We start from the raw sequence: 71,452 nt of genomic DNA, 5'->3' as shown, positions 1-71,452 counted from the left end.
AAACTGTATCAAGTGGTCTCTGATAATGATGAGGCAGATCAATTCAGGGAAGAGCTACAAAAAGATATAAGTTTGAAGCAGATAAAGGAACAAGCTCTGACCCAACAGATTCCTTTCACTGACAAACTGAGGAATCAAGTTGTGTGTGAGAATGGGATTTTATATAGACTGTGGATGCCTGCTGAGAGAAAGGATGAATGTGAACCAGTGAAGCAATTAATAGTACCTAGCAAATACAGAACCAGATTGCTAGAGGTAGCCCACGATGTCCCATGTGCAGGACATCTGGGAATAAAAAAGACCAAGAGGAGCTTGGCTGCACACTATTATTGGCCAAACATTTCCAAAGATGTAAAACAACATTGTCTATCTTGTGGAATATGCCAAAAGGTGGGAAAAAGTGGAGTAAAGACTAAGGCACCCTTAAAGCCCCTTCCTATAATTGGACAACCCTTTTATAGAGTGGGAATAGATTTGGTGGGCCCTTTTTCCAAACCCACAAGGCATGGCAAGAAATATCTATTGGTGGTGGTGGATTTTGCCACCAGGTACCCAGACGCAGAAGCACTAAGATCCGTGGAAGCCCCTGTAGTGGCAGAGGCTTTATTAAAAATCTTTATGAGGCTGGGTTTCCCTCATGAAGTGCTGACAGATCAAGGCAGTGTATTCATGGGAGAAGTGATGCAATGTATGTGGAAATGTTGTGGTCTAAAACATCTAAAGACCACTACTTACCATCCCGCCACTAATGGGTTAACAGAGAGATTCAATGGCGTTTTGAAGGGCATGATCAGAAGCTATGTTCAAGATCACCCACAAGACTGGGATGAACGGTTGGGATGCTTCTTATTTGCATACAGAGAAGTCCCTCAGGAGTCAACAGGCTTCTCACCCTTTGAACTCATGTTCACTAGAAAAGTGAGGGGACCTTTGGAACTATTAAAAAATTCATGGGAAGGAACCCTGGGAGAGTACAAAACATCTGTAGTAGATTTTGTATTGGAATTCCACAATAAATTAACATCAATGATGGAGGTGGTGGAAAAGAATTTGAGTCAAGCACAGGAGAAGCAACGTTACTGGTATGACAGAACAGCCAGGGAACGTGTGTATGATGTGGGAGATATGGTTATGGCGTTCATACCCAGGAAACATGACAAATTACAGGCTAACTGGGAAGGACCATATACCATCAGAGAAAGGCTTGACACAGTGACGTATGTAATTACCACAGACCAATTAAACAAAAGCAAAGTGGTTCATGTAAATATGTTGAAGCCTTACCATACCAGGGATGCACAGGTGTTGCAAGTTACCTTATTCCCTGAGGGAAGTGGGCCTGAACTTCCAGATTTGGTACAGGAAAGCAAAGACAAAGGAGGGGTAGATCAAGTGGAATGGTCAGAGGAGGTGAAGGAGGAAGTAAAAGAGGAGATTCTGAGAGTTTTGAAAACCTATAGGAATTTCTTTAGCAACAAACCTGGCCGAACCAGTATAGTTATACATTCCATTGATACTGGAGATCATGCCCCAATCAGATCTGTTCCGTACCGTGTGAATGGGAAAGTTTTGAATGAGGTCAAAAAGGAGGTGGAAGATATGCTGGAATTAGGAGTGATCAGGGAATCCATCAGTCCCTGGGCCTCAAGTATTGTCCTGGTTCCGAAAAAAGATGGAACGACAAGGTTTTGCATTCATTATCGGCTAATCAATAAAATTACTGTCCCAGATGCGTATCCTATGCCTAGGGTAGACGCTATGTTAGAGTTATTGGGGGCAGCAACCAATATCTCTACACTAGATCTCTGTAAAGGATTTTGGCAAATGGAACTAGACGAGCAATCCAGAGCCAAAACTGCCTTCAGTACACCAGATGGGTTATATGAGTTTGTGACCTTACCCATGGGACTAAGGAACTCACCCAGTTCATTTCAGAGGCTAATCAATACTGTGTTGCGAGGCATGTCAGATTTTGCAGTGGCCTATATCGATGACGTGGCCATTTTTAGCAAGTCGGTGCCTGAGCATGTCCAACACCTGACAACAGTATTGGAGGCCTTAAGAAAAGCAGGCCTCACAATAAAAGCTAAGAAATGCCAGTTTGGACTAAAGGAAGTAATCTATTTAGGACATAAGGTGGGGAGTGGGAAAATCACCCCCTTATGGAGCAAGGTGGAGGCAATACAAGCGTGGCCGATCCCCTTAACCAAAAAACAAGTAAGGGCATTTCTGGGTGTGGCTGGATTTTATAGGAAGTTTGTGAGAAATTTTGGGGAAATAGCAACCCCCTTGCATGAATTAACAAAGAAGAAGTGTTCTGAGCGTGTGGTATGGACGGATGAATGTCAGAAGGCTTTTGATCTACTGAAGCAAGCCTTGTGCCAAGGACCCATATTAATAGCACCAGACTATGAGAAACCATTCATCGTGGCTACAGATGCGTCGGACCTGGCGCTGGGAGTCGTCTTGCTACAGGAGACAGAAGGCACCAGACATCCAATGGCGTATCTGAGTCGCAAGCTGACGCCGAGGGAGCAAAACTATTCGTCGGTCCAGAAGGAGTGCCTAGCGGTCGTGTGGGGACTGAACAAGTTGCGCCCATACGTGTGGGGACGAAGATTCACAGTGACTACGGATCATCGGGCCTTGTTATGGTTGCAGACTATGAAAAACCATAACACTATGCTGCAGAGGTGGTCCTGGGCCCTACAGGACTATCAAGTGGACTTCCAGTTCATCAAAGGCAAGGACAATGTACTGGCCGATGGACTTTCCAGGCAAGTGGCTGGGGCTGCAGTGACGTGACCAGACAGAGGAACAAAGAAAGACATTTTCCCCATAGAGACTTTTATTTGTTAACGCGACGTATAAATCCTGGAACAGGAATAATACTCTGCTGTTGTTTAAGGGGGGGGAAATGTGATGTTCCTATATTAATGTATATATGGTACGTGTTGGTTGTTTAGAAGATACATGGTAAGTGGAGTGAAAGAGGGGGAGTGAATGGGCAGTAGAATGCGAGATGATTGGCTGAGTGTTTAAAATGGCTGAATGTATAAAAGGAAGAGTGAGAGTGGAATCTGGGGGGGGAGAAGAGAAAGAGTGGGTTGCTTGGTGGGGTTTGAGAGAGTTGTTTGCCAGGAGGGAGGTGGAGAAGGAGGGGGGTGGAGTTCGGATTAGTATTGAGTAAAACCATATGCTTATGTGCCTTAAGAAGAAATCTTGTTAATCTTGTTAGCTTTGTTATCTGTAATAAATACTTAATTTGGTTTACCAAAGGCCTGATCCTTGGCTGGGGTTTCACAGACCAGAAGGGAGGGTAAGGTAATGACCAAGGCTGAAGGGGAACTGTAACAAATGGTGGCAGCGGTGAAGAGAATAACAATACCAGTATTCAGAGTCTCTGGGAATACTAGTATTGGGACGTTACTGGTGGTTGCCTAGCAGGGGGATCTGTTGAGATCTGTGCTAGAGCGGGGAGAGAAACCATAAGAGAGAGCGGTCCGGACTGGTGGAGTCCCTGGTGGTGTCTAGTGACAGGCAGTAACCACGAGCAGGTAGGAACCTGACAGGGAGAGCCAGGGAAGGACGCCTCACAGCATACATGTAGGAAAATGTAATCTGATGGTAAATGAGCTAAAAGTCTGTGCAAGGGCATGGAATATGGAGAAAATGTTCTTAGAGCATCAAGTGGTATTTGTCTGTTCTGTCTCCGTAAGATTTCTCACTGAGGATGCTTCCAACCCTTGTACCCAGCAGAAATGGACAAATCTGCCCTAGCATCAAAGGTCTGTCAATTAATGATGGGAAATTGAGGGAAATCTTCACTTGAACACAGTTAATGGCATCAAGATCATCAGTGATGGATGGATGGAAGTGAACATTCATCGACTCAGGAGCTCAAATGGTGCTATTTCTACAAACAGCATGTGTTTTCAGCCAATTCCTAGAAGCCAGACTTGGAACTTCAAGAAGGAAAAAAAAAGGGTCTTACGTATAGGAGAGAGTTAAGCTTATTTCAGAATCCAACAGTGTCCTTCCAGTCTGAAATCTTTAACATGAGCCAAGAAAATAAGTTAACTGATGCGGTGAACTGATTTATGAAAAAAGTGCAGGCTTCAAATGTAAATTTTTACAGCAGATTTAAATTTCACTGGCCTGAAATTATGATTAAAAAAAAAACACCCTAGAAATTATATTTCTTGGATTAAATTGCAACTAAATGCAATTTGGGGGTGCATTTATGTAACAATTGCTTATATATAATTGTTTATATAATTTATTCTGGTTTTGTTGGTCATGGTGGGGGTCAAGAGCTATGCAAGGTACTACAGCCCTGCTCACTGACCACTAGTAATCCTTGTGGTGCACCCTCTCTACTCTGTTCCTTCAGCGTGTAATGTTGCCCAACTTTGCATTTGACCACACAAGCAGTGCTTTTTGATTTTCTTCACCTAAGACGGGTATGAGAATTTCCCTTCGGATACTTTTTTTAATATTGTGGTTGGGGTGTATGTGTGTGTGTGTATTGCAGAAACAGTGAGGGAGCTGCCATTATTGATCTTCCCCATGGGGGCTCCTCCCTGCCTTCAACTGCCATCACAGGGGCTTCTAAACAACCATCTTACCCTGAGGGGGTCAGATGAGAAAGAGAAACATCTTGGGAACTGCCATCATTGAGCTTTAAGGATTTAGGAATTGGTGCCTGAGTTTGCTTTTTTCTTCTTCCTCTCTGCCCCTTTCCCCTTGTGTGCCATGTGTCTTTTTAGAATGTAAGTGGGCATCTTGCTTGGGTGGATGGAGAATAGAGAAGGATGTATGAATGTGTGTAGAAACGAGCCTACTGTGCAAAGGTAAAATTCACATTTCTTGCTCTGCTCATTTTTGGCCTCGGGCTCTGCCCACCATGGCATCTGGCCCCTGGAATGCTGCCCAGAAGGGACTGTGGCCCTCGGGCCGATGGAGGTTCCTCACACCTGAACTAAACCCACGAAATAAGCATAGGAAAGGATCTGTACGATTCTCTTTGCAAATCAGCAGCTAATCAGAAATGATTGCATGTTGTAGATGTGTCACACTCAGAGGTGAGGCGTGTAGTAGTGGAGACTGGTGGCTCCAATGTCAGTGGGGCAGTGGAATCTGCTCCGGGTTTTAGTCCAAACTGAAAGCACCATGGATAGCTTCTTGATAGTTCAGACTAAAGCCTAGATCAGATTCACTGCCCCACCTACATCGGAGCCACCAGCCTCCATTGCGTGTTGTATGGGGTATGTGGACTGGGTTTAACATAATCACCAACGGCTGAGGTTCCAGGAAGAGCTCAGATGACGGCAAATGACTGAGCAAATCTACCTGTTCACAGAAAGGAGGAACAACTCAGTTTTTCAGCTAGGAAAACTTTGCTGAAACTAACGCTGAGTCATGGTGAACAACACATTCCTTGTCTGTATATGTTGCTCTGTGACATAGGTATAGGGGATGGCCAAGATACCTCTGTAAATCGGGGCAGAAAGCAACGAAGGCAGATTGCTTTCTGGCTTGGTGCACAGAATAATGTAAAATTTCAATATGATCACATTATCACAAGTATATCTTGCATGCCTTTTAAAATAGCTCAGGAACTTCAACTGCACAAAATACGGCAGCCAGGCGTTTGTCTGGTGCCGGATGACTGGAGCATTTGTTCTGAATTTGTTCCAGCTTCACTGGTTACCTGTTTATTTCTGGGCTCAATTTGAAACATTGGCCACAGCTCATAGATGATGGAACTCATAGTGCAACAACATCTGGGGAGCCAAAGCTAAAGATTTCTGCCCCACACTGCGCCGGTTGCTCTCCCTCCCCTGCTGACCTCTCCGGACCCCACTAGAGTGGCCACTTCACTCTTCTTCCTCACTGAGGAAGGGCCATAGCTCAGGGGCAGAGCCCCTGTCTTGCAGGCAGAAGGTCCCAGGTTCAATCCCTGGCATCTCCAGATAGGGCAGGAAGAGATTCCCTGTTTAAAACCCTGGAGAGCCGCTGCCAGTCAGTGTAGACATTACTAAGCTGAATGGACCAATGTTCTGACTCAGTTGGAGTAAAACACCAATGCTTGTAACTAGTAACCTGAACCAGTGGGGGGCAACAGACAGGAAGGCAACCTAGTCATCCCTCAATGAGTCCTTTTTTTTTAGTAACTACTTGTTGATATGTAGATTGTTTTCCTCAGCTTTACTTCCTTCTGCCCCCTCCTCATGACTCCATGGAAATGGACTGCCTTCCTCGATCCCGACTTATGGCGACCCTATGACATGGTAAGCGGTATTCAGAGGGGGTTTCCCATTGCCTCCCTCTGAGGCTAGTCCTCCCCAGCTGGCCAGGGCCTGCTCAGCTTGCCACAGCTGCACAAGCCAGCCACTTCCTTGTCCGCAACTGCCAGCTGGGGGGCAACTGGGATCCTTGGGACACTGCAGCTTGCCCACGGCTGCACAGGTGGCACTGAGCAACTCACTGTGGGAGTGATCCTTAGCTGGCCCTTGACACCCAAGAGACACGAGCGGGGATTTGAACTCACAGACTCTGGACTCCCAGCCATGCTCTCCTCCCCACTGTGCTATACCAGCTGCTACCCATGACTCCATAATGGTCACATATATGTCTGTATTCAGAACGGCTTTATTTCCTAGGAGTAGTAAACCAAGAGGATGAAGAATTCAACCTTTACTTTGATTCATTTTGGCTGCTCCAATCAGATCAGCCAATGTAGATCAGCCTTTGCACGAGGGATGAGGAACTGGAGGCCAGATATATCTGTCAGAGGCTTCCAACCTGCCCCACCCCAGCAGAGTCCCTGATTCCACAGACACTCAAATAAACTATTATTTCTGTGTATAATTTATTGACAATATTTAGTTATTTCTAACAATATTTCTAAACTGCCAACTCATTAAAATATATCACAGCAGTGTTATCATAAAATCATTCAAAGATCACCAACATTACAAAATCATAAAAATACAGGAGAAGTAACCAACATTGAACCAAATTTAAAAACATTTGGCAAAGCAAAAATGTTTTCGGCAGGTAACAACAACAACATCAAAACAGAATCACAGGTGCCCTTCTGATTTCCAGGGTTACAAATTAGTGGTGCCACTACTCAAAAAGCCTTGGTTTAGAAACCAAATGAATATGAGACAACCTGGGATGGTCAGAAGGGCTTCTGTAGAAGATTGCAGTGATCTGGCCAGTTCATAAGGGACAAAGCAGTCCTTGAGGTAACCTGGTCCGTGGCGATTCACACTAATAGTAATATTTGACTTATCTCATCCTGCCTAACTCATAAGGACCTCAGCCGCTTCCTCCCATTCTGAGAGGTAGGCAGCCTAACAGTGGAGACTGGGGGCTCCGAGGTCAGTGGGGCAATGAATCCACTCTGGGTTTTAGTCTGAACTGTCAAGGAGCTGTCCAAGGTGCTGAACGATCAGACTAAAACCCAGAGTGGATTCACTGCCCCACTGACATTGGAGCCCCCAGACTCCTTTGCAGCCCAGCAAGCCCAGTAAGAACAAAATGTTGTTTGTTCATTTATATTAAAACAAATGTACTTAATTTGCATGCACATTAGCGGTCTCTTTGCCTGCCTCTGACTATGTGTAGTTAGGGATGGTGGAGAAATTTGATTCAGTTCGCATTTAAAGCCAAATTTATCAAATTGGCACTTTCTGAAACAGTATGAGAACTGAACATTCTTCAGAATTGACACTTAATCTGAACTTTTTGATGCAGTTCTCCAACCAGCCAACGTTTATAAAAAATACATATATTAGGGGAAATAAATCAAATGAAGAATAGCAAAGCTAGTGGACCTGATGGGATTCCTGCTGAAGTCTTTAAAGAAGGTGGGCCTGAATTTACACAACAACTTCATAAGCTCATTGAAAAAATCTGGATGAGGGAGGAGATCCCGGAAGACTTTAGGGATGCCATAATTATCACTCTTTTTAAGAAGGGTGATAGAACAAATTGTGAGAACTATTGAGGCATCTCTCCTTGCTCCTACAGGTAAAATCCTTGCAAGGATCCTTGCAAATCGCCTCCTACCTATCTCAGAAGATATGCTCCCCGAATCCCAATATGGTTTCTGCCCTTCCAGGGGGACAGTGGACATGATCTTCACTGCACGACAGCTTCAAGAAAAATGCCGGAAGCAGAATCGACTTTTATATATGGCATTTATTGATCTGACCTTTGATACTGTGTATTGAACCGCTCTCTGGACCATCCTTCTGAAAACTGGATGCCCTTATAAATTTGTGAATATTTTGTGACTCCATGACAACATGACAGCAACAATTTTGGACAACAATGGCTTTCAGAGCAATCCATTCAGAGTCGGATCAGGTGTAAAACAGGGATGCATCATTGCTCCTACCTTATTTGCTATCTTCAGTGCTATGATTCTACACCTTATTCTACACTGGTGTGGAAATCATATATTGGACAGATGGAAAGCTTTTTAATCTCAGTAGGCTGAAAGCAAAAAGTAAGGTAATTACAACCTCTGTCGTGGAACTTCAATATACTGATGATAATGTAGTCTCCACACATTCAGAGAAAGATATTCCAACTATCCTAAACGTCTTTGCAGAAGCATATGGAAAGCTTGGGCTCTCACTTAATATAAAAAAAACAAACTGCTTCATCAACAGGTGCGAACTAGTCCCTCTGTAGCACCATCAATCCAGCTTAGTGGTGCAATGCTGGAGAACATTGATCACTTTTCCTATCTTGGTGGCCATCTCTCTGTAAAAGCTGGCATCAATGCTGAAATTCAACATCGTCTGAGCTCTGCGAGTGCGGCATTCTCCTGAATGAAGTGTAGAGTATATGAGGATCGGGATATTCGCAGAGAGACCAAAATGCGTATTTACAAAGCCATTGTACTACCGACCTTACTGTACACCTGTGAAACATGGACCATTTATAAATGCCACTCCCAACTTCTTTAAAGATTCCACCAACGCTGCCTCCGGAAAATTCTGCAAATTACTTGGGAAGACAGACGGACTAATGTTAGCATTTTGGAAGAAGCAAAGACTACCAGTGTTGTAACAATGATACTTCAACATCAACTTCACTGGACTAGCTATGTTGTTCAAATGCCTGACCACCATTTTCCAAAGCAGTTACTTTACTCCCAACTTAAGAATGGAAAACGGAATATCAGTGGACAGCAAAAGAGAGTTAAAGATGTTCTTAAAATGAATCTAAAAAAATGTAACATGAGCATCGAGAACTGGGAAATCTTGGCCCATGAAAATGGAGGTCGGCTATTATCAAAGGTGCTGTGGACTTCAAAGAAGCACGAGTACAGGGCGAAAGGGACAAACGAGCTAAGCAGAAGGCACATCAAGCAAATCCTCATTGCGACCATCTTCCATCTGGAAACTATGTCCTCACTGTGGGAGGCTGTGTGGATCTAGGATTGGCCTCCACAGTCACTTACGGACCCACCGTTAAAGACTTTATCTTGGAAGACAATCTTACTCGGCCACGAGTGATCACCAATGATGTACAAAATGAATATATTAGTGAAAATAACATGTAAAATGCATTATGTTAGGAGACATCACTTGTACGTTAGTCAAAACTGCATACAAAAATGTGTTTATTAGGAGAAATTCTCATGAAAATGCTGAGCGATTTTCCTGAGATTTTTTTTTAATTGCTGCAGAAACATGAAAAACCAAATTTAAGACTGGAAAAATGAGAAACAGAGAACTGAAACTGACAGATTCTTCCATCCTGATGTGTAACACAGAGGAGCCCTTTCGGGGGGGGGGGGAGAAGTTGGCAATGCGACTGTAGATGGATTTGTGTAGAACAGAAGGGCACAAGAAGAGGATTAAGGCAGAGGAGTTTTAAAGAGTGAGGCAAGGAGTGCTTTTAAAATGAGGACTAGAAGCTTGAAACTGACACAGAAAGGGACATAAAGCCAGTGCCTAGATGCAAGACTGTGTCAGAGACCACCTTGATTGTGAGTGTTGCAACACCCTCCCTCTGCTTGCTGGCCTCTTTCCACCTGGCACTGACTGATTGCAGCTATACAAGCTGCTACTACTGGAAGATGCCAGAGGCCATCTTGACTGTGGGCTGTTTGTTTAGGGGCTTTTGTTTAGCCAAAATTTAATTCTGGAGGTTAGTTATTTTTGCTGTTTTTGACATTATGTTTTTGTATTTTATTGTTGGACCTTGTTATGAATTATACTGGTACTGTTTCAATTATTGTATGTTTCTTAGTAAGATTTTTCGTTAATTTATTGTCTATTTGCAAAAGAGGAATTGAAAGCACATAATCGGAAGTAATGATATTATTTCTTTCTGTATAGATTTAATTGACAATTATGATTTTGCATTTCCATGAACCTTAAGGACGAAGGGTATGGATAAAATTGTTGACTTATTTATTCGAAAGTTTTGGTTTATGAAAAATGAAATGAACTGCCTTCAAGTCGATTCCGACTTATGGCGACTCTATGATTAGTGTTTTCATGGTAAGCAGCATCCAGAGGGGGTTTAGCATTGCCTTCCTCTGAGGCTGAGAGGCAGTGACTGGCCCAAGGTCACCCAGTGAGCTTCATGGCTATGTGGAGATTCTAACCCTGGGCTCCCAGGTCATTGTCCAGCACCTTAACCACTGCACCACACTGGCTGTCTTTGGTTTATATATATACAGACATTTAAACCTAACAAAATAATTTTTTTAAAAAAATCTTCACTTTTTGAATTTCGTTTTGTAACTGAGTGAATTATGCTACTTTTTCAGGTTGTGAGCCACCTTGAGCATAGATTACTATGGGAAAGTGGCATACAAATAAACCAGGTGGATGGGGAGGCAAGGGGCTGCAGGCATAGCAAGGAAGAGAATGGTAAGCTTAGCAAAGCTACCCGATTGTGCTTCCTTGAGAAAAATCCTCATGTCCTAGCAGAGCACCCTATTGCCTTGCTCGCCTCTCTGCCAGGGTGTGCAAAGTGGAATTGGAGATGATCTCCTGTGCATTCTCCCCTTTATGCCAACCCGGTTCCCTGCTGGCTACTGTGGCTTTGCTTGTGTATGAGTATCTGTCCCAGCACAGCATTGGTAGGAAAGGAGTGCTGCTGTGCAATTCATTCCAGGGCGGCTAATTCCCCCGTCATGGGTTTATCATAGGATCTCCGGTCTGCCTGGGGCCCATGGGACGTATTGCCTCTGTCGCAAAGAGGAGAGTGGGACTGGATTGCTAGGAAGGAAGGTCCACTCCTTTGCGTGCCTTAGTCTTCAGCTCCCTAAGGCATCGCCAGCTCTGCAGCCAATGGCAAGCCAACCCCCATCCCCACCCCACCCCGAGGAAAGAGAGTTCTCTTTGTCTTGCAGAGCTTTAGAAGCAGTGAAGGAAAGTTGTTGTCGGGTGTCCTGTGGAACAGCTCTCCAGCCCAGATTCCTCACCATGCTGCAGATTTTCTGCTCGAGTCTGTAATCCAGGATGCAGCTGGCTGAAAACTTCAGGTATGTACGAAGGAGGATTCTCTGGCTCTCCCTACTTCTTTCTCTCTGGGCTTTTTCAGATGGCAGTTTATTGTGAACTCTGGGGCTCATGTGCATCCCCCAGGGTCCACACAATGTTGTGCTCGTCAAAATGCCATCCCACATCCTCCCCCTCCCTCCAAATTTAATCCTGACTCACTGTTTCCACAGTTGTTATTTTTAACTCGTCAATTTTTCCACAGATTAAATAAGGAAATAATGTGGGGCAGCATTTTGATGAGGGCAACATTGTGTGAATCGTGCAAAAAGCTTCTGTGCATCATCAAGTCCACAATACACAGCTGTCTATCTCTCCTTCGCTCTCTGGCCCCCCCGTTGCAAATAAAGCTCTAACCTTCATTCATAAACTCGGAATCCATTGAGTCCACTGAAGAGCATGCTCTGCTGGATCAGACAAATGTCCACTGAGTACAGCAGACTTTGCCAACGTGTTACGATGCAGTTGTAATCCAAAATATCTGGAGGGCACCAGGTTGGCAAAAGATGAGATTCTTCTTCCAGGTGTTGCTGTTGTTGTGGGCAATGTGGTAACTAAAGTCTCTACAGCTCCATCAGCCCCAGGCAGCATGGCCCTGCGGTAGTCCAAAAGAGCTGAAGGACACTTGCTTGGGGAAGTCTGCAATAGAGACTGTTTGTAATGTCACTAGCTTTACCTTTACATGACCTCATTTTTAATTATAGAATTTCTTTGAGGCTTGTGTGCTTCACCACTGTATAGTTCACTTAATAAGGGTGTCCAGCCTCACCTTCCACAGCAATCTACTATCAAGCTTCAAAGTTTTTAGGGCAGCGTTTTCCAACCTGGCACCCTTGTTTTTGGACTATAACTCCCATCATACCTTTACATTGGCCATGCTGGCTGGGGCTGATGGGAGTTGGGAGTCCAACAGCATCTGGATGGCACAGTGGGAAGGTTGGTTGATGGGCTGGGAGTTGAGGAAACTACCAGCTTGGTTAAATCTTAGTCAAGATCAGTATTTATTTATTTATTTAATTTGTATCCCGCCCGTCCTCCCTGCAGGAGCCCAGGGCGGCAAACAAAGCACTAAAACACTTTAAAACATCACAGCAAAACAATGCTTCAAAAACACATTGAAACAGCTCTACTGTTGAAAAGCTCATTATCCACAATTTTTGACTGAATCTTATTTGCAAATAAGGATACTTTATGCGCCATCCTCTTGCAAGTTAATGCTTAGTAAATTTCTCCATTCCGGTGAAATTGACTATACATTAACCAAAGGGGTTGATTAATTTTTCAGCTTATTTTCAAACGCTTACCTCCACCGTTCACAAAGTGTAATTAAAAAAAAAAGCCTTTGGTGGCTGTGTGCGCATCTGCAAACTTGGAGTGCATAGTTCCTTTTCCTTTTCTTTTTAAAGTGTGCAAAGAGCAATAGATCTGAAGTTAATTCCATCTTCATTGGAACAGGGATTGAAAATTAAACTGCTAATATAATAATCCCATTATACACATTGAAGGTGTGGACACACTTCTACCAGCACAAGATGGTATCCTTGGGTTGTATGCAACTAAGAGTAGATCCATTAAATTTAATGAACCTAAACTAGTTGTGTATTAACTTCATTGGGCCTACTTTGAGTAGGATTAGCATTGAATACCACCCCTTGTACCCAACATAACATAAATTAATCTAGAAAAACTACCACCCACTAGATCCGTATTCAAAATTCTCTCACACCAATAACATCGGTACCAGGTTAAAATTTTCCTCTTTTCCCAGGCATTTTAACATTTTAGTATGTGTTGAAAACTGTCTTGATTCTTCTGGGAATTTTTATATTTTAAAGTTTTAAAAAGTTTTAAATTTGTTTATATGTGACCTATTGTATTTTGATGTTGACTGTTGTGCACCGCCCAGAGAGCTTCGGCTATGGGGCGGTATAGAAATTTAATAAATAAATAAATAAAATAAAATAAACATTTAAAGAACCCTGTAGGGTCTACATAACCCAGGATTCTGTTTCTAACAGTAGCAAGTTGGATGCATCTGGGAAGCTCACAAGCATGGCATGAAGGTGACAGTCTTCTCTGGTTGATAGCCCCAGCATCTGATATTGAGGTATACTGCATCAGATCAGGGAGGCTCCATTTATAGATTGTGGCTAATAGCCATGATCTTCTCTGAATTTGTCTCAATTTTGTAATAAAAATATTTATATACTGCTATTCATTAAAAATATCAAAGCAGTGTACAACCATTGTATATTTTATTTATTTATTTATTGCATTTATATACTGCCTCATAGCAGAAGCTCTCTGGGTGGTTTAGCATCAGATATAATCCACTAATTATCTATTCATGTGGGTAAGAACCCCTTAATGTGAATAAATTCACCTTTTAGCACATATTGAAAGTGTGTATAAGTGGATTCTTCTCCTGCACCATTTTAAAACTTTTTAACCACTACTGTTAAACTATTGTATATGAGTATAAAATATGTTTCCCTTGCAAATGTGTAACTACAAGCAACCCTCATACTTTGGGGGTGTGAGATTTGGGGGGGGGGGAAGAGTGTAAGTTCCAAGTGGGTTTTGATCCCCGGTCTCTAACAGCTGGCCACACAGACAGGCAGACAGACAGAAGGACATTGTATCAGCATATTTCATATGCTAGCTAGGACCCTGTTTAGATTCCAGGAAAAACTTTTTTTAAAAAAACATAACAGAAAACCAAACCTTTCCAGGCATTTCAGTTCCAGATGAGCTAAGCCTGAAAGGAAAGGAGGGCAGGATGGGATAGAGATTTGTATACTCCAAAAACTGGCTGATTATATTTTTGGGGGGGGAGAGGGAAATCAAATGACTTCACTTTTATCAGGTTCCAGATTTGCACGCAAAAGACCAAAGCCATTAACCTATCGTTAGAAAAGGCAGCTGATCAGCTCAAATCAAAAACATGAAAGTCAGCTTCCCACCAACCCACATCAGACCCCTGGGCCCCCAATCTGCCTTGCCTAGAATAACATACTAGAATAATACATTTCTAAAAACCACACACAGGCGATTGTCAAATGCAGTCTCTGTTGTGATTGTCTGTAGCCACAACTGTTATTGTTTTTAAAACAGTCTCTCTTGTTTTTCCTCGGCAAAGCAAAGCAAATTCCTCTCTCCTCTAAGAGGAATAGTTAATCTTATTTATATTGTACTTTGGATTTGTGTTGCATTCTTATTTTCACTTGCTGTTAATTGCTTGCCTTAATAACATTAATTTTACAAAGAACCACATTTATTAGATCCCAATTTTCTTCGGTAGAACTCAAGGCAGCCTACACAGACTTCCCTTGCCGACTTCCGCATATCTTTGCTTAAGCAAGATATCTGCAGTGTATGCCTTCACATGATGCGTCATGTGCCACCATGCACCCTGCAGTATAACATGACTTCACATCCAGCACCCTGAAACATGTGAAGTTATAATACAATGCATACCTCCAAGCACATGCAAATAGCCTTTTGTCTCTCCTCTGAGTGACTATGATATTCTCTATTAATTTAGGATTCAGGAAAGGGGGTTCTTGGAACAGACAGGCAGGAGTGAGCTGCAGCACCTTTTAGTTCAAAAATTAACGCCTCTTCCTCAGTTGTTCTCTGGTCCAGTTTGTTCCCAGGGGAATATTCCTTTCAGGCCCTGCATCTTCTCCTGGTAAACCCTGACAAAGTACTCAGACTATGCAACGGTGAAATGAATCTTCCAGTCTCCACAGACACCTAGAAAAGTAGGGCAAATGCAACAATTCAGCTTCACAAGTTTTTATTAAGCTCCTCAGGAGCTGAGCTTCTTACATTGGAGCTTAGCACTTTGCAAGTCAGTTCCTCTGCAAGCCAAAGAAAATAAGAGTTGCTCCTAGATCAAAGGGTGCCTTTAATTGCCAATGAAATTGTGTAGAACATGGGGAGAATACTTTACACCACCTCGGGAAGGTGGGAATCTGTCCTATGCTGTCACCTGCTTCAGCTTGTCATAGCTGATGAACAAGAGGTTGCTTTTGCTTTTCAGTTTCATCCAGCCTGTGACATGGTCAAACCAGGATCCAAAAGGTACTGTACAAAGGGATACAGACAGAGGCATCACCAATGTCCTGTGGAATTACTTTGCACATAAACCTCTTTCGCAATGAAAGTGTTGTAGCTCAGAGGCAGAGCATCTGCTTCTCGTGCAGAAGGTCCCAAGTCCTGTGTTCCCAGAATCTCACATCCTCCCACCCCACCTCCGGCAGGCCTTTGGACTGAAGAGGATGCTGTATGTTATTGTTTTACTTGTATGCTCCTAAACTGGGTTGCAGTATTTTAAGTGTATATCTAATTGATTTTAACATCTTAATAGTTTAATCCTGTTTTAATGCTGATTTTATATGTTTATATGTTTTATATGTTTATAGGTTCTTAATGATATGTACTTATTTTTATCTGGAAGCCGCCTTGAGTTCCAGTTTGGAAAAAGGGCGGGGTATAAAGATAATAATAATAATAATAATAATGATACCCCAACACACATATAATTCACTTGAAATCAATGTTTACACTTGAAATGCTGCTTTTACAATACATTTCTGTTATGTTTCAAAAGAACAGGATGCTCAAAGAGCACATCAGACAAATCTGATAACATTAAAACAAAGTAAGCTGATTCAGATAATCACAATCAATGCATAGAAAAACGCTGTGTGTACGATTTTCTTTTATGTGGGGCATCAGGACAATCACGTTGGAGGCTCCAGCAGTAGTCTGCCATCATGTGTCTGTCCCATCTGCCTTGATACCTTTCCTCCATCACCTTTATATCCTGATGGAACCTCTCCCCTTGTTCCTCACTAAAATCATCAAGATTATCTAGAAATCTGTCTAAGTGGCTATGGAGATAGTGTACCTTTATGCTCATATTAGTACCCAAATGTTTAAAGTTAGCAAGCATGTTTTGCACCAATCCTTCATAATTGTCTGCTTTGTGGTTACCCAAGAAGTTCTTGACAACTGAAACATAACTGCACCAGGCAGAAGCTTCAACATCACTCATAAATTTAGTGAAATTCAAATCATTGATGAGTTTACGAATTTTAGGACCATCAAAGATTCCTGCTTTTAGTTTTTCCATAGTCAGTCCAAGGAACTATCTACAAATGTATTTGAAGCAATCACCATCTTTGTCCAAGGCCTTAACAAATTGTTTCATCAGTCCAAGCTTGATATGGAGTGGTGGGAGAATGATTTTTTCTCTGTCAACCAATGGCTTGTTAATGATGTTCGCTGCACCTACAGTCATGTGTTTCCTTGAAGGCCATGTCACTTTTTTCCAGTGATCTCACTTTGCCCTACTATCCCATAAGCAGATGAAACAAGGGTACTTCATGTATCCACTGTGCTGCCCAAGCAAGAAGTTCACCATCTTTAGATCAACACAAATAGACCACTGGTGCTCATGATAGCAGAGCTTCTGCAAGACCATTTTGATATTTTCATATTCTTCTTTAAGTTTTGTTGAGTGAGCAATTGGAAGAGATGCATAGCGGTTACCATTGTGCAATAAAACACATTTCAAGCTTCCGGTGGAGCTGTCTATAAAAAGCCGCCAATCTTCTGGTCGATATTTCGGTAGTCCCATTTGGAGAAGAAGTCCAGGAATTTTACTGCAGTATACAAGTTCTTCATCTTGGCTGAAGTATGGAAGAAGTCCCTCTGTTGTTCGATAAGCTGTTATGTTAGCTTCCGGCTGTAGACAGTTCTTTTCCATTAGCCTGGATGCTAAAAGTTCAGATGCTTGCTTTGACAGACTGAGATCTCGTATCAGATCATTGAGTTCTTTTTGGGAGAACTGCTCAGGTGTTGAAAAGCTTTCTTCATATCCACTTCCAGGGCTACCACCTGTGCTACACTCCACATCCAGCATTTCTTCAACATCTGACAATGGAAGGTCAGGCAGTGAGGTAAACACTGGTATGGGAACGTCTTCGCTGTGTGGCACAGGTCGCCTTGCTGAGTCCACTTATGTTTCTTGTAGCGATTGAAGCCTTTCACATTCACAACACAAAAATAACAATCATCGTGATGGTTTTGCAGCTCTCTCCACACCATAGGCACACCAAAGTTTAAACTTTTCCTTTCTCCATTTTTCCACTGTCGTAGGCACTCTACACAGGTTTTGCAAACCTTATGGGGAGCCCAAAACTTATCTTGATCTCCAAGCTTCACTCCAAAATAAGCAAGATATGCTTGTTTTACAAAGTCAGTGATGTTTTTTCTTTGTTTTTGCAGAGTGTATTCACCACAAATGTAGTAGAATGCATTAGGATTGTTTAAGCAGCCTCTTCGTGACGAACTCATATTCCTCTTCAAAAAAAAAAAAAAAGTATCAATATGATATTATATGCAATGGATAAACTTGCAAAACAATGTTCAAGAGTAAAAAGACAGACCAAACCCTGCTGCATATGTCGTATTGGGGTACAATCGTCATTTGAGGGGTATCCATTATCTCAAAAACTAGAGCCAATTCGGCAAAACTAATGTCATTTTTTGATTTAGCACCCCCAAAATACCCTAAAGTCATTCAAACATCCTTGGCAACTAAAAAAAATTTTTTTTTTGTTGGGCTGTGTAATGAGAAGACATGATCCTCTTGCGCTGTTAGCAGTTGCATTAAAGGCAGAGTTGTACCGCTTAGCTTCCATCGGCTTCACACATGTGCTTGCAATGTTTACATGGAGTGGAGGACGGAAATCCAGAGTTTTGTCAACAATTGATTTTCCCACAGGAAAGGAGATCTTTGGAGAACAGTTTCCGTGGCCTTTGAAACAGAGCTGCCTAGATCTATTTTTTTATCTTGGTTTTTTTCAAACTTTCATTTAAAGACATACACGCCACTAGCTAACTTCTGCACTTTCAGAGGGTTTCAGTAAGAGAGACCATTGATGTGACCCTTAAATCTGTTTTCATGTTATGCTGTAAGGGTGGAAAGAGGCTTCCAAATCAGGATGCAGTCAGGACGCAAACTGATGCCAGAGCTAAGTTAAGGTTTGAGGGGGTTTCCATAATAATACACCTTCTCGCCTTCCACTACAGCTGGTATAGCACAGTGGGGAGAAGAGCCTGGCTGGGAGTCCAGAGTCTGTGACTTCAAATCCCAGCTTGTGTCTCCTGGGTGTCGAGGGCCAGCTAAAGATCACCCCCACAGTGAGGGCTCAGAGGTTATGTGCCCTGCCACCTGTGCAGCCGTGGGCAAGCTACATACTCCCAAGGAGCCCGGTTGCCCCCCAGCTGGCCGTTGCGGACAAGGAAGGGGCTGGCTTGTGCAGCTGTGGCACCTGGTTGGCCACCGTGAGAACAGGATGCGGGACTAGATGGGCCACTGGCCTGATCCAGCAGGCTCTTCTTATGTTCTTATGTTCTTAAGCTGAGCAGGACCTAGCCAGCTGGGGAGGACTGGCCTCAGGGGGAGGCAATGGGAACCCCCCTCCAAATACAGCTTACCATGAAATCCCTATTCATGGAGTAGCCATAAGGTGGGATTGACTTGAAGGCAGCCCATTTCCCATTTTCCTTCCACTACAGCAGCCTTTGCCAACCTGGTGCCCTCCAGATATTTTGGACTATACTTGGAGTTGTCATCCCAAACATCTGGAGGGTTCCAGGTTGTCGAAGGCTGCACAGTACCATGCGGTATAAATCAGAACAGAGCCTGCTGCCTTGGACCCAGTCAGACGACTCATCTATCCCTCCCAGTATTTATGACTGCAACTGGCATCAAAGAGCCTTTCCCTCCCCATCTCTGCCAAGTTCAACCACTGGTACATCTAGCTCAGTTTTGCCTACACTGGCAGGCAGCACCTCTCCAGAGATACCATAGGCTGGCCAATTGCAAAAGAGGACTGAGCTCCTGCACATTTTATAGTTATGCAGAAGAGAGAATTTCAGCAGGTATACCTTGCATGACAATGTCCTCTTTTTTACAGCTGTTAAAGAGGATTCCTGTCTTCTTTTGCATCTGGCTACCCTACGATTCAGACAGGAGCCTTTCCAGTCCTACCTTGAGACTGAACCTGGGTCCTTTTGCATGCAGAACATGTGCTCTACCACTGAGCTGTGGGTTACACATGCAATGCCTTGCTCAGCTAGCCTAGGCTGCCCCTGCTCCATGATTGCTAACACCAGATACATAGAAAGCTGGTCTCCAGCCAGATGGGCGATAAATAAATCGCATAAATAAAATAAAAATAAATAAATAAATAATGCGAGTCAGGCCATTGGTCTATCTAACCCAGTATTGTCTATACTGACTGGCAGAGGCTCTGCAGGGTTTCAGTCTCTCCCGGAGCTTCCTGAAGAAGCCGGGGACTGAATGTGGGGCCTTCTGCACGCAAAACAGATGTTCTACCACTGAACTACGATCCTTGCCCACTAGGGTATAAGCCTAGTCATCCAAGCTTGGTCATTCAAGGACCATTACAGCACAATCGTATGCAAGAGTAGATTCCACAGAACTGAGTGAGATTTACTCTCAAGAAAGGGCACTTCCAGATGACCTGATTTGTTTGCAGGGAGGTTAGATGACATTGCATCAAGCAAGCATTATCCCACATTTTCCTTATCACAAAAAGACCTGTCTTTTGGGGGAAATGGATTTTTTGCGCAAGAGTGCCAAATCCCCTTCAACTGAGCAATCTGAATTTGCTGCATTGTGATTGAACCCCACCTGAAAGCGGCAACAGTCTAGAAGCACCATGAGTGTGCAAAAGATTGCAACTTTAGAGGCAAAGGAGGTCACATCCACACCATGCATTTAAAGCACTCTTTTACCACTTTGTCATGGAGAATCTTGGGGACTGGAGTTTCTGAAAGGTGCCGGAAATTGTAGCTCTATGAAGTCATCACCTTTAACAAACCACCATTCCCACAACTGTGAAAGTGGTACAGGAGCAGAATAGCAACAGCAGTGTAGTGGTAAAATCAGAAGTGCAGGGTCCCTTCCTGATAGTCACAGCCACACACACCCTTTTTTGCTCCTGGGTTGAGAATGAAATCGTCGTTAATGCCTTCTCCCACAACAACAGACATCTCTAGCAGCCAATCAGCATGAAAGGGGGAGTGTTAGCTATTGAAAAGAGTCTTCTCAGTGGCTGATGCACCTCCTTTCACTCTGATCGGCTCCAATCAGCAGGAAAGGACAAGGAAGCATGTTAGAAGACTCTTTTCAGTGGCTAACATGCTCCCTTCTCATGTTGATAGGTTTGTAGGATGCTGGAGACATAGGGGCCCTGCTGGGACCCTGCTCCCAAAAAAGTAGGGGGACTAAGACACACACACCCCCGAGACCTTGGACGACTACACTCCTGAATACTACACCTGCTGGGGGCTTCTACAGTATGTGGGGAGGGAGGGTGTATATGTTGGAGGCTGGTGACCATTGTAACTGGTAGGGCAGAAGGGAGGGAGCCCAAACCACCCAGAGAGATTCGGCTATGGGGCGGTATACAAATGTGATAAATAAATAAATAAATAAACACCCTCCTCCCAGCTGACTTCTACAAGGGCAAAACTGAGACTAAGCAAGAGCAAGGCAACAGGCAGAGCCCCCCCCCGACCGCTTGCTGGCAGGAAAGCAGGCAGGTGGGCTTCAAGCAGAGAGAGGTTGGTGGGGCACTGCGCCATGGGCCCCCATGGGCCAGCCTGCACTGGGAGGATATATGTGCTCAGCAGAGCCCAGCTCATTCCCAAAGCTAACCTTCAGTACCCCCTGTCTGCAAGACAGGCAGCAGGGAGCAGCTCTTTAATTCGGAGACTCTCTTTTCCCTAGCTGGGCTCTTCGTGTGCAAATATAGACATTGAGCTCATCAGCAAAATGTTTCATTTTGACATCTCTTCTTATGAATGGGATTGCTGCCGCCGACATAGCCAGTCTTGCCTGCCCATGTCAGTGACATTCTGTCCACCGCCCCCATGACAAGGGGTGAGAGATGTGAGTCATCCTGTGTCATGGCCCCGTCAGAGGACTCCTCAGATGAGGACGACTCGGGAGTAACAGCAGCAGACCCAGGAGCAGCAGGAGACACGGAGGAGCCTCCTGAGAATCCAGCTCCTTCTGCCCCTCAGCTGCAGAGCACCCCAGGGACAGCAGAGGCCCTGCAGCCAGACACAGACAGTGAACAGGATACTCCCCCCTCACCTGCAGAACGGAGACAGCAGAAGGTCAGGCAGAAGAGAGGCAGGCCTGTCTCCTTAAGGCCCAAACGCTGAGGGCTCACACCTGCTGTCCATCCTGCTCTTTATAAGGCACACCTTGGGTGCAGCTTGTTGCTGACTGCAACGTCAGGCGTGGCTTTGTGTAGACCTAGTTTCCCTGCAGCATCTCTTTGACTGACCTCCTTGGCAATTGATCCCGGACCTCCACTGACCTCGCTTCTGGACTTCTGACTCGGCAAGTATGCTTCGGATAGGCCTGGCAGATTTACAACCTGACTGCTGGCTAAGGACTTTCCTTCCCTGCCAAAGACCCAGGAATTTCCAGCCCCCCCTGACACTGCTGATGCAGTGTAGAGCTGACAGTTTGCAGTCAGCCCAAACAAAGTAGGCAACAAAGGAGTGGGGGAAGTGCTGACCATGGAGCAACTCCAGCAGGAAAACTTGCTCCTGCGCTCACAAGTAGACCAGCTGCTGTTGGCCGTCCAAGGCTTGCAAACCCAGCTAGCAGCAGCCCCACCCCCTCTCCCTACAGGGAGAGCCAAGTGCCCTGTGACTCTCCCAGAGAAATTTACTGGGGCTTCCGACCAGCTCTCAGCCTTCTTGGCCCAGGCCCAGCTCTTCATGGAGTTACGCCCAGAGGCCTTCCCAGATGATAAGACCCGGGTGGGATTCTTGATTAACCTCTGCACCGGGGCGGCAGCTAGATGGGCCACGCCCCTGCTCCTCGAGCGGAGCCCTGTGCTCAACGACCTAGCCGCCTTCACCAGAGAACTGAAGGCTATGTTCGAGGACCCAGTCCAATCTGCCACAGCCAACCGCCGGATACGCAGGCTGCGGCAAGGCCGACGCCCCTTGGGGGAATATGTAACAGACTTTCGTCTATTGCAACAAACCCTGGGCTGGAACGAAGCCGCTCTCATGGACCAGTTTCAGGAGGGGCTGTCGGATGAGCTCCTGGATGAGCTAGCTAGGGTGGAGCGCCCTGGAACCCTGCAAGCCCTCATACGCCTGTGTCTCCAGATTGACGGGAGGCTGGAAAGCAGGCGTGCTGCCAACCGACCTGGCCAGTCTACAGAGCATCAGCCCCAGTGGCTGGGCCCTTGGAGCCTGTCGGCAAGGACCCTACACCCCTGGCAGAACCGATGCAGCTGGGAGGGGCTCGGCCACATCTCTCTGCGGCCGAAAAGCTGTGATGCCGGCAACAGGGCCTCTGCCTGTATTGCGGGGCCCCGGGACATTTTGCAGCCCAGTGTTCCGCGAAATGACCCACAGCCCCTGCCTCGGGAAACGCCCATGCCCCGGCCTTCACAGGCCCCTGAGCCGGGGCACCCTCATGGTTCAAGGGGCCTGCCACCTCAGTTCCTCACCGCCCAAGCATCTGACCGTGTTGATCGCACTGACAGTCCCCGGAAGGGGGACCCTACAAGTACCCGCCATGCTGGACTCAGGATCCACCAGCAATTTTATGGACGTGTCCTTTGCCAAGCTCCACCGGGTTCCTAGTCAACCCATTCACCGCCCCCTCCTGGTGGAGACTATTGATGGCCGGCTTCTCGCCTCGGGCCCTGTAGTACAGGAGACAGTGCCGCTCGACATGGCCCTGGGGGAGCACGAGGAAAGCCTCCAGTTCTACCTGGCTGCCGCACCCCACTTCCCAGTCGTGCTGGGCCTGGCATGGCTCCAGCGGCATGACCCCATCATCCAGTGGTCCAGGGGCCGACTGACCCTCGGATCCCCCTATTGCCAAGCCAACTGCTGGAGGCCGAAGGAGCGCATCCTGATGACCCAGGAGGCAAGCTCCGTGCCCGAGGCCTTACCGGAACAATACCGGGAGTTCGCGGATGTGTTTGGGAAGCAAGAGGCAGACCAGTTGCCGCCCCATCGTCCTTACGACTGTCCCATTGCCCTGCTCCCCGGAGCCAAGATTCCCGTGGGCCGGCTTTATTCCCTGTCAGAACCTGAACTGGCAGCCCTCAGAGAGTTCCTCGACAAGAACCTGCGCCGAGGGTTCATTGGCCCTTCCACGTCCCCTGCAGCCGCCCCTGTCCTCTTTGTCAAAAAGAAATGTGGGGAACTCCGGCTGTGCAATGACTACCACGCCCTCAACCAGATTACAGTTCGGAATTGCTACCCTCTGCCCCTGATCCAAGAACTGTTAGAGCGGCTGCGGGGCGCTCGCATTTTCACCAAACTAGACCTGAGAGGGGCCTACAACCTGGTCCGTGTGCGGGAGGGCGATGAGTGGAAGATGGCCTTCCGCACCCGTTATGGGCACTTTGAGTACACCGTGATGCCGTTTGGCTTGTGCAACGCCCCTGCCGTCTTCCAGCACTTCATGAACGACATCTTCCGGGACCTCCTAGACCGCTTCCTGGTGATCTACTTGGATGACATCCTGATCTATTCGCGGAACCCCTCGGAACATAAGGAGCACGTTTGAGTGGTGCTGCAGTGCCTGCGGGAGCACCGCCTCTTCGCCAAGCTCGAAAAATGCGCCTTTGACCTCACGACCGTGGATTTCCTAGGCCATTGGATCTCGCCCTCGGGTATCCAGATGGACCCCGCCAAAATTGAGACCATCCTCCACTGGGCAGCTCCGCGAAGCCCCAAAGATGTGCAGCGCTTCTTGAGCTTCGCCAACTATTACCGCCGGTTCATCTCCCACTTCTCCAAACTCACCACGCCCATATCAGACCTGCTTCGAGGCAAAGAGAAGTTTGTTTGGACCGAGGCCGCTCAACAGGCCTTCCGGCGCCTCCAACACGCCTTTACATCTGAACCCATCCTCCAGCAACCCGACCCTTCCCGACCTTACATAGTGGAGGCCGATGCATCGGATAAGGCAGTGGCAGCGGTCCTACTTCAGCCGGTGGGGAGCAAGCAGTCCCTGCTCCCCTGTGCGTTCCACTCCCGGAAACTCAACGCTTCGGAACAGAACTACACCATTTGGGAGAAGAAGTTACTGGCCATCAAAGTAGCCTTCGAGACCTGGCGTCATCTCCTGGAAGGGGCATGCCATCCGGTCCAGGTACGAACAGACCACCGAAACCTGGAGCACCTGCAAAGCGCCCGACGGCTGAACCAACGCCAGATCCGGTGGTCCCTGTTTTTCTCCCGGTTCCAGTTCACGGTCACCTACCTCCCTGGCTGCCGAAACACCCTAGCAGACACGCTCTCTCGCAAGCCAGAATACCGAGCCGAGCAGGTCGATCGCCCCCTTTGCCCAATTCTTCGCCCAGAGAACTTTGCCGCTACCCACCAGCCACAACCCCTCCTGGACCGGGTGCAGGAACAGCAGCAAAAGGACCCCTACGCCCTGGCCCAGCAGCGAGAGCTCCAGTCAGGGATGCCCGCCCGGGACAGCCCCTTTTCCTTGCAGCAGGGCCTCTTGTATCATCGGAACCGGTTGTACGTTCCCCCGGGAGCTCTGCGGGGAGAGGTGCTCCACCTCTGCCATGACAGCCAGCCAGCAGGGCATTTTGGAACGTATAAAACCCTCCACCTGGTCCTACGGGATTTCTGGTGGCCCCGGGTCCAAGTGGATGTCAAGGACTATGTAGCGGCCTGTGATACCTGCCAGCGAGCCAAGAGCCACCCCGGCAAGCCCCCGGGGCTCCTGCTCCCACTGCCTACCCCCCCCGGGCCCTGGCGCTCGGTCTCCCTGGATTTTATCACAGACTTACCGGCCTCCCGGGGAATGACCACCATCCTCGTAGTCGTAGACCTGTTCGCCAAGATGGCCCATTTCCTCCCCTGTGCCGGCCTACCCTCTGCCCCAGAAACTCCGCAACTGTTCTTGACCCAGGTTTTCCGGTTACACGGCCTCCCCGACCACCTGATCTCTGACCGAGGAGCCCAGTTCACCGCCCGGTTCTGGCAGGCCCTGTTTCGGGCCCTGAACGTCCAGATCCACTTGTCCTCCGCCCAATCACTTGTCCACCCTCAATCAGATGGACAAACAGAACGTACCAACGCCACCGTCGAACAATACCTGCGGTGTTACACCTGCTTCCAACAGGACAATTGGGTGGATCTGTTACCGCTGGCGGAGTTCGCGTATAATAACTCCGTGCATGCCTCCACACGCCAGACCCCGTTCTTTGCCTCTTACGGCTACCACCCCCGATTCTTCCCCTCAGTGCGACCCCCGTCGCCGGTCCCCGCTGTGGATGTCATGCTGCAGGAGTTGCAAGCCCTGCAGGCAGTCCTGAGGGAGCAGCTGGAGCAGGCCAAGGACGCGTATAAGCGCTTTGCTGACCGCCACCGCCAACCAGGCCCACCGCTGAAGGTAGGCGACTGGGTATGGCTCTCGACCAAATTCCTGCGTTCGCAACGGCCATCTCACAAGCTGGAGGCTCGGAATGCAGGTCCCTTCCGGATCACCCAGCAAATTAACCCGGTGGCATTCCGGCTCCAACTCCCTGCCTCCTTCCGCATTCACCCTGTCTTCCATAGATCACTGCTGACTCCCGCTCTCCCGCCTCACCCCTTGGGTAGTCAACCACGGCCCCCACCACCGATACAAGTCAACGGGGAAGAGGAATTCGAAGTGGCGCAGATCCTGGACTCCCGGAGGCATCGGGGCCGCCTCCAGTACCTCATAGACTGGCAGGGGTACGGCCCTGAGGAACGCTCATGGGAAGATGCAGCGCAGGTGCATGCCCCTCGTCTGGTCCAGCGCTTCCACCAGCGCTACCCGGATAAGCCGGGCCCCGGCGGGAGGCGGAGGGTTGGTCGTGGGGCGGGGGATAGTGTCATGGCCCCGTCAGAGGACTCCTCAGATGAGGATGACTCTGGAGTAACAGCAGCAGACCCAGGAGCAGCAGGAGACACGGAGGAGCCTCCTGAGAATCCAGCTCCTTCTGCCCCTCAGCTGCAGAGCACCCCAGGGACAGCAGAGGCCCTGCAGCCAGACACAGACAGTGAACAGGATACTCCCCCCTCACCTGCAGAACATAGACAGCAGAAGGTCAGGCAGAAGAGAGGCAGGCCTGTCTCCTTAAGGCCCAAATGCTGAGGGCTCACACCTGCTGTCCATCCTGCTCTTTATAAGGCACACCTTGGGTGCAGCTTGTTGCTGACTGCAACGTCAGGCGTGGCTTTGTGTAGACCTAGTTTCCCTGCAGCATCTCTTTGACTGACCTCCTTGGCAATTGATCCCGGACCTCCACTGACCTCGCTTCTGGACTTCTGACTCGGCAAGTACGCTTCGGATAGGCCTGGCAGATTTACAACCTGACTGCTGGCTAAGGACTTTCCTTCCCTGCCAAAGACCCAGGAATTTCCAGCCCCCCCTGACACTGCTGATGCAGTGTAGAGCTGACATCCTGTCTTAATAGCAGGGTTCAGACACCTCCACAGAAAGGGGAAGTTCCCTACCCTGCATTTAACCCTGCACAGAAATTCAGGAAGATGAGCTTGGTAGCTCCACCGAGAGTATCTGGATTAAAATTAATGGGGCAAGTAAGAACATAAGAAGAGCCTGCTGGATCAGGCCAGTGGCCCATCTAGTCCAGCATCCTGTTCTCACAGTGGCCAACCAGGTGCCTCAGGGAAGCCCGCAAGCAGGACCCGAGTGCAAGAACACTCTCCCCTTCTGAGGCTTCTGGCAACTTCCGGCAAGTAATAAAAGGAATGTGGTGCTTGGAGTCTACTACTGACCACCCAATCAAGGACAGAGTGTGGAAGATTACTTTTAAAAGTAATCAATTACAGTTATAGTTACATGGCCCAAAAAAGTAGTAGTTACCGTTACAATTACAATTGCTCTGAAAGTAACTGATTACTTTACTTTTACTCAAAAGCAATCACTACAATTACATTTTAGTTACTTTTCTAAAAAAATTGCCTATAAGGTGCTGGCCTTGGCTGCTGCTCATCTAAGTAGCCTAAAACAACATTAAAAACAAGAACACACACACAGAGGGTAGTAGAATAAATTTTTTTATCTGTAAGATTAACAGAATCTCACATCCTCCCACCCCACCTCCAGCAATGGTGATACCCCAACACACATATAATTCACTTGAAATCAAATTTTACACTTGAAATGCTGCTTTTACAATACATTTCTGTTATGTTTCAAAAGAACAGGATGCTCAAAGAGCACATCAGACAAAATCTGCTCTGGGCCGGGACAAATCATACACCCCAGGAAAGAGGAGGGTGTCCTCTACGAGATGCCAGTACGTCCTGCCTGGCCCACAACGTTTGCTGGGTGCAGGGCAGGGATAAGGGCATCTATGCACAACCAAAATTGACAAAAAGATGTGGGGGAAAAATAAGAAACTGAGGGTGCCCACCCCACAATCTGCTCTGGGCCAGGACAAATCATACACCCAAGGAAAGGGGAGGATATCTTCTACAAGATGCCAATGCTTCCCACCTAGCCCAGAGTTTCTGTTCGATTCAGAACGTGTATAAGAGCATCTATGCACAACCAAAGGAGACGAAAAGAAAAGAATAAATATCTGGGGGTGTTCACCTCAAAATCTTCTCTGGGCCAAGATAAATCGGACACCCCAGAAAATGATAGGGTGTCTTCTATGCTATGCCAGTGCTTACGGCCAGTGCTTATGATCTATGTGGATTTTTAAAATTTTTGTATTGGTCTTCCCTGTTACTTTGTTATAGCTCAATTATTATTATTTTTAAAAGCCATTGATGTTGATGACAGAAGGACTTGCGGCAGGGTCAACAAACAATGATGTCTTGAAGGAGATGTAATTTCATAGATGATACTCTAAAGTATGCATAGATGGCATCTCATAGAACACACTCTCCCAGATGCATGGACGCATCTTAGGATGGGCACTCCCGTTTCTGATTTTCCTTCCTCTACATATTCACTATTTTTCTAATACATATATGCCCTTGTCTGTAGCATACATACAAAAGAAGCTCTGAACTGGGTAGGAACCCTCTCCTGCATGCATGGATGTATGACTTGTAGTGCCCAAAGCATGTTTTGGGGTGGGAACCCGCAGTTCCTTATATACGTTCTACATTGCTTGTTGTGCATAGATGCACATATCTGTTTCATGTGTCCACAAGAAAATCCATTCCAGGCAGGATGCAGTGGCATCTCGTTGAGGACACTCCTTTGCTCAGTTGAATGTTGTTTCATGGCCCACAGCAGATTTTGAAGTTGTCACCCCAAATTACATATTTTTCTCTACTTACTCTTCATTATTTTAGTTCTGCACAGATGATCTTATGAGTGCCTTGCACCCAGCAGAAACTATAGGCCAGGTGGGAAGTACTGGCATCTTGTAGAGGCCACCCTCCCCCTTCCTGGGATGTATGATTTGTCCTGGCAGCAGGGGTGTAGTTGTCCAGTAAATTGCCCCTTACTTTTTTGGGAGCAGCGTCCCTATGTCTCCAGCATCATATGAGCTGATCGGCATGAAAGGGGAGTGTGTTAGCCACTGAGAAGAGTCTTCTAATATGCTTCCTTGTCCTTTCCTGCTGATTGGAGCCAATCAGAGTGAAAGGAGGTGAGCCACCCAATGAGAAGACTCTTTTCAGTAGCTAATACTCTCCCCTTTCATACTGATCGTCTCCTAGGGACATCAGTTGTTATGGGAGAAGGCATTAACAAGGACCTCATTCTCAACCCAGGAGCAAAATAAGGGGAGGGGGGGTCTGGTTGTGGCTGTTATCATGAAGCGACCTTGCACTTCTGAATTTGCCACTACACTACTGCCTGGGACAGTGCAGATTTTTGGGTGGGCACCCCCAGTTTCTTATTGTTTTCTGCATATTTTTGTCGCTTTGGGTTGTACATATATGCCCTTATCCCTGCCCTGCACCAAGCAAAAGCTCTGGTCCAGGCAGGACACACTGGCATCTTGTAGAGGACACCCTCCCCTTCCCTGGGGTGTATGAGTTGTCCTGGCCCAGAACAGACTATGGGGTGGGCACACCCAGTTACTTATTTTTTATGATTTTATGACATCATTATGCATTTATGAGCATTTCAGAAGCCTGATAATTTTGATTGAATAAATTTGTTGTTATTCTTGACGGGGAGACTCCCCAGATCACTGCGATATATGATATGGGGTACTCCAACATATATTTTGGGGTTTAGAGACATGTGAACTTTGGCTTGGAGTTACTGTAGCTGGGAACTGGGAACTAGGAACCAACTTCAGCATCATTATGTTATCTGAGACTGATGGGAGTTGAATTCCAACAACATCTGGAGGGCACTATGTTGAAGACCCAACTCTCTTCCCACCTACCCATCTGTTTGAAACACATCCAGAAAAGTATGTCTCTTAAATTCTATGCCTGACAGTGCGTTCCTTTCAGAGGTAAAAATTAATCTGCAATCCTATATACTTATCCATTTAACCCAATGAGGCTTAATTTGGAGCAGACATATAGGACTGGACTCTACCAGAATACATTTCAAGGACTATACTTTATTAATGCTGTACCAACTACAACTACCAACTGCTGCTTATGTACATATGTTGTCTCAGCCTAAGCTACCTCACAGGGTTGTTGCAAAGATAAACGGGGGGAGGGAATGGCAATGGTCATGGCATTCACAAATCAAAAATAAATCTGGGAAGGGGGGCACACACAAGTAATAAGATGTCTGACAGATAGAACGTTAACAGGTGAAGCTTTCCCCATAATTGTATTTCCATACAAAAAAGGCTTACTCCATTTAATTTCTACCTGCCCCACAGCTGTCCATAAGAGCCTGGTCTCCTGCAATACCACCCCTAAACCATGCAAAGAACTCAAGTTAAAAAATAAACAACACAGAATTTGGGCAATTTTTTTTAAAAAAAGAACATCTGTAAGAAATATGACATTCTCGGGCAAAAAGAAGTTATGAGACAGTAGACATAAAAACCCACACGCAAAGCATTGACAAAGAGCAACAAAAATACTCTGAGCATGAGCATTTTCACATTTTAAATTTTTACTCATTGTTTTTGCTTATTTATTGCCTTGGGCCAGTCCCTAACTCTCAGCCTAACCTACCTCACAGGGCTGTTGTGAAGATAGAAGGCAGAATTAAAATGGGGGGGAAAGGAAACTAAGGCTGCAATCCAATACATGTCTACTCAAAAGTAAGCTTTATTGGGTTCAATGGGACTTACTCCCAGGTAAGTGTGTACTCAATACACACTTGCCTGAGAGTAAGTCCCATCAGACTCAGTGGGACTTACTTCTGAGTAGACAGGTACTGGATTGCAGGTTAGTCCTTGTATTACATGCATCAAATTTTACTTGCCTTAACCAGATTGGTGCACCTTTGTGCTATAAAGGGTCATATTTTTTCTCTCCCCCCCCCCCGCAGATTGGTACAGCTTCATGCAGTCCTCATGTTGCCTAATTAGTGCAATCCTATACCCAATTTGATTTACCTGGGAGTAAGCTGCATTAAACATAGACTTACTTCTGAGTAGACTGGTATACATTGTACTGTAAGTCAGCTACACAGTCATTTTTAACAAGTGCCTGTTTGGAACTCTTTGCATTTGCCATGGGGAGAAGGATTTACACAAAAGAGCTTCCAGGGAATATCTTCCTGACAAGACGAAGATGCATTCTGCTTGTTAGGAAAAGGAAGGGCAGGAAACAAAGCAGCAGCTCTTTAGGACCCTGCTGCAACTTCTGCCTGCCACCCTGAAGCCCTGCTTTTGGCTCTGTTCCCTTCCCTGGTAAGAGAGGGAGCTTTGCGCACCACACACACATTGTTGTCTCACTTCTGCAGCCAGTTCTTCCTGCCCATTTTACTGATGCCTCCTTCCTTGCTCTCCAGCTCTTTTCTCCCCCACTCCATTTTTAAACAATTGTTTTCTCCATCCCGTTTCGCTGTCGCACAGAAGCCCAATTGGAAGCACATGGTTTTTATCCACAAATCAGAGGAGCCAAAGACTTCCCCTGCTCCCCCCCCCCCCCGTAACGTGTCTGCAAACGTTAAAGTTAAAGCTCAAAAGTAATGAAGTTACTCCTCGTTCTATTACCAGCAAAATGTAACAAAGTTACCCATTCGTTACTCAAAAAAGTAGTGAATTACAAGCAACTCGTTATTTCTAACGAGTTACTTCCAAGCTCTGCTGGTTTCTCTGCTATGCACACAATGAAGAGCAAGAAGAGGTCGGGGCTTCAAACACTGGAGAAGGACTTGAGGGTATGTTTGTCAACCATCTGCCCTCGGACAAGGGACATCATGAAAAATCACCAAGCACAGATTTCCCACTGATTTATTTTTACAAAAATAACATGATTAAAATTTTATTTATTTATTTATTATCTTTATTTATACCCCACCCTTTTTCCAAAACTGGAACTCAGGGCAGCTTACAACTAAAAATGAATACATATAAATTGAACATATAAAAATCTACATTTAAAATAGAATTAAACTTAGAACATTAAAACTGTTAAACATCCCCTAAAAATATCTAAAACCAATTTAAAAATGATGTAATCAACACTAAAGTTATTGAACTTTAAACACAATCTTAAAAAACTGAAGGTGTGCCTTGACAATTTTAGCGCCTTGTCAGTGTACTGTGAGATCAAAAAGGTTGAAAATCACTGCTCCAAGCATTTATAAGGTTTGTCCCGTGTGAGTTCTGTGATGCGAGGCAAGGCTGCAATTCTCACTGAAGCTCCTTCCACACTCCAAGCATTTATAAGGTTTGTCTCCTGTGTGAGTTCTGTGATGCGAGGCAAGGCTGCTACGCTGGCTGAAGCTCTTTCTACAAGCATTTATAAGATTTGTCTTGTGTGTGAGTTCTGTGATGCGAAATAAGGTGGTGACTCTGACTGAAGCTCTTTCCACACTCTAGGCATTTATAAGGTTTCTCCCCTGTATGAGTTTTGTGATGCGAATTAAGGCTGCTACTCTCACTGAAGCTCTTTCCACACTCCAAGCATTTATAAGGTTTGTCTCCTGTGTGAGTTCTGTGATGCGAGGCAAGGCTGCAATTCTCACTGAAGCTCTTTCCACACTCCAAGCATTTATAAGGTTTGTCTCCTGTGTGAGTTCTGTGATGCGAAATAAGGTGGTGATTCTGACTGAAGCTCTTTCCACACTCTAGGCATTTATAAGGTTTCTCCCCTGTATGAGTTTTGTGATGCGAATTAAGGCTGCTACTCTGACTGAAGCTCTTTCCACACTCCAAGCATTTATAAGGTTTGTCTCCTGTGTGAGTTCTGCCATGCGAGGCAAGGTTGCTACTCTGACTGAAGCTCTTTCCACACTCTAGGCATTTATAAGGTTTCTCCCCTGTATGAGTTTTGTGATGCGAATTAAGGCTGCTACTCTCACTGAAGCTCTTTCCACACTCCATGCATTTATAGGGCTTGTCCCCTGTGTGAATTTTGTGATGCGAGGCAAGGCTGTTACTCTGACTGAAGCTCTTTCCACACTCCAAGCATTTATAAGGTTTGTCTCCTGTGTGAGTTCTGTGATGCGAGGCAAGGTTGCTACTCTGACTGAAGCTCTTTCCACACTCCAAGCATTTATAAGGTTTGTCTCCTGTGTGAGTTCTGTGATGCGAAATAAGGTGGTGACTCTGACTGAAGCTCTTTCCACACTCTAGGCATTTATAAGGTTTCTTCCCTGTATGAGTTTTGTGATGCGAATTAAGGCTGCTACTCTCACTGAAGCTCTTTCCACACTCCAAGCATTTATAAGGTTTGTCTCCTGTGTGAGTTCTGTGATGCGAGGCAAGGCTGCAATTCTCACTGAAGCTCTTTCCACACTCCAAGCATTTATAAGGTTTGTCTCCTGTGTGAGTTCTGTGATGCGAGGCAAGGTTGCTACTCTGACTGAAGCTCTTTCCACACTCCAAGCATTTATAAGGTTTGTCTCCTGTGTGAGTTCTGTGATGCGAAATAAGGTGGTGATTCTGACTGAAGCTCTTTCCACACTCTAGGCATTTATAAGGTTTCTCCCCTGTATGAGTTTTGTGATGCGAATTAAGGCTGCTACTCTCACTGAAGCTCTTTCCACACTCCAAGCATTTATAAGGTTTGTCTCCTGTGTGAGTTCTGTGATGCGAGGCAAGGTTGCTACTCTGACTGAAGCTCTTTCCACACTCCAAGCATTTATAAGGTTTGTCTCCTGTGTGAGTTCTGTGATGCGAGGCAAGGTTGCTACTCTGACTGAAGCTCTTTCCACACTCCAAGCATTTATAAGGTTTGTCTTGTGTGTGAGTTCTGTGATGCGAAATAAGGTGGTGACTCTGACTGAAGCTCTTTCCACACTCCAAGCATTTATAAGGTTTGTCTTGTGTGTGAGTTCTGTGATGCGAAATAAGGTGGTGACTCTGACTGAAGCTCTTTCCACACTCTAGGCATTTATAAGGTTTCTCCCCTGTATGAGTTTTGTGATGCGAATTAAGGCTGCTACTCTCACTGAAGCTCTTTCCACACTCCATGCATTTATAGGGCTTGTCCCCTGTGTGAATTTTGTGATGCGAGGCAAGGCTGTTACTCTGACTGAAGCTCTTTCCACACTCCAAGCATTTATAAGGTTTGTCTCCTGTGTGAGTTCTGTGATGCGAGGCAAGGCTGCAATTCTCACTGAAGCTCTTTCCACACTCCAAGCATTTATAAGGTTTGTCTCCTGTGTGAGTTCTGTGATGCGAAATAAGGTGGTGATTCTGACTGAAGCTCTTTCCACACTCTAGGCATTTATAAGGTTTCTCCCCTGTATGAGTTTTGTGATGCGAATTAAGGCTGCTACTCTCACTGAAGCTCTTTCCACACTCCATGCATTTATAGGTCTTGTCCCCTGTGTGAATTTTGTGATGCGAGGCAAGGCTGTTACTCTGACTGAAGCTCTTTCCACACTCCAAGCATTTATAAGGTTTGTCTCCTGTGTGAGTTCTGTGATGCGAGGCAAGGTTGCTACTCTGACTGAAGCTCTTTCCACACTCCAAGCATTTATAAGGTTTGTCTTGTGTGTGAGTTCTGTGATGCGAAATAAGGTGGTGACTCTGACTGAAGCTCTTTCCACACTCTAGGCATTTATAAGGTTTCTCCCCTGTATGAGTTTTGTGATGCGAATTAAGGCTGCTACTCTCACTGAAGCTCTTTCCACACTCCAAGCATTTATAAGGTTTGTCTCCTGTGTGAGTTCTGTGATGCGAGGCAAGGCTGCAATTCTCACTGAAGCTCTTTCCACACTCCAAGCATTTATAAGGTTTGTCTCCTGTGTGAGTTCTGTGATGCGAGGCAAGGTTGCTACTCTGACTGAAGCTCTTTCCACACTCCAAGCATTTATAAGGTTTGTCTCCTGTGTGAGTTCTGTGATGCGAAATAAGGTGGTGATTCTGACTGAAGCTCTTTCCACACTCTAGGCATTTATAAGGTTTCTCCCCTGTATGAGTTTTGTGATGCGAATTAAGGCTGCTACTCTCACTGAAGCTCTTTCCACACTCCAAGCATTTATAAGGTTTGTCTCCTGTGTGAGTTCTGTGATGCGAGGCAAGGTTGCTACTCTGACTGAAGCTCTTTCCACACTCCAAGCATTTATAAGGTTTGTCTCCTGTGTGAGTTCTGTGATGTGAGGCAAGGTTGCTACTCTGACTGAAGCTCTTTCCACACTCCAAGCATTTATAAGGTTTGTCTTGTGTGTGAGTTCTGTGATGCGAAATAAGGTGGTGACTCTGACTGAAGCTCTTTCCACACTCCAAGCATTTATAAGGTTTGTCTTGTGTGTGAGTTCTGTGATGCGAAATAAGGTGGTGACTCTGACTGAAGCTCTTTCCACACTCTAGGCATTTATAAGGTTTCTCCCCTGTATGAGTTTTGTGATGCGAATTAAGGCTGCTACTCTCACTGAAGCTCTTTCCACACTCCATGCATTTATAGGGCTTGTCCCCTGTGTGAATTTTGTGATGCGAGGCAAGGCTGTTACTCTGACTGAAGCTCTTTCCACACTCCAAGCATTTATAAGGTTTGTCTCCTGTGTGAGTTCTGTGATGCGAGGCAAGGTTGCTACTCTGACTGAAGCTCTTTCCACACTCCAAGCATTTATAAGGTTTGTCTTGTGTGTGAGTTCTGTGATGCGAAATAAGGTGGTGACTCTGACTGAAGCTCTTTCCACACTCCAAGCATTTATAAGGTTTGTCTTGTGTGTGAGTTCTGTGATGCGAAATAAGGTGGTGACTCTGACTGAAGCTCTTTCCACACTCTAGGCATTTATAAGGTTTCTCCCCTGTATGAGTTTTGTGATGCGAATTAAGGCTGCTACTCTGACTGAAGCTCTTTCCACACTCCAAGCATTTATAAGGTTTGTCTCCTGTGTGAGTTCTGTGATGCGAAGTAAGGTGGCTATTCTGAGTGAAGCTCTTTCCACACTCTAAGCATTTATATGGTTTCCCTCCTGTATGCACCCTTTGATGTGAAGTAAGATCTTGTCTCCTCATTTCTGTTCATGTATCTGCTCCTCAGCTTTTCTTTTCTGGTTCTCCCTCAGTCTTGACCCCTGTCTCCTGATGGAATGAAAAAGAAAGGTGATGAAATCCTGTGAATATATTATGATTTGTACTTTGAAAACATATTTCTGGGACCCCTGTTGATATCAGAGTTTAACTGTCAAAGCTCAAGTCCTTCTACACAGCTATTTCAGCAGTAACTGCTAGGTAATAGGCTGTGAAAAGGGATGGCGAGACATGTGACAAAAATTTGCTCTCTTGTTCCTCCATTTAAGGTGGGCAGCCCAGTGCTTATGCACAGCTGGAATTTACAAACCTAGGATGGATCATGTCTGATAGGAATATGGCCCTTTCCTCTGTCCAGAGGGCATCTCACATCCCCTCCCTCCCTCCCTCCCTCTCATAATGTTAGTCCCGTTACATGCACTAAGTGAGTTGAGCTTTAATTCATCCAAGAGAGGCCACTGCCCCTCAAACCGATGTGGGAGGAAATATCTTTAAAAGTTGGGCTGTGACAACCAGCCTTTGTTCCCCATCCACCATAAGGAAAAGGCCTGCAGTTGACCGGCCAAACAGCTTTACACCTGAGAGGACCAATAATCTGGAGGTAAGTAGTCACTTAGGATCAGGTAGATACTAGAGCTAAACAGCTTCTTTTGTTTCAAGATTCTGCTTTGCGCAATTTGCTCCTTTCCCTTCCTCTGTTGTTTTTAACGATCATTTTATAATTGGAAATCTGGTCTCTGTGGGTCTGGTGGCCAAACTCTCAGGACATTCAGACACCCCATGTGCCTTGGACACGCAGGGATTCCCCACTACCGAGTAAAAGGATTTTGAGGTGCTAAAGAAAAGCTGACTCTCGGGATTGTTGCCAGCGATAGAGGGAGAGTGCTGTTGGAATAGGCAAATGTTGCATAGTCACTTTAAGGGATATTTGGGAAATATCCCATGCACCTGTTTTACCATGATGTAACTTCCTAACGGGTGGGGTTACTTACCTGACTTCTTCCTTTGTCCTGGGGGATATTGAATATTCTCCCTAACTGCTGATCTTCCTACCCTTTGAGAGAGGCCGCATGGCAAGATGCTCTCTCTAAGAGCATCCATTACTAAAGACAAAGATGGACTGAGATTCCTATTTTTCTTTCTTCCAAGCTAAAGTCTATGTTCTTCTAAACATATGAGGTCGTAAGTAAACATTCTTTTCTTTTACCTAAAGGATTGTGTCTGTTGTTATTTATATAGAGAAAGGTGGGCTGGTTTACATTCTCATTCCACTGCCTGTATTTTTACAACTCTGCTAAGAAATACGACCAACCAAATCAGTTCCTATTTCGGTGTGTATTTCTATAATACGGAACAAGTGCTGGCTTTGGGCCTTACAGTAAGTTAAAGGCAGCTCTGGCTGGGAAGTGCAGGGTGTGCTGCCCTAGGATCCCAGAATGCTGAGTACTAAATTGGGGGGCCCAGAATCTTCCTGTCTGGGGAAAAAGGGGTGTAGGAAATGGTGGCAGCTCTACTGGATGATTTGAAATGCATAGTGGGTCAGATTTGCGAAGCAGGTGTGCTAGGAAGGGAATAAGAAGACTGTCCTGACCCTGACTATCCTGTCAGAGCAATCATTTTTAATATTTGTAGATGGGGCCTGGATCATGGAAATTCATTTTGATTGGTCTGGGATGCAATAGGCTCTGATTGGCTGGTTGCTCCAGAAAGCGAAGGATGAGCAGTTAAATGGGAAAGGCAATTGGAAAAGGCAGTTGATGAGGCAGTTGTGAGGTAGAGGCCAGAGAAAGCTGACCCGAAAGTGGAGAGCACAGGCCTGAACATTAAGCTATTTGTCCCCAATGTGCTAACAATATTTGGCTGATGAAGATCGGATGAAGGAAACCGTGGCTGTGTGAGGCTGAGAGGCTTACCAGAGGAAGGTTACACAGGTGGGTTTTTCAGACCAACTCAAGCGTCCAAGTCACCAGAAGTTCAACTAGAGGAGATCAGTTCAATGTCCTCATTGTCAACTGTAAAGTTACATAAATCTTCTGTTGTCATTACTTTAGTCTTCTTGATGTTCAGCTGTAGTCCTGCTTTTGTGCTTTCCTCTTTAACTTTCATCAACATTTGTTTCAAATCATTACTGGTTTCTGCTAATAGTATGGTATCATCTGCATATCTTAAATTATTGATATTTCTCCCTCCAATTTTCACACCTCCTTCTTCTTGGTCCAATCCTGCTTTCCGTATGATATGTTCTGCGTACAGATTAAATAAATAGGGTGATAAAATACAACCCTGTCTCACACCCTTTCCGATGAGGAACCAGTCGGTTTCTCCATATTCTGTCCTTACAGTAGCCTCTTCTCCAGAGTATAGGTTGCACATCAGGACAATCAGATGCTGTGGCACCCCTGTTTCTTTTAAAGCATTTCATAGTTTTTCATGATCTACACAGTCAAAGGCTTTGCTGTAATCTATAAAGCACAGGGTGATTTTCTTCTGAAATTCCTTGCTCCGTTCCATTATCCAACATATGTTTGTGATATGATCTCTGGTACCTCTTCCCTTTCTAAATTCAGCTTGGACATCGGGCATTTCTCGCTCCATATATGGCAAGAGCCTTTGTTGTAGAATCTTGAGCATTACTTTACTTGCATGGGATATTAAGGCAATAGTTCAATAATTACTGCATTCCCTGGGATCCCCTTTCTTTGGAATTGGGATGTATATGGAACGCTTCCAGTCTGTGGGCCATTGTTTAGTTTTCCATATTTCTTGACAGATTTTAGTAAAAATTTGGACTGATTCAGTCTCAGTAGCCTGTAGCAACTCTATTGGTATGCCGTCTATTCCTGGTGATTTGTTTCATCCAAGTATTTTAAGAGCAGCTTTCACCTCACATTCTAAAATTTCTGGTTCTTCATCATCCGTGAATGAATCTGTCATCCTGGCATCTCTTTTATAGAGTTCTTCAGTGTATTGCTTCCATCTTCCTTTTATTTCATCTCGGTCTGTCAGTGTGTTCCCCTGTTGATTATTCAACATTTCCCTTTCATTTCTCTAATCTTTTGGAACAGGGCTCTTGTTCTACCCTTTTTGTTGTCCTCTTCTATTTCTATACAGTAACTATTGTAATAGTTCTCTTTGTCCCTACGTACTAGTTGCTGTATTGTTGCATGTAGGGTTCTGACTGTGTTTCTATCTCCTTTTGCTTTTGCTTTCCTTCTCTCTTTAACCATTTGAAGAGTGTCTTCAGTCATCCATTTGGGTCTTTCTCTCTTTTTAGCTAGAGGTATTGTCTTTTTGCATTCTTCTCTGATAACGTCTCTGACTTCATTCCATAGTTCTTCTGGTTCTCTGTCAACTAAGTTTAAAGCCTCAAACCTGTTCCTTATTTGATCTTTATATGCTTCTGGGATGTTATTTAAATTGTATTTTGGCATTATGATTGCTTTGTTCTTCTTCTTTAGCTTTACTCTGATTTTCGATACCACCAGTTCATGATCTGTACCGCAGTCTGCTCCTGGTCTTGTTTTTGCAGAAAGTATGGAATTTCTCCACCTTCTGCCACCAATTATATAATAATAATAATAATAATAATAATAATAATAATAATAATAATAATAATAATAATAATATAAATAAATAAATTTTTATTTATGAGTCGCCTATCTGGCCGAATGAACGGCCACTCTAGGCGACGTACATAACACAATAAAATACAATATAAAAACAATGAGGACCACAATCAATCATTAATCTAAACACCACCCTTCCAGTTAATAACAACATTAAAAGCTAATCTACCCCAGAGATCCCATAGGCCTACCTGAACAGCCAGGTCTTCAAGGCCCGGTGGAAACCTATCAGGGAGGGGGCATGGTGAAGATCGAAAGGAAGGGAATTCCAGAGGGTGGGGGCCACAATCAAAAATGCCCTCTCTCTGGTCTGCACCAGCCTAGCTATTTTAACTGGTGGGACCGAGAGGAGGTCTTGTATGGCTGATCTCGTCAGGTGGCATAATTGGTAACGCTGGAGGCGCTCCTTCAGATAAACTGGGCCAAAACCGTATAGGGCTTTAAAGGTCAACACCAACACCTTGAATAGGGCCCGGTAAACAACTGGCAACCAGTGTAGATCTACTAACACCGGAGTAATATGATCACGGCGACGGCTGTTCTTAATCAAACATGCCGCTGCATTCTGTATCAGCTGTAATTTCCGGACCGTTTTCAAGGGTAACCCCACATAGAGCGCATTACAGTAGTCTAAGCGGGAGGAGACCAGGGCATGTATTACCCGTGGGAGCAGATGGATAGGAAGGTAGGGTTGCAGCCTCCGTATTAGATGTAATTGATACCAAGCTGCCCAACTCACTGCCGAAATCTGAGCCTCCATGGACAGCTGAGAGTCAAGAATGACCCCAAGGCTGCGGACCTAGTCTTTCAGGGGTAATCTTACCCCATTGAACACCAGGTCTATATCTCCTAACCTTCTCTTGTCTCCCATGAGTAACACCTTGGTCTTATCGGGGTTTAGTTTCAGCCTATTCCCTCCCATCCATCCACTTACGGCTTCCAGGCACTTGGACAACGGTGTTCACAGCCAACTCTGGTGAGGATTTAAACGAGAGATAGAGCTGGGTGTCATCCGCATATTGGTGACACTGCAGCCCAAATCTCCTGATGATGGCCCCCAGCGGCTTTACATAGATGTTGAATAGCATGGGGGAGAGGATAGAACCCTGTGGGACTCCACAATTAAGAGGCCAAGGGTCTGAAACCTCATCCCCCCAATGCCACCCATTGGTGCCTGTCTGAGAGATAGGAACGGAGCCACCGTAAAACAGTGCCCCCTATTCCTAATCCCTCCAGGTGATCTAAAAGGATACCGTGGTCAACGGTATTGAAAGCCGCTGAGAGGTCCAGGAGGATGAGGAAGGTATATTCTCCCCTATCCAATGCCCTCCTCATATCATCCACCAGAGCGACCAAGGCTGTTTCAGTTCCATGTCCAGTCCTGAAGCCCGATTGGAATGGATCGAGATAATCTGCTTCATCCAAGTGTGTCTGTAACTGGCCACCACTCGCTCAATCACCTTGCCCAAGAATGGTAAGTTAGAGACTGGGCGGAAGTTATTCAACTCTTGGAGATCCAAGGAGGACTTTTTCAAGATAGGCTTTATTACTGCCACCTTGAGGGCTGATGGCATTGCACCCTCTTCCAAGGATGCATATACCACTGCCTTGATCCCTTCGCTCAGCTTCTCTTTGCAACTCATAATGAGCCACGAACGGCAAGGGTCAAACAGACAGGTGGTTGGCTTCACAGAAGAGAGCACCTTGTCCACTTCCTCAGAGGGAAGAGGCTGAAACCGATCCCACCGTTTAACCAGAATGCAACTGGTCAACTCTGGCTCACTTCCTGTATCCACGGCATATGGAGTCATGCTCTTCAGGCGCTCGATTTTATCGGCAAAGTGTTTAGCAAATGTGTCACAGGAGGCTTTAGAATGCTCCATGGGTTCCTGAGCAACAGGACCGACCAGGCTTCGGACCACTTGGAACAACCTCCTGGGGCAGCACTCTGCGGACGCAATAGAGGCAGCAAAGAATTCCCTCTTTGTTGCATTTGTTGCCACCTGGTAGGCAGCTATGGCTGCTCTAACCAGTGTCCGATCGTCTTCAGAGCGAGATTTCCGCCACCGGTGCTCTAGTCATCTCACCTCCTGTCTCAGACCCCGCAGCCGTGGTGTATACCAGGGTGCTGTCTGAGTTCTATTCAGGGGGAGAGGACGTTTCGGAGCCACCTGGTCTATTGCCCTAGTGATCTTCCTATTCCGCTCCATCACCAGGGTTTCGACTGGGCGTCCTTCAGCCAGCTCCAAATCTCCCAGCGCATTCAGGAATCCTTTAGGATCCATCAGACGTCTGGGACGGACCATCCTAATAGGTCCTTGTCCCCTGCGGAGGGTGTGTGGCATTAAGAGGTCCATAGTCACTAGGTAGTGATCTGACCATGACACAGGGTTGGAAACAACAGTCCCCATTTCCAGATCATTTCCCTCCCCTCCCGAGACAAACACAAAGTCAAGAGCATGACCGGCTACATGGGTGGGCTCTGTATTACTAAGGTGCAGTTCCCAGGAAGTCATGGTTTCCATGAAATCTCGAGGGGCTCCAGTGAGGACGGTCTCAGCGTGCACATTGAAGTCCCCCAAAACCAATAGGCTGGGGGAGAGCATCCGCACGCCCGCGACCACCTCGAGCACCTCGGTCAGGGAGTCTGCTGTGCAGCGGGGTGGGCGGTACACAAGTAGAATCCCTAAACTGCCCTTTGGGCCCAACCTCCAGTACATGCAGTCAACAAACTTGGTCTCATGGAGAGAGGGTCTGGCGAAAACCAGATCAATTTGATACCTATATTGACCATTTGGTGATGTCCACGTGTATAGTCGTCTTTTCAGTTGTTCAAAAAGTGTTCGCAAGAAACAAATTAATGGCTTCACAGAATTCAATAAGTCTTTCTCCTGCTTCGTTTCTGTCTCCTAGGCCCCTTTCCCCACAATTCCTAATTCTTCTCTGTTCCCTACTTTTGCATTCCAGTCCCCCATGATTATCAGCACATCTTGTTTTGGTGTGTGATCAATTTCTTCCTGCGCTTCTGTGTAAAATGTCTCCAATTTCTCTTCCTCTGCATTTGCCGTCGGAGCATAGACTTGGATGATGGTTATGTTGATAGGTTTCCCATTTAATCTCATTGATATCACTTGCTCAGACCTTGCGTTGTAGCTCCTAATTGCTCTTGCTACATCACTTCTCACTATTAAAGCAACCCCATTTCTTCTTAATTTCTCATTTCCTGCATAAAATATTTTATAGTTGCCTGATTGGAAATGTCCCATTCCCGTTCATTTTAGTTCACTCACACCAAGTATTGTAATGTTGATGCATTCCATTTTTTGCTTGACAATTTCTAACTTTCCCTGGTTCATGCTTCTCACATTCCATGTTCCTATTGTGTGCGTCGTACAACTCCGGACTCTCCTTTTGCATCTGTGCGCATCAGCCTCTGGGCTTCCTTTCGGCTTTGACCCAGCTGTGTCATTAGTCACAGCGCTACTCGTACTTGTCCTTTGTTCTTCCCCAGTAGCTCGGTGAGTGCCTTCTGACCTGGGGGTCTCATCTTCCAGCACTATCTCGTATTGCATTTTGGATACTCTGTTCATAGGGTTTTCGTGGTAAGAGATATTCGGAGGTGGTTTCCTCTGAGTTTGGATGCATCTTAGTCTGGTGTTTCAGCTTTGACCATTCCGCTTTGGGTGCCCCTGCTAGGAGTCTAGCCTGTTGGTCTAGACTCCTGACAGCATTGCTCTCAGCTTCTTCAACACACTCAAACCCCCTCACCACGTTAAGGTATGCATCCGAAGAGGAGGTAAAGTGGTCTATGTAGAATAAAAGTTTGGGAACCCCTGGTCTAAGACATCTGCTTATGTCCCTATGCTGCTCTCACCCCTCATTTAGGTGCCTGGGATGCATGCATGTGGACATACCTCCTTACAATTATGGAAAATGATTCTTAATAAATCTCCAGACACAAGGTTACATAGGTGTTTATCAGTAGTTTAGTAGAAAATTCAGAAGTGCAGGGTCCCTTCATAATAGTTAGAGCCACATACACCCTCCTGGATTAAGAATGAGATCTTTCTTAAGGCATTCTCTCACAACAACAAACATCTCTAGGAGCCAATCAGCATGAAAGTGGAGAGCGTTAGCAACTGAGAAGAGTCTTCTCAGTGGCTGACTCACCTCCTTTCACTCTGATTGGCTCCAATCAGCAGGAAAGGCAAGGAAGCATATTAGAAGACTCTTCTCAGTGACTAACACACTCCCTTTTCATGCTGATTGTAGGATGCTTGGAGACTTAGGGACCCTGCTCCCAAAAAAAGCAGGGGGACTAAGACCCCCCGGGTGACTACACTCCTGGTGCTTATAGTCGGCTGGCTTCTACGCATACTCACACACCCCTCCTCCATCCAGACACCCCAAAGCCATTATCAGAGTTTGAAGACAGAATCTAGCCAAGCAAAACAGGGTATAAAACAGCAGTGCCAGTGACAGGTCTGGCCTGGGGAAAGGAGTGTGACCCAAGGAGAGTTTTGAGGGCCAGAAAGAGAGGTTTGGAGGGCCACATTTCATCTATGTGCCTGGGGTCCCCTGCCCCTGGGCTAATGGGTCTTTATATTATTCCCAAGCCAGAGAGCATAAGCCAGAGGTTCCTCACCAGAACTGAGGCATTCCAATTCTCTGTAGAGATCACTTCGTGTGGGGATGGGGAGGAAGGAGTCCTGTTTTCTTTCCTCCCTGCACTTTCCAAAGCTGCAGAGCACAGAAGAAATGTTTTATGCCTGTCATTCCCCTGGTTGATTCTCTTGCTTTATCTCTTCTACCCTCTGTAGGACGCTGGGCCCAATGTCCTGTAGGACCCTGCAGAGTTGCATAGTGGAACAGAGAGTTTTGAGTGAGCTTATGTGTGCGTGTTTGAATCTTTGCTAAGATTCTACCTTCCCTGCAAATTAGTCAGACAGAGACTTTAAGCTTTAAAATAAGAAACTACTACTTTATTCTGGAAGTACATGCTTGATAGCTTGATATAGGACTCTTTCCTAACTAGCTATGGTGAAGCTGCAGGCACTGATCCCAGTGTCTGCCCTCATGCTTGGAGGAGAGGAGAGACAAAGGAAAGATGTCTGCTCCCCTCTCGAGAAAGAAGAAGAAGAACGGGAAGGAGGGAAGGAACTGGGATCAACATCCTCTGCATATCAGTCTAGCAGGAAGGGAAGAGACAGCAGGAGATCAAAGGACAGGTATAGCCTAGCAACCAAGAGGTCTCCTCTCTAGCTACCCTTTTTTTAACCCCATGCAGCCTCAACCCACCAAGTTGGAGTTGAACCTCATACATTCCAACACCCTCTCCCTTCCTGCCCCCAGCAAACGTCACTTTGGATCCAGAGACAGCGCATCCCTTGCTTGTCCTGTCCGAGGACTCTCAAACCGTGAGGCACAGAGATGCTGCTCAAGAGCTACCTGCCAATCCTGAGAGATCTGACCAATTTCCTATCGTGCTGGGGCAAGAGGGATTCACATCAGGCCAACATTTCTGGGAGACTGATGTAGGGACTGAGGAAGGCTGGGGTGTGGGGGTTGCTAGAAAGTCTGCAAGGAAAACGAGTAGGAATCAATATGCTCCTGAGGAAGGACTATGGCATATAGGAAAGTGGAAAGATGACTACATAGTCTACCATCTCTCTGATGGCCTTGCTCTGACTCCGCGTGAGAAGTCCAAGAGGATCCGAGTGAATCTGAACTGCGAAGAGGATCGGGTGGCCTTTTATGATGCCGAAAGTGCATGCCTGCTCTTTGAAGTGTCTGGAAGTCTTGTTTTCCAGAGAGACCTTTCTCCCCTTCTTTTATGTGGCCAGAAAAGGCGGTCTCAAACTCTCCCCCTAAGGCTGCTGAACAACACTGACTATCACTGCGACAAATGCACATAGCTTTTTGCCCAAGAGAGCCAGTGTGGTGTAATGGCTAGACTAGGAGGACAGGCATGTGAAACCTCTGGTCCTCCAGGTGCTGTTGAAGTACAACTCCTATCATCCTTGGCCACTGGCTATGCTTGCTGGGCCTGATGGGAGATGTAGTTCAGCAATTAGGAAACTGGGCTTCAAATCCTCACTCATCCATAAAACTCACTTACTTAGGAGTAAGCCCTGTTAAACTCAGTGGGACATTTCTTAGTATGTATAGGATTGCACTGTTTGCCCTCTTCAGTGCAATTCGGTTTATAAATGGGGAGGGGGCAGATGCAAAAAACAGTACCAACCCCTCCCCCCCAAACGATGCAAGAACCCCTCCTCCAAACGGCCTTTCAACATCAGCTCAGGCAAACGCGACCACGAGCAAGGCGCGTCATGGGAGGGGAGGCGGAGCCAGCGGGGAAGGGGAGGGGCCGTCTATGACGTATTCTAGTCGCGGGCAAACGGAGGCTTGAGAGGAAACAGAGCGTGAGAAGAGAAAGCCAAAGGAGAATTCACGCGTGAATTGTTCAAAACGGGGGGCCGGCGGAGGGGAAAGCTGCTTGGGAGCGCTTCAGCGTGTGGAAACGTTTTTAAAAGAGTAGGGTACTTTATGGACGGTACCCAAAGCCCGTCAGGATCACCCGGGGAAGCTTCCTCTTTCGCCGTCAACTCGGCTTCTGTACTTCCGTTGGTCGCCATGGAGACGGCCGGCGTGCTGTACCCCGGTTGCTAGGAGACGCGGGAGAGTCGAGGATTGGGTGGCTGGGAGCGGCAGGTAACGGGGTAGGGAGCGGGGAGAGAGAGGGCGCTGAAGCGATGGGGGGCCGGTCGAAAAGGAGACGTGGGGAGGACGCTTGACGGACATTAGCCGAGATGGCTAAATGGAACCTCCATGTTAAGAGGCAATCTACCTTTGAATCCCAGTCACTGAGAGCAAACTGCAGGGGAAGGGCTCTGGTTGGCTTCCCAGAGGCCTCTGGTTGGCCACTGTGGGAAAATAGGGCGGTGGCCCCCTTTGTTCTGCTGAGCCAGCAGGGGTCGCCTTGCCTTAGTTACGCATTCACAACGCTCCTGCCTTTCAGCAGACCTTAAATATGAGAAACCAGGATGGAGCCTCTATGTATAGGGGCAGTATATCTCAGAATACCAGGAGCTGGGGACGAAAAAAAGAGGAAAGGCTTGTCGCTTTTGTGCCTTATTTAGGGGCTTGCCAGTGTGAGACTAGGTGGATTGGGGGGGGGGTCTGACATTTTATTATATATTTATTAAATTTATATCCTGCCCTTCCTCTCGGTAGGAGCCTGGGTGGCAAACAAAAACACTCTAATAAAACATCGTAAAAACGGGCTTCAAAATATATTAAAACAAAACATCTTTTGAAAACAGCTTTAAAAGCGATTGCAGCCCAGACGCAGACTGGATAAGGTATCTCCTTAAACGGCTTGTCAAAAAAGGAATGTTTTAGGAAATGGGGGGAACGCAGCCCAGGAAGTGGTGTGTCTGAGATGGAGAGGCTGCATGCACTTTGTAGGGGAAAGCAGGGTGATAAAGTAGGAGAGGTTGGTGGGCTGGGTCAGGACGGGCAGAGAGGATTGTGCGGGAGAAGCAGATGGCAGTTACTGGTTGCCAGACACCCCCACCCAAGCTGTAGGACAGGAGGGTTTTCAACAGGTTAATCTCCCCCCCCCATGCTGATGGGAGGGGATCTGTTTCACTTTTTGAAAGTCTGCTTGCCATGCAGGGTGTTGGGACTAAAGAGACTTCCACTGTGAAGGAGTTTCCTGAACAAATCCTGCTTCTGCTATGAACTCTCTTGCCCACTGGTGAGAAACCTTTGGCCCTTCAGATGTTGTTGGACTCCCATTAGCACTAATCAGCATGGCTTAATGGTCAAGGATGGTGCGAGTTGCAGGCCAGCGACATATGAAGGGACACTTCCTCGCCCCGGCTTTGCATGGTCCTGGGAAAGCTCTGAATCTCCCCCAAATGCCAAGTGAGCAGTAAGGGGATATTGATATTATTTATGTATAAGATTTCTTACCCACCCTTCACCATAAGGTACCCGGGCAGGTTACAAAAATAATTATAAACACAAATAAAATCATTATAATTATAAACTACATAAAGCCGCTCCAAATGGAACAGGACAATATAGGTTAAGAGGCGAGTTCCACAGAACAAAATACCTTAACTGTCAAAGGCCAAGGTGGAGAGGTGCATTTTCAACATACAGCGGAAGCTGTACAATGAAGTTGCTAAATGTGCTTCTGTGGGGAGGGAGTTCCACAGTTCAGCGGCTGCACCAGAGAAATCCTCCGCCTGGGCTTCTTTTTGGGGCCATTCCCCACACATCTGAGGATGGCGGAACTACCGAAAGGGCCCACTCTGCAGATCTTAATGTTTGTAAGGATGGAGATAGTCTTTACAATATTTGGGGCCTAAGTCGTTGGGAGCTTTAAACACGAATGCGAGCCCCATGAAATGCGCTCAGAAACAAACCGGCAACTAGTGCAGGTGTTTTAAAACAAGGGTCATATGGGTTCTAAATGGCACCCCAGCCAGTAATCTGGCTGCTTTATAAGTTTCCAAATTGTCTTCAAGAACAAGCTGGAGATTATCAGCCCATGGAGAACAGCGGCCAAGTCATCTCTGTACAAGAGGGGCCATAGCTAGTGAACCAGCCAGAGCTAGAAATAGGCACTCCTAACCCCTGAGGCAGTCTGAGCCTCCAGTGACAGTGTTGCATCCAGCAGCACCCCCAAGCTACAGACTTGTTGCTTCCAGGGCAGTGCAACCCTGTCCAGGACAGGTCATCTCAACTCTCGCCAGACTTGAAAACTTGAAACACATGACACTTCTGTCCAGGATTCAGCTTCAGTTTATTGGCACATATCCAGTCCATTACTGTTTCCAAGCACCAGTCTAGCACTTCCACCCCTTCTTATGATTCACATGGAACAGAGGGATGGTGCTGGGTGTCATCCACCTATTGATGACATCTCACTCCAAATCCGCTGGTGATATTTCCCAGTGACTTCAGAGATATGTTAAAACAGCATGGAGGACAAGATGGAACCCTGCAGGACACCACAGGACAACTTCCATGGTGCTGAAAAATGCCCCACCCCATAACTACTTCCTGAAAATGGCCCTGGAGGTAGGAGCAGAACCACTGAAGTACAGGGTGTGAGCCTCAAAACGGATGTCATGTGTCAACGGTATTAAAAACCACTGAGAGGTCAAGGAGAACGAGCAGGGTCACACTCTCCGCATCTCTCTCCTGACAAATGTCATCAACCAAGGTGGTTCAGTGCAGTGACCAGGCCTAAAGCTGTCCAGACAATCAGTTTCTTCCAAACATTTCCGAAGCTTGTCCAAAAAGGGGATATTCACCACGGGACGATCGTTGTTTTAACATTTCTGGGTCCAGGCTTACTTTCTATGCTGTGATAGCATAGGCAATTTTAGTGTCTGTGTGGTGTGTTATTCTACAGACCCTTTGTCCATAAATTCAGGCTCCACCTTAAACTGGCATGTGGGGCAGGGAACATAAGGGCTGTCACCTACCAGACACCCAGTATATTTGGCCAGTTAAGAAGCAGCAGCACCCATTTTAAGCATGATTTGGTTGTATTATCAACTAAGTATTCTTTGAAGCAAGAAGGTAGTAGTCCAGTCTTAGTGAGGTGCCATTTTAGCTGCTGGCCTTCCTCGCAACTCCCATCTGCTTCAGTGTAGAGAAGATTGCAGCAATGGGCTCTGGTGCATGTGTGTGAATGTGAGGGTCGGTTCCTGTGGGTGATGAGCAAGGAGTGTTCCATTTTATTTTATTTATTAAATTTATATCCTGCCCTTCCTCCCAGAAGGAGTATAAGAGACTCAAGTGCGCTTCAAAGGAATTCAGCCACAGTAGATCTCCTTATCAGAGAGAGTGAAGCTTAGAACCACTGCCTCTTTGTGGTGGGATTTGCTATGTCCCCCTTCATTGTTCTGTCTCTGTGTGTGTTTGTGTTCCTTTTGCAGTGCCCTCACTGGCTCAAAAGATGGCTTTCATGGATTCACATATCTTCCCCAAGAGCGTCATCAGGACCATAAGACAAACTGTGAGTCCCAGGAGGAGGAGGAGGTGGGGCAGGTTTACAAAAAAAGAACAGCCATTAGATCTAGTTCTTAAGTCCTTTTTTCATTTTGTTTGTTTGTTGTAGAGACTATTATTGCTTTGCTCAAGAAGGCTCTCTGCTTCCTCCAAATGAACCTGCTGCTTTCTTGTCTTGCTTTTAGGATTATAGCCAATGGCAAAGAGAAGACGTGGGTAGGAAGCACACATTAAAATTATCCTTGCCTCCTGTCTTGGCATCGAAGGATTGGAAGAAGGAAGGGAAAAATGGTTCCCCACGAAAGCCAAAAGACAAGAGAATAGGTTGGGGAAGGTTTTGCTTGCTTGCTTCAGCCCTTCAAGCCTAGGAGACTTGCATGTTTTCCTGAGGCCCCCCTTTTAAAGGGATCCAGTCATATTTTGTTCCCTTCTATGCCACGTTGCCCACAGTAGCAGTAAACTAGGCACTTTCACAAATGAATGCTGGCTTTTTCTGTTTCAGAATGGGGAAAGACTCCAGGTCTGGTTGTGAAAATGACGCCCTCTGTGAGACAGAGGGCTGCGTGGCAACAAAATTTGATACGGGAAATGAAGGTGGCAAAGAGGCTGGAGAGCATCAAAATAATTCAGGTACATGAAGGAAATATCCTAAGCTGAAACTGTGGCATCAGGTGCTACTGTTACAGATACAGAGTTGGTCTAATAACACACCTTGGTGTTCGGGGTGTATGTGTGTCTGCATGCCCATAATTCAAATGCAGATTTGAATTCTGCATTTTTGACCAGAAACTCCAAATTTGGTGATTGGAACCTACTGTGCAATTTGCGTGAAAGTGCAAAAGGGGGTGTGAGAGGAGAAGCAATCCTGGGCTCCCTTTGGGAGGAAGGGCAGGATACACATTTAACAAGTAATAATAACAACAGCACTGACAGCCACAAGGTTGGAGCATTCTAGGACTGTGGTCTCCTTCGGTGTAACAGTGAAGTGACAGTGAAGCGGACAGGAAGAGGTGAGGCGTTTTATAACCCCCTCCCTTTGAAAATACCTCACAGCGGCTTTCCAAGAGCAAGACGATCAGCTTAGAAGAATTAAAGCACCACTCCAATGTTCTCTTGGAGAAGAACCAGCAGCTGATGAAAGAGATCAAGGAGATGGATGCTGACACTGCCAGCCAGGCCAGGGGCTTTCTCCAGCAGTACGACATGTTTGGGGTAAGGCTGGGGTAGTGGGGAGGGGTGACCCGCTGCAGCAAGAACGTCCAGATTGGCTGGGCATGTAGGTTGCAGTTTATTCAATGGCCAGTCACGGAGATGGACCTTTCAGGGCGCATTCAGATGGCTGCTTCCTCTCCTCCTGGCTGGACTTCGCAGGGCAAAGTACAGAAGGTGGGAAGTGCCTTGGCGGGGGAGGAAACAGGTTCCCCCTCCCCCAACCTGTTCCTGCCTGGATATCCTGCTCTCATTACAGAAAGCCACCCATACAGAGTGCACTGCCTGCACAACTCCTGCCCCAGCCCCTCTCAGCCTCATTGACTGACAGTTACTAGCAATGTCTGAATCATTCTGCATCGGAGCTCCTAAATCCCAGCCCTTTCCTTGAACGAGCAGCTTTCCTGTGATTCTAAAAAGACAGAAAGTTGCCTTATACTGAATCCGACCACTGGTCGATTGAGCTCAGTGCTGTCTGACCTGCGACCACTCACCAGGGTTTCAGGCAGGACTTGAATCTGGAACCTTTTGCAGGAAAAGCTTGTGCTCTGCCACAGACTATAGCCCTTCCCATGAGTTCTAAATTTAAGAGTTCATCTCTTATACATAAAAGCAGATTACAAACTGCCTGCCTGTAATATCCTCCATCCCTTGCCCCATGCCATTGGCTGGTCTGCTGTGATGTCATGGAATGTTCACAAGCATAGTCAATTAAGAGCTGTATGTAGTTCCTCAACCACAGTCTGGTAACTCTGAGCCTCTTGGGTAATCCCAAGAACCTGTGTCTTTTGCTTCTGTCTCCACAGACAATCATCACAAGCCTTCGGGACTCAAGTCAGAACCATGTTGGTGTCGCAAAAGCAGATCTCGAGGCAACAGAGAAAATGGTGGAGAAGAATTTGGGAAGTAAGCGATGCCCCACTCACAGACACCCCACTTGCTCCCAATTGAGTGAGACAGAGAAGAATCCCAGGCCAGCAACCTCAAGGGGAATGGTGGCCTTGCCTGTCGGAGCCTAGCTGTAGTGGAGGGTGTTGCAAAAAAGCAAAATTAACTTGCCTAGCGCATCCAAGTGTTGCCTACCTATTAATGGTTTCTCATTATAAAAGCGGCATTGCACATCAGTGTGAGAACCCTAGACAATAAACTGGCAATCCAGACTGGTTTCCATAAAGGGGGGGGGGAGACCCCCCTCCTTTTAATGGGAGGGGCCATAGCTCAATTGCAAAGCACATGCTTTGGATGCAGAAGGTCGCATGTTCAGTCTCCAGCTTCTCCACTTAAACGGGTGGGGAGCCTGTGATCCTCCAAATATTATTGGGCTCCAACTTCTTTCAGTCCCAAAATATCGTTTCCCCCTTATATACCCAGTTGATCACTGCACTCTGCAAGTGAGGGTCTCCTGCAGATACTGTCTTTACAGGAAGTCCGTTCTGAAAAATATAGAAATCAAGCCTTTAGTGCTGTGGTACCTACCTTTTGGAATTCCCTTCTCTTAAATATTAGACGTGTGCCGTCTCTCTTGTCCTTTCAGCGCCACCTGAAGACCTTCCTCTTCCAATAAGCCTTTTTGAGGAGATCTTTCCCAGTTTGCATCTGTATTGGAATTGTTTTTAAGATGTTTTAATTGTTTTATTGCTTGCTGTTTGCCGCCCTGGGCAACTTGGCAGAGCTTGGAAAAGTTACTCTTTTAAACTACAACTCCCATCAGCCTCTGCCAGCATGGCCACTGGATTGGGCTGATGGGAGTTGTAGTTTAAAAAAGTAACTTTTCCAAGCTCTGCTCCTTGGGGAGGAAGAGTGGGATATAAACTGAATAAATAATAATAATAATGATCAGTCCCAGCAGCCGGCATGACTAGTGGTGAGGGATGATGGGAACTGTAGTCCGGCAGTAGCTGGAGGGCCACAGGTTCTCCATCCCTGGCTTAAAAGGGTCAGGGAGCAGATGAGGGAAAAGTCCCTTCTCTGCTGGGGATCCTAAAAAGCCACTGCCCATCAGAGTAAGTACGAGGCTAGATGGACAGAGAGTTTGACTTGATGCTATGGGCAGCTTCCTACACTCCTGTGCCAATCAGTGGAAAAGATCAGACTTCAGAATCATGGAGCAGGATTTTAACACTGGTAGAAGCCTGGGTTTCTGCACCTGTGAGATGGAAACTGCAACCTTTGTTGCAGCGGTTTCCGACTCCTAGGTCTTGGGATTATGTGCTTTCTAAACATGGCAGAAAATGCCTTTCACTTCTTCCTCTTGGCTTCTTCCGCCCCGCTCCTCCAAGAACTGGATCAGGAGATGAAGCGCATGCAGACCAAAGTGCACGCCCTCCAGGAGGAGCTCAACACCCTGAGGACATACATGGACAAGGAGTACCCGGTGAAAGCCGTCCAGATTGCATCCCTGATGCGCAACATCCGGAACTTGAGGGAAGAGCAACAGGTGTGGGAAGGAAGCTTTTGCTGGCTTCCGTCTGCCTGCCTGTCTGCAGGCAGGAATGGCAGCACACAGCCCTCAGGCAGTAGTCTGACCTGTTCTCCTCTGTTGTCATCCCCAGGATGAGTTGGAGGATATGGAGGATCTGTCCAAAAGGTTCCTGGAAACATTAGCAGGGAAAGCACGAGAGGAGCAGGAGCTCATTTTACAGGACGTTGCCAAGGTTAGTTGACTGTCTGGATCTCTACGCTGTGCCCAGAGGATGGTCCAAGTGGGGCTGGCTGGGATCACCTCCACTTGGTGCCACCAAGAGCAACTATCTGCACTCCTCGTCACTTTTTGTGTGTGTGCATTTTCTTTCTTTTAATTTCCTAACTGTTAGAGCCACACGACAATGGAACCAGTTACTAGAGAAGTGGTGGGCTCTCCGACACTGGAGGCCTTCAAGGGGCAGCTGGACAGCCATCTGTCGGGAATGCTTTGATTTGGATTCCTGCATTGAGCAGGGGGTTGGACTCGATGGCCTTGTAGGTCCCTTCCAAATCTACTATTCTATGACAAAGAAATGCACTTTAAAACCCCACAAAGCCTGGAAACAGTAGCAAGAGTTAAGAACAGCGACTCCATGCCCTTCAGACACCAGACATCTGGGTATATAAGGAAGTTAAAAGAGACGTAGCCACATGGATCTCGCTGGGGAAGCCATTCAGCACTGCATGGGCCGCATTATGTGTAATATGTCTAAGTGTACTCTCTTGGCCAGAGGTCCTGAGAGGGTGTCTCCCGGGCTACAAGCCTGTTACCATAGGGAAAAAATGAGGCAAAATTGTAGATGATCCTTGAGGATATTTATATAAATTATTTCTCCACACAGAGTCACCAGTGTAGTACCCACATATGCCAGTACACCTACCCCATATTTCCTGTGGTGCCTGTGAAAGGTCTCAGTAAATATCCCTCAAAGGTCCACAGTGAACGAGAGTCTGTCTGCTCTCCCTGTCAGTTCCTGATTCCACTGGCTCAGCCTGCCCAGCATTGGGCATGCCCCCTTAAACATGCCCATGCTTCATTGGATATTAGGATGGGGCAGTGTTAGAACAGAACAAGCAACATTCTAAACAGAATGCCCAAGTGGGAGGAGCCCATAGGTGTGGCTGCAGGAGGGAGGGAAAGGGAATGCCGTATACCAAGTTAAGGCTCATCTAGCTCAGTATTGTCTTACTCTGACTGGTAGCGGCTCATTTAAGACAGGGGGCAGTTCCAGCTCTACCTGGAGAAGCCAAAGATTGAACTGGGACCTTTTGCATGGAAAGCAGATGCTCTGCCACTGAGGTCTGGGTCATAGAATCATAGAAAAGTAGAGTTGGAAGGGGCCTATAAGGCCATCAAGTCCACCCCACGGCTCAATGCAGGAATCCAAATCAAAGCATTCCTGACAGATGGCTGTCCAGCTGCCTCTTGAATATCTCCAGTGTCAGAGAGCAGGTGTCCTTACACATTCCCTTCCCCAGCATTGCTGTTCCACTCTCATTCACAGACCTCAGCAGCTGCTTTTAAGTAAAAAGCAAAGCATCAAGAGAGCCACTCACAAATTTCTTGTGCCGTTTCTGTTTTGGCCACCAAGCCCTAAATATCAGCTGCCAGTCAGAGTAGTCAGTGCGGGACTAGATGGAGCAATCACCTGATGCAGTATATTAATTAATATCAATTAATAAAATGAAATTCAATAAAGACAAACGCAAGATTCTGCATTTAGGCCACAAAAACAAAATGCACGGGTACAGGATAGGAAATACCCGGCTTAGCAGTAGTGCGTGTGAGAAGGACCTTGGAATTGTAGTGGATCGCAAGTTGAACATGACCCAGCAGTGTGATGCTGCGGCAAAAAAGGCAAACATGGTTTTGGGCTGCATAAACAGAGCTATAGTTTCCAGGTCGAGGGAAGTAATAGTCCCACTATATTCTGCATTTGTCAGGCCTCATCTGGAATACTGCGTTCAGTTCTGGGCGCCTCATTTTAAGAAAGATATAGACAAGTTAGAGCGGGTTCAGAAGAGGGCGACGAGGATGATAGCCAGTATGGAGAACAAGTCTTATGAGGAAAGGTTGAAGGAACTTGGCATGTTCAGTCTGGTGAAGAGAAGGCTGAGGGGTGACATGATTGCACTCTTTAAGCACCTGAAGGGCTGTCACATAGAGGAGGGTACAGATTTGTTCTCTGCTGCCCCAGAGGGTAGAACTAGGTCTAATGGTTTTAAGTTGCAGGAGCGTAGATTCAGATTGGACTTTAGAAGGAACTTCTTGACAGCAAGGGCAGTTCGGCAATGGAACCGACTGCCTAGAGAGGTGGTGGGATCCCCTTCGCTGGATGTCTTCAAGCAGAGGCTGGACAGCTATCTGCAGGAGATGCTCTAGCTGTGGATTTCCTGCTGTGAGCAAGGGGTTGGACTCAATGGCCTACAAGGCCCCTTCCAACTCTATGATTCTATAAGGCAACTGTGTACGTTTGAGAAACGCTGGGATGCAGACAGACAGCTTGGGGAGGCAGAGGGGCGACAGGGAGCCTCACTCCCTCTAATGTAAATCTGCATCACACGTGTGAGTTGCTGGGTTTTTGGCCCTCTGTCTCTGACACAGAGATTGATGCCCTCAGACAAATGCTTTCATTTATAATGTCCAGGCGACAGCAGGAGTACCTTTTGAGCTGCAGCGTTTGGATTGGCCTCCCAAATGTAGAGCTGCCCCTTGGTAACTCCATCCCTGTGAGCTTGGCATGCCTTCTGTTCCCCTGGCATTGCCTCCCAGGATCCTTTGAACCTCTGCCCATCTTTGCTTCTGAATTGCATTTCTCCTCTTCTTTATGCAGAAGAAGCTGATGCAGTACCAGGATGGCCTTCAGCAGATGAATAGGAACAACCTGCACCTGAAAAGACAAATAGACGCCCAAAAAGAGGCAAGAGGTTTGGGGCCTGCAGCAAGTGACTCGACAGGAAGTTCTGCAGTGTCAGGGCCGGGGCTGAGTGTTGCCGCTCTCCATCGCTGGGCCTCCTCATGACTGGTCACTAACTCCCATCACACTGCCAGCTCCCCTGGGAATGACCTCCCAGCTGGAGCTGGAATGAGTCCAGCCTTGTGAGAGGAGGCAGATCCATGGCAGGGAGGCATCTCGGCCTCCAGCTGGGGAGAGAGGAATATGAAACACCCCCTGCATGGGTTGTAGGTGGAGAGTGTGAGCTGAGTAGAGATTGTAGGCAGAGTTGACATAGTTGGGGACAGGTCAGCTGGAGAGCATATTCTGCATCTCTGGCTTGACCTGAGGGTGGCAGCTAAACGTGAGCGGGGAATGTGTCCCAAGCATGGTTTTCTCAGGGGATTTGACTCCTACTTGCTGGGCTTGGAAGGAGGCAGCTCTAGGGCACCTTGAAATTCTAGAGTCAGCTGTGAACCTCTGATCCAGGAGCCAAAGATCTTTAAAGCCCTATGGAAGTGGGGAAGGGGGATTTGAAGTGGGGGGGAAACGGAAGGTGTTGAGGGCCTGATCATAAGGACTGGCACCTTATAATCCTGAACAACAGCAGTCTGAGGGCACATTTAAAGACTAACAAGTTTATTACAGCATCAGATTTCATGGGCTGAAGTCCACTTCATCTGTAATCCTGACGCGCTCCTTTCTTCTTTCAGATAATTGATGGCTTGGTGAAAGAAATCAAGGGGTTGCACAAGAGCATTATACGGCTCCATCACTCCGTGGGAGATCCGCGGGAGGTGATATTTGCAGATGTCCTCCTCCGCAGGCCCAAGTAGGTCCTTTGAACTGTCTCCCAAGCAGTAGGGTTGCCCGAGCATTCTTGGATCAACTTTTCATGCCATAAGCACCAGGGTTGCCTTTTGCCTTACTACGAGTACAACATGCCTTGCATCTTATTGGCAAAGGGGCTCTGCTAGACACTAAAAATCGGGAAGAAGGAGGGAAGCGGAGCAGGATGGCTTTCCACCAGGATGCACAATGGAAGACATGAGAGCTTAGAATGCTGGAGGCTGGAGACAAAATAGTAGATGGGACACGCAGCTTGCCCTCCCCGCTGAACTGCCTTCTTGGCCCCATTTTGATCCTTCTATAGCTAATATATTTCCAAATGCTTCTCTGCCAGCGAGGAAAAATGGTTTCCCCCCTATCAACTTGAAAACCTCAGCTTTCAAATTCTGGATCATGTATCCCATTCTAAGTTTGTGCAGGAATGCCATTTCTAGTCACTGGGAGCTGACTGGGCCACTTTGGTTCCCTTCCTACTTGCCAACTTCCTGTGGGCAATCCAGGCTCAGGCTTTTCAGTGAGAGACAAGGGAGTGGAGGACCGCCTGTGTCTCGGCTCCTTTTCTCTCCAAAGTGAGTTTCACTGTTTCCCAAGGCCAGAGCTTGGGAAAGTTACTAGTTTGAACTACAACTCCCATCAGCCCCAGCCATAATGGCCACTGGATTGGGCTGATGGGAGTTGTAGTTCAAGAAAGTAACTTTCCCAAGCTCTGCCCAAGGCCTTTGGAGGGCAACAACACTCCCCTCTCCAGGTGTGGGCCTGATTTGTTCTTTGCTCTTTCCTTCCAGATGCACCCCAGATATGGAGATCATCCTCAACATCTCCACTGATGAGGATTTCCTCCTGTAGCTGCCAGAAGTGTGGTTGGAATTATGCACCTCGGTCACACAGCGCCATCCCTGTAGACCGTAGTTAGCCAGTTTCCCTCCTCCTTTGCTGAGCCATACCTGAAGCACATGCCTTGCCTTTGTCCCAGGCTGAAGTTTTTAAAACGTCCTGCTAAGAATGGTTGGAAAAGCTTTCCTTGGCATCCCTCTCCCAAAATGTTTCAGCCATAGGTTCTATTAAAGTCAGCCCTATCTGTTCTAAGAGAGTCAGTGTCTCAAAGAATCGTGGCTCCTCTATGGGCAGTACCACCAATGGTGCTATCTCTCTCTATGCTGTCTCCTCTGCATCTGAAGGCACCAGGCTAACTTAGGGGTTGCAGGACAGGATGCCTCATATACACCTCACCACTACTATCTGTCCTTCCCAGCATCTGCTGCTGAGGTAGCTACCTCATTGTCCCTAAGTGGAGGGCTGGCCCAGTGGAAGAGAAGCCTATCAATGGCTACTAGCCACAGTGGCTATGCTCTGCTTCCATAGTCGGAGGCAGTATGCTTCCAAATACACGCTGCAGGAGGGAAGAGTGCTCTTGCACTCAGGTCCCACTGTTCAGCTTCCCAGAAGAGGCATCTGGTTGGTCACTGAGAGAACAGGGTGCTGGACTAGATGGACCACTGGCCTTATCCAGCCAGGCTCTTCTTACATGCATATGGCTCTGCCCCGGTGAAAATCACACCCACACACACATTCTTATGCCACCCTTCCTCCAAGGATGTCAAGGTGGCATACAAGGTTCTTCCTGCCCTTTCCCCCAGCGGCTTTTTATCTTCACAGCATCCTTGTGAGGTAGTTTATGGTGAGAGTTGGTGACTGGCCCAAAGTCACCCCATGAGTGAGATTTGAACCCTGGTCTCCCAGGTCCTAGTCTGACGCTCAGACCAGTAGGCCACCCTGGCATCGATGGGATTTTTCCTCCCATTGCAAATATGGATAATGGTCTGAAGGCACATGAGGCCACCACTTTGATGAAGCTAAGTAGGGCTCATCCTGGTCCGTGGCCTGGACAGGTAACTGTCTGGGAATTAAATAGTATACTACCTTGACTTCCATTTATTTATTAGATTTAGATTTGTTAGTCGCCCATCTGGCTGGTTGTCCAGGCACTCTGAGCAACGTACACAAGAAAAGCATACAAATGCATTAAAACAATAAGATCTCAACCAAGAACAATACAAACCTAACCCTCCCCAAAGGCCTGCCTGAAAAGCCAGGTCTTCACGGCCCAGCAGATGTTCATCATAGCGGGGGCATGGCGGAGATCATTTGGGAGGGAATTCCACAAGGTGGGGGCCACAATTGAAAAGGCTCTCTCCCTAGTCCTCACCAGTCTAGCTGTTTTAACTGGTGGGATAGAGAGAAGGCCTTTTGAGGCTGATCTTGTTGAGCGGCATCCCTGATGAGGCTGGAGGCATTCCTTCAGATCTTGGTTACCGCAGAGATAGCTTGCTTCTATATACACCTGCTGAGGGCCGGCCCTACAGTTAGGCAGAGGAGCAGCAAGTTTTGGGTGTAAAGACAGCAAATTGTTAGTTTTTAAATGTATTATTGTTGCATTTGCTTCTATATACACTTGCTGAGGGCTGGTGCTACAATTACGCAGAGGAGCAGCAGGTTTTGGGTGTAAAGACAGCAAATTGTTAGTTTTTAAATGTATTATTGTTGCATTTTTATTGTTAGGGAGGGGGAAAGTTGCTCAGGTGCCCAAATAACTTGACTGCCCTTGGCCCTTTGTACCTTGACTGGGGTTGTTGTTGGTAGGCAAGTGGCTATACAAGAGACAGGGCCTTCTTGGTAGTGGTCCTCTTTGGAACTCCCTCCCTATAGAGATTTCACCTGGCTTCATTCCTCCCTGTTGCCTTTTAGAAATACATTGATTTAAAATTAAATTGAATTAAAATAAAATAGGCTGTCAATACTCTGGTGCTGCTTTTAATGATTGCTGTATTAATTGGTGGTTTCAATATTACCTATTTCTGTTTTGCTGTGGGTGGATCTATCTATCTATCCAGATCATATACATGTTCACAGGGCTGGCGCCAGGCATGCCAGGACCCTTGGGCACCAGCTTGCCCTGGGTCCCAGTGTACGTACACGTGCACCCCACCCACCTGTCTCCTGTCTTTTGCGGCTGTGTGCTCTGGGCTGCCATTAACCAAGATGGCAGCCGAGGTTTCCTTTACATTTTACATTAAATTTATTAGATTTATATACCGCCCGACTAGCGATAGCTCTCTGGGCGGTGAACATAAAATAGCATAAAAAATACAATAAATAACAGAATAATACTAAATAATACAATCAAAAATCCAATACAATAACATTTTTAAAAGTAAATCAATTTTACTTCAGCCTTAAGAGGCTGAAGCCTCTGCTGCCATCTTGGTTGATGGCGCGCATCCCTGCCATCAACCAAGATGGTGGCAAGGGCATCAGCACCTTAGGGAAACCTCGGCTGCCATCTTGGTTAATGGCAGCCCTGCGTGCGCAGCCTGCGCACGTGCAAAAGACAGGAGAGACAGGTAGGTGGAGCCAGCAAAATCGTGGGCTGCTTGCAAGCTCCCTCCATGCAATCTGTGGCGGCTCCCTGCTGCAGATTGCAGAAGGCGAGTGCTATTCCTCCCCCACCCTATCGAGGGGCACCTCAGGGGCCCTCGGCCAGGGCCCGACCTGGCCGCCCTTTAGCACCAGCCCTGCATGTTCATATAGTGCTATCTACGATAATATATTCATTGGGTAAGCAAGGATACAAGAGTATGCTGTAGACACAGTCAACACAGGAAGCTGACTGCCTAGTGTCACTGAATACAAGGGGCCCTCATCCAAAAGGAAGACTAATTCACCTTATTGTGAACAAGTAGAACTCAGCCAGCCCATGGCATGCTTATGTATGAGAGCAGGGGTGTAGTTGTCCAGGGTTGTGGGGGTCATAGACCCGTTACCTTTTGGGGAGCAGGGTCCCAGCCAGATCCCTATGCATGAGCCAATCAGCATGAAAGAGTCTTTGTCCTCTTGTGCTGATTGGAGCCAATCAGAGTGAAGAAAGTGAGTTAGCCACTGCGAAAATTCTTCTCAGTAGATAACAAACAGCCTCCCCTTTCATGCTGATTGGCTCCTAGGGACGTAACGTAGTGTGGACTCACAAGACAACAGGGAGAGCAAGGGAGATAAGGGGACGTGGAAAAGGGGGCGTGGCTGTAAAGGGTGTGACATGACTATCGTGAAGTGACCCTGCACTTCTGCAATTGCCACTACACTACTGTGTGAGAGACGAGGAACAGCATTGCCAAGGCTACCACCTTTTACATTTTCTGTGAAGGAAACACCTGAGTACATGCAAGCACACCCTCATGTGAGAAGGGCCCCTGAGATGTACCATTTTCTTGCCATTGGTTGGGTCAGCACACACAGAAGGTGCTGGGCTCATTCATTGCTTTTGTCATAATGTGATAATTTCCCCATGTGGCAACATAATGGAACAAGAAGCATAATGCACCTTTCAGAGCTCTCTAAGTCATTCATTTCCCCTCTTTCTCCCCCTGCCCCAATCCCTTCCCTGTCATTTTTAAGGATGATCCACAATGTGTGAATACCACCCGCAATTGAGGCCTAATTACGTTTCTTAAGTGAGTGTGTTGCATTTCGGAGGAAGTCTTAAACGAGCACTTATGCAGTAATGCTCTTGAGTACACCGCTGTGGATTTTAAGGCCCACTATGTATCCTGAAGGCTGTGCTGAGCTGGTAGCAGTCTACTCCCACAAGTACTTTTAGCACAGAGTTATTAGACCATTATGGCCGACAATTGTCTTTTACTGCCTTTGATTTCGTCTGTTGTCAGACGTGAGGAAAGTGATGTGTAATCCGATCCAAAAGGCTCTTGTTTGTTTTAATCTACTGTTTTAATATATTATGGCTTCCTGCCATTATGCCTCTCCAAGAGATGGACCCTGGAGTAATTTGGAATGGTTTTATATAGGCCGAAACCTAAAGCACCCCCCCTTCCTTCCCCCCCCCTCCCCAAATGGCCATGTACCATAAGAACGAAAGCTACTCTTCTTTTCTTGTAGCTGTTATGCAGAGCAGGATATGGAGATGCATGTGGTGAATTCTTGTAATGGGCTGTGTGGACTAAAAGGGCCTTCCAAAGATTACATAATGCATTATGGCTATGGGCCTCGGATTGTGAGGCAGCTCTCCCTAAGGAGGTGTGATTGCTTGGAGGTGCAAATTGTTCCTCAGACTTCTCCCAACCGGGATTTCCATGCGCGTTGGCTAGGGATGGTGGAGACAGTTCACATTTTAAGGCACATTTTCCAAAACAATCACCAAGCCAAATCACAACCATCCTTTTTGTTAAATTATTATTATTGTTGTTGTTGTTGTTGTAAAAGTGCAAGCTTCACAGATCAAAATGGTCAAGTATACACGCCTGGGGCAAACTAGTCCTAAGCTGTTGGCAAAGTTGGCCCATTTATGTCAATGGACTTGGACAAATTTATGTAGTGGTAGCAGTGGCAGTCAGTAGCAGCATTGCTATGATCAGCATTGGGCAGCATGGAAATGGCAGCCCCTCAGTGTGTGTTTGTGTGTGATTGTTTAAGTATGGCCTTTACATCAGGGGCATTCTGGGAAATTTAAATGATGGCTCCAAGCTGTCCAGCGAGGGGAGCCCAAGGCAGATGTCCACACAGTGAACGTAGGAAGGTGCCTATCAAATGATCTAGCTCAGAAGTGTCCACACTAAGAGGCAGGAGCTTTCCAGGGCTTCAGAGAGGGGACCAGGGCTGGGTCCAAAGGGCGGCTAGGTGGGGCCCTGGCTGAGGGCCCCTGGGGCTACAAGGGCCCCTGAAGGGCCACTCCCCTTCCGTGATCCGTGGAGCTTCTGAGCTGCCCGCCATTCCCTCACTCCACCTACCCTTCTCTTTACAGTGGAGCCTTGGCTGTTGCCTGAGGATGCTATATGCTGAAGCAGGATCTGTTTGGCTGCTAAGATTTTACTTATAGTAGCCAAATCTTGATTTTTTTTAAAAAAAATGGTTTCCTGCATAGAACAAGCAGACAGAGCAATGGGGGTATCTTGCAGGTTGTGGATATTAACTGGCAGAGTAAGAATCTGCAGAGAGTTGAGTAGCTTCCCAGATCGCAGTTCTGGTTACTTGCCAGATTATCATGGTTTCACTAGTCAGACCAATAAAATACTGGCTGGCTGACAACCCTCATTACAATAGGCTAGAACCAGTGGCAGCTAGTGTCCTTTGGGACTGGTGGGTAGAAGGCAGGGAGCCCAACAATCGGTGGAACCTGAGCCAATGACAGGCAGAGCCTACTAATTCCAGTTGCCCAAATGGACCAGCCTCCGCTGGCTAGCACATTTCTTCGAAAACCCAACAAAACTTGATTATCTTCATTTCTCTGGCTATTGAATTCTGGACACAATATCAAACTCTATGTTTGTGCTGCATTTGCATGGATTACGCAGCCCTATCTTTGAAGAATATTGCTGTAAATCAGTAATAGTAATAATAATAATAATAATCCTAGATCACATTTTCTGAATACATCTTTCAATATAGGTGTTTTTCATTTGTGGTGTTGATTCTTTTTCCTTCAAGGTCAAAATTGTTTCTCGTTTCCTTAAAATAATAATAAAAAAAAACACCAAGAAAGCAGTTTAAGTTGAAATAATCATGCAAGATCTTGTCGGGTCAAAAAGCAGAGAGACCAGGGCAAGGTCATAAGAATAGACTGATTGCACAAAGTGAAGTTAATCTGGCTGGCACTGAATGTAAAATGTTAATGGAGAATGGAGTATAAATGTCATGACCTTAAACTGATAGAAACAACAGCATGACAGAAATGTAATTTTTGTCTTAGAAGCCTTTTTTTTATTATTGATGTTTGCCAGCCTAGAGGGAAAGGCATTTCCTGTGTGATAAATGAATGGTTTTTTCTCCTCATGATTCCTAGTGATGTTAGTGAAAATTATACTTACAGTCCCCCGAGCTGGTCAGTTTGTACCTTGATTTTAAAGAATATGGAGAGAAGGGCCACATTTGCACCATATGTTTCTTCCACTACTACTCCATTTTAAACCATCATGGCTGCCCCCAAAGAATCCTGGCAAGTGTAGTTTATGAAGGGTGCTGAGAGTTGTTAGGAGACCCCTATTCCCCTCACATAGCTACAGTTCCCAGAGTTCCCAGGGAGGAGGGATTGACTGTTAAACCACTCTGGCAATTGTAGCTTTGTGAGGGGAATAGAAGTCTCCTAACAACTCTCAGCATCCTTTGCAAACTACCCTTCCCAGGATTCTCTGGGGGAAGCCATGACTGTTTAAAGTGGAATAATAGTGGAAGAAATGTATTGTGTGAATGTGGCCAAGAATTTGAAAGAGATGATAATCTGAAGTTGAGGTTGTTTCCTTGATAGGAAATGGCGATTGGGATGGGAAGAACAGTGAGAGAGATATGACGTTATGAATGATACAAAGACTGAAAAAAGTCTTCACCGCCTGACTGCTCCCCGGTATAGAACAATATAGAGTGAAATTGACAGTAGAGTGAGAACAGGCAAAAAAGACCTCTCCACCTGACCCAGCACATAAATTATAGGAATAACATAGGAATTTGCCTTATACTGAGTCGCACCCATTGGTTCATCTAGCTCAATACTGCCCACACTGACTGGCAGTGGCTCTCCAGGCTTCTCCCAGCCCTATCGGGAGTTGCTAGGGATTGAACCTAGGGCCTTCTGCTTTGTAGGCAGGTGCCCTGCCACTGGGCTACAGCTGACTGTCACAAAATATGAGGATGGTCGCTAGCTGAGGCTCAGACTACACAGGATGGTCAGTTGTGTGTTTTGTTCCCCCAAAGTGTGTGTAAGTGTGCATGTTTTAATGCATAGTAGCTGCTGGAAACTGTACTTTTGGATGGAGGCCCCTGTAACTTTTATCAATGGGTGGGAAAGCAGCTGCTGGGGGGGGGAGGGCAGGGAGAGAGGGAGGTAATGGCTTCTAGACATGACTATATATTACCTCTAGGATAAGAGGCAGAATCCAGGATGCCTCTGCAATGAATAGCAATTCCTGGGAAGAACAAATGGGGACCTTCCCAGAGGCACCTGGCTGGCCCCTATTAGAACAGAACTACGTGATGCTTTGGTCTGATCCAGCAGGGCTCTTCTTGTAATTTTTTTAGTGAGCAAATAGCAGGAAGAGAAAGGGTTAAGCAGCCCCCACCCCGCTGCAGCTTCTGAGGCTGTGTTGTATTTCAAAAAAACCTTGAAATCATCGGAGGAAGGAGTTGGGTAATGGGGCATCACATGTAGTTTGAAACTTAGATGGCTGTGCCAACATTTCTCAGAAAAAATTTTTTTTAACTTTTTGAGCTCCTGAACTGTTGGAGAAGTTCTGTCTGTCCTATGGAGAATATTAGTTGAAATTGACTCTGTAATTTTGCCACCTGAGAATGGAGTGGAGAACTGTGGATCTAGCTTTACATTTTTTAAAAGAAAATATTTTAATATTGTTGGAGGAAGCCATGGACTTGACGGCTACACTTTCCAGGCCTCCTCTTTTGACCCACTGCTTCCTTCATCCAATAATACAAACTAACAACAGTGCTTCATTCACCATTACGTTTGCAATCCCAAGAGCCGTAGGATACAACAGATCTCCTCCTCCACTCCATGGATGCAGAGGTGGACGTCTATCTCTGCAGACAGAGGAGGAGATCTGCTGCTCTATTCTTGCTAGCCGCCTTATTGTGGGCGCAAAAACCTCTGCTAATCTTGCTGCTCTGCCATATGGCAAAAAAGCGAGGCATGCTGGGGCTGACTGGGGAGGCCTTCCTTTTCCCCTGCCATGCCAACAGGACAGGGGGCAATGTATAGGATCCCTGGAGCTGAGGTGGCATGAGACCGGCAGGGCTTGGGATTTGGCAGATCTTCCACTACAGATTCTCCCTCCCCATGTGATCGCTCTGAGAGGGAGAGTTTAAATCATTCGGGGGGGGGGGAGAGGTTGTGGAAATAATCACACAGAAAATGTTTCACATCAGTCGGCTTTTAAATACATACATTGTGGGGAGACTAATTAGACTCCAAAGTCTTTTACTAAGTGGTTTATAATGACAACCAATCTAAAGAAGCCTATAAACATCCCAGAAAGATTTTCTGTCCAATCTCTTGTCTCCCTGCTGTCAAAGAAGGTATATATTTTGTTTAGGGCAGCCACACATTCCCCCCCCTTGATAAAGGGTCTGGAGAACAAAAGGGCTGCTTTCCACAGGCTGCTGCATATACCTGATGCACAGCTGCTGATGGAACAGGGCTGTCCGAATACAGGGAGCAGAGGAACACAGGGGACTGCCTCCTACTGAATATCTAGCTCAGTATGGTCTGTGCCAGGAAACCTTGGCCCTCCAGATGTTGCTGAACCACAACTCCCATCCTCCCTGAGCATTGGCCATGCTTGCTGGCAGCAAGCTCTCCAGGATTTCAAGCAAGACTTTTCTCAACCCCGCGTGGAGATGCTGGGGGGTTGAACCTGGGACCTGCGTAAGCTGGGACCTTCCAACACATGTTCCCAGACAGATGTGCCTAACGCCATCACTACCAACCATTATGCACCAGGTGAAGAGGTTCCTATTCACCCAAGCACTTCACTCTTAATTGGCCTTCATCGTTGAGTTGGGTGAGGTAGGATGTGTCTTTTTACGTTATTGTAGGATGAGCACTTTTAGGCTGCTTTTACACTGCACTTTAACCTTTTATTCTGATGATATCTTGCCTGGTATTTTGCATGTTATATTTGATCTTTCACATGACGTACAAGCCAGTGCCAGAAATCTTGTGGAATATAGTGCACGTTTAGTGCTAATTTTCATGATGAATAACACCAGAAATAATCTGTTTGCAAGATTGGGAAACCGGCAAATAGCAGGAGTTTTTTGCTGGCTGCAGCCGCTCATGTGACAGGCATCCCAGCATGTACTGCGTTTCCGCCCTTTAGGCGTGAGGGGTTTTTTTTGCCTGATGAAAATTATACCAGTATTCTGGCATAGGCAAGGATAGCAGCAGTATTTTCCCCACACACCCCTGTGTCTATACAACAACAAAAAAGGAGTATGTCAGATGCTAAGGGAGAGGGGTTGCGTGGTGCCAGGTTGAGCTCTTAGACCTCCTACACAGTAGGGAACTACAGTGTGCATGTGTATAATGCGTGAGGGATGAAAACAAGACGTTAACTGCACCCATGTGAAAGACATTTGTGTGAAATGCCGGTATATCGGCTGAAACAGCTGCTGTTCCTTAACGCAACAGGTACTGCAGTGTGAAAGGAATTTTAGAAATTGGGACAGAAGCGCTACCATTTTAATCATTAAACTAATGCAATAAGCCCCATGTCTGAAAGCAGCCTTAGTTAATAATGTTCTTTTATCTTCTGATGCATTTTAAAATTGTTATTGCATGCTTTTTTTAAATAAAAATTGTAAGTTGCTTTGAGGCAATTTTTTTAGTAAGCAATAAACTAATAAAACAATTAAAAAACACACATAAGGCACCCCTGCCAAGCCAAGGTGCACAGCACCCAATGCCAGCAAATTTGCTTTGCCACTTGAAGCAAAAATCCTACATGCCCGTTTCTCTAGCCATAGTGGAGACTGGTGCAATGAATCCGCGCTGGGTTTCGTCTGAGCTTTGAAGGAGCTGTCCAAGGTTCTAAAAGAAACCCCTGTTGTAAAGGCCATATTTAAATGATCACACACACTCACACTGAGGGGCTGCCATTTCCATGCTGCCTAGTGCTCATCACAGCATTGCTACTACTGATTGCCACTGCTACCACTACTTAAATTTGTCCAGGCCCATTGACATAAATGGGCCAACTATAGGACACTTTGCCAGCAGTTAGGGGCTAGTTTACTCGAAGGATCCCCTTGACCCATATGTGTCTACTTGACCACGTCAATCTGTGAAGCTTGCACTTTTACAGCTCTTTGAAAGTCCAGACTAAAACCCAGAGCGGATTCACTGCCCAATTGGCATTGGAGCCACCAATCTCCACTGCCTCGCAGCAAAAATGCAACAACAGTATGTTGCAATCCTATAATCCCTGGGTAGGGATGGGGATGAAGTTTGTCCCTGTTTGCATTTTAATGTGAACCTACCTAATTTGCGCTTCCTGAAACAATATGTAAAGCTTTGAAATTCATACTTCCCCAAATTTTGCAATGCAGTTCTTTAAAAAAAAAAAATGAAATAGAAGGAATTATGGTGAAGAGAATCAGGCATGTGCCAGCAGACATACTTGATCCTCTTCATCATGATTCTCTCTGTTTCTGATGTCTGGGCTAGGAGTCCTTGTGCTTATGCAGCCAAGAGAGGTCAACTGCTGATGCAACCATTGTTTCCCCTAGTGCTACCGGATGCCCTTTGGGATGGAGAGGGTGGAAGGCAGGGAGACATGCGCTAGGTGGAGCCAGAGCCAATGACAGGCAGAATTACCCGACTGGTTGGAAGTCCCAGGCTCTGGTCTGAAGGCACATAAGGCTAGCGCCCTGCTGAAGCTAAGCAGGATCAGTTGTGGTCAGTGCCTGGATGGGAGACTGCGTGGGAACCATATGTAAGCTGCCTTGGGTTTCAATCATGAAAAGAAAAGTGGGGTAGAAATGTAATTAATAAATACATAAATAAATAAACATGGCAGGCGGGTGGGGGCTAGCTGAGGGCAGAATGAGGATCGTCAGGCAGGGATCCATTGGCTCTGATGGACCAGCCTCCACTGTTCAAAGCCATTCTGATTCTCAGGAAATGGCAGTTACATTTTCTGGGGCACCAAGAGACAAGAGGAGGAGGAGGAAAACTAGGACTGTATGCTTTGACCCTCCACCTATGTAGGGCTCTTGATCTACTGATAGCTATTTGCCATGCTGGCTGGGGCTGGTAGGAGTTGGAGTCAATCCCTGCTCTAGGGCCTAGAGGGGTAGAGACAGCCACTTTGTCCCTAGCTTCTAAAGGGCGTTTTGGCCAAAATTAGAGAATAGATTTATTTACTTTATTTAGAAAATGTACATCCCGCTTTCCAGACGATCATCTCTCAGAGCAGCTGACAAAGTTCACATCTTTAAAAACACAGCTGGGGTTTTTTCCCTTCCTCTTCCTAGTCAAAATGTGCAGGAAAAGGAGGTAGTAGTGTCCAGAGGTAGTAGAATTGACTATACCACTTCAGTGTGTGTGTGTGTGTGTGTGTGTGTGTGTGTGATCACATTTTAATGCTCTGTTATGTTTAAACACACACACACACACGTCCCAAACCTTCCTGTACGTAGAAAACTAGCAAAGCAGAGTGCAAACTGGCCTTCAACCTTTCTCCCTGATGTGTTTTTTTAAAAAGTTGCTTTGAGGTTTTTGATAGCTTGGTTTCATAGGAGAGCACTGCAAGTGACACCTGTGGTTTGGATTGGTGCATTCCACTCTTCCCCCTCCCCCCTGCATTCTGTTGCATATGTAAACCAGAACTAATGTTGTTCCCAGTGGGATAGTAGTTGGAATGAAAGGATATGTTCGGAAAGGATGTTGTCAGTCAAGCCTCACAATGCACGGCAGGGTAATTAATACAGTGAATTGATCCCATCAGTTAATTGCCACTTCAAATCCTCTTAATGGCCATTTGGTCTGTTCTGGTCACCCACTCCAGAAAAATATGAAGTGGCTTCCTAGATTTGGTCAAGTGGCTCAGAAGTGACAATTAGTTGCAGATGGTTGAACTGCCCTCCACCTTTGTTGTCTGTGCTTACCGCCAGGTCAAACTAAACACATGTTCTGAAAGGATCTGGAGTCTACAGCTGAACACACAAACACAAGTGGAACAAAGAAGGCTGCATCCAGCTGTTGTTCTGGTGTAACTTCACTTATCCGTTGCCACAAAAGAGGATATGCATCACCAAAAAAGGAGAGCACAGAAGACTGTGCAAACTCTTATGATAACTAGCTTCAGATCTGAAGGGCTGTTATATGGAAGGTGGAGCACACTTCTTTGCTGCTTCAGTCGGAAGGACTAAAAATGCAAAGAAGCATATTTCTGCTAAACATTAGGAACACAGGAAGCTTTATGCTGAGTCACACCAATGGTCCATCTAGCTTTATGCTGACTCACACCAATGGTCCATCTAGCTTTATGCTGAGTCACACCAGTGGTCCATCTAGCTTTATGCTGAGTCACACCAGTGGTCCATCTAGCTTTATGCTGAGTCACACCAGTGGTCCATCTAGCTCAGTATTGTCTACATCGACTGGCAGCAGCTCTTCAGGGTTTCAGGCAGACATCTCTCCCAACCTTACCTGGAAATTGAACCTGGGACCTTCTGCATGTAAAGCAGATGCTATGACCCTTGCTAATAGTTTGACCATAGAACAAACTGGCTCAGGAGGAGATAGTGGGTCCTTCTTCACTGTGTTGTTGTAGTAGTCTGGACAGGCATCTGTCGGGGATGGTGTAGTTGCAAAATTCTAGCATTAAACAGTGTGTTGGCTTAGATGACAACCAAAGTCCCTTCTAACTTTTAGGTTTTTATAAAAGGGCCTCATTCCATTACGAAGGAACAGGATACATAGCTGTAGACCCTTGGATCACATGATTCATGGGAGGCAAATTATATTATAGTACCCAGAAGGTGCTGGGATGCTGTGTCTTTGCTTCATTTATGCATGATACTACAGTTAGTGCTCTGCCAAAAAAAAATCGCCCCATTTCTTTTAACCATTAGCATCCATTAATGAGAAAAGAAATTGCATTTGAAAATTATCCAAGGGGAGCGAATTATCAAAGGGATGTGAAAATTTCAGTTACATTTTTGTGGGTAGGATGTAGAGTTTTTGTACACTTAGCTTCCTTGCAAGGGTGCCAAAGGGTGTTTGCGAGTGTCCTTCCTTTCATTCTACAAAGCATCTCTCTGGGGATCTACATTTTACAGCCTTCCATGCTGCCTGCATTTCCTGAAAACCCTTTGCATCCTCAGCTGGGCTTTCCTGCAAGCATTGCAGGGACCTGCCCACCATGCACCTGGCACATATTCAGGTTTGTTTTTTTTAAGTGAAGCCTTTTTTTTTTTACTTTGGAAGAAATCAGTGTACTTTTTTTTAAGGTAAAAGGAAGGACTTCCTTGAAAACTAAGTCAGGGAGCACACCAGTCTGACCACTTGGTAATTGCCTCCCCGAAGCACCCCATACTTCAATTAAAGCTTAGGGGAAGATGACAAG

At 46.4% G+C, this 71,452-nt stretch overlaps 2 protein-coding genes, 1 non-coding gene and 1 pseudogene across 3 annotated transcripts; 2 read left to right on the top strand and 2 right to left on the bottom strand.

Moving 5' to 3' along the window:
- Positions 1 to 32,521: 32,521 nt before the first annotated feature.
- On the bottom strand, positions 32,522 to 35,956 carry LOC133375638 (zinc finger protein 208-like; the record flags this gene model as incomplete). Its single annotated transcript, XM_061607425.1, has 1 exon — positions 32,522 to 35,956. A coding segment is annotated over one exon (3,435 nt), but the record flags the coding sequence as incomplete, so codon positions are not given.
- Positions 35,957 to 44,652: 8,696 nt separating this feature from the next.
- LOC133375651 (thaicobrin-like) lies at positions 44,653 to 45,690 on the top strand (annotated as a pseudogene).
- A 502-nt stretch (positions 45,691 to 46,192) lies between these two features.
- LOC133375637 (uncharacterized protein C20orf96-like) lies at positions 46,193 to 58,397 on the top strand. The gene is made up of 11 exons (XM_061607424.1): positions 46,193 to 46,533; positions 49,782 to 49,861; positions 50,040 to 50,178; positions 50,357 to 50,484; positions 50,908 to 51,066; positions 51,870 to 51,969; positions 53,343 to 53,500; positions 53,616 to 53,717; positions 56,361 to 56,447; positions 57,176 to 57,294; positions 58,097 to 58,397. Exons 2-11 carry the CDS (start codon positions 49,802 to 49,804, stop codon positions 58,155 to 58,157), a joined length of 1,113 nt encoding a protein of 370 aa, XP_061463408.1. The 5' UTR covers positions 46,193 to 46,533; positions 49,782 to 49,801; the 3' UTR covers positions 58,158 to 58,397.
- A 6,510-nt stretch (positions 58,398 to 64,907) lies between these two features.
- Positions 64,908 to 64,982, bottom strand: TRNAC-ACA (transfer RNA cysteine (anticodon ACA)). The gene has a single exon. It is a non-coding gene; the product is annotated as a tRNA-Cys (tRNA).
- Positions 64,983 to 71,452: the final 6,470 nt, after the last annotated feature.

The sequence above is a fragment of the Rhineura floridana genome, chromosome 1 (assembly GCF_030035675.1).
Source record: "Rhineura floridana isolate rRhiFlo1 chromosome 1, rRhiFlo1.hap2, whole genome shotgun sequence".
NCBI lineage: Eukaryota > Metazoa > Chordata > Lepidosauria > Squamata > Rhineuridae > Rhineura > Rhineura floridana.
This window is presented reverse-complemented; position numbering and strand designations above follow the sequence as displayed.

Coding starts and splice junctions, on each gene's coding strand:
- LOC133375637 (XM_061607424.1), top strand. CDS start 49,802: ATGGCTTTCATGGATTCACATATCTTCCCCAAGAGCGTCATCAGGACC. Junction 50,179..50,356: donor GCCAAAAGACAAGAGAATAG/GTTGGGGAAGGT, acceptor TTTCTGTTTCAG/AATGGGGAAAGACTCCAGGT. Junction 56,448..57,175: donor AAATAGACGCCCAAAAAGAG/GCAAGAGGTTTG, acceptor TTCTTCTTTCAG/ATAATTGATGGCTTGGTGAA.